The sequence below is a fragment of the Panulirus ornatus genome, chromosome 46, assembly GCF_036320965.1.
Source record: "Panulirus ornatus isolate Po-2019 chromosome 46, ASM3632096v1, whole genome shotgun sequence".
Classification (NCBI taxonomy): domain Eukaryota; kingdom Metazoa; phylum Arthropoda; class Malacostraca; order Decapoda; family Palinuridae; genus Panulirus; species Panulirus ornatus.
The window spans coordinates 30919373-30991461 of NC_092269.1; the positions used below are offsets into that span (position 1 = coordinate 30919373).

The following is a 72089-nucleotide window of genomic DNA, read 5'->3' on the forward strand; positions in this document are numbered from 1 at the left end:
GAGAGGGACGAGGTGAGGGGTTGTACCCCCTGCTGGAGTGAGAGGGACGAGGTGAGGGGTTGTACCCCCTGCTGGAGTGAGAGGGACGAGGTGAGTGGTTGTACCCCCTGCTGGAGTGAGAGGGACGAGGTGAGGGGTTGTACCCCCTGCTGGAGTGAGAGGGACGAGGTGAGGGGCTATACCCCCCTGCTGGAGTGAGAGGGACGAGGTGAGGGGTTGTACCCCCTGCTGGAGTGAGAGGGACGAGGTGAGGGGTTGTACCCCCTGCTGGAGTGAGGGGGCCCCCTGCTGGAAGTGAGAGGGACGAGGTGAGGGGTTGTACCCCCTCTGGAGTGAGAGGGACGAGGTGAGGGGATGTACCCCTGCTGGAGTGAGAGGGACGAGGTGAGGGGTTTGTACCCCTGCTGGAGTGAGAGGGACGAGGTGAGGGGTTTGTACCCCCTGCTGGAGTGAGAGGGACGAGGTGAGGGGTTGTACCCCTGCTGGAGTGAGAGGGGACGAGGTGAGGGGTTTGTACCCCCTGCTGGAGTGAGAGGGACGAGGTGAGGGGTTGTACCCCTGCGGAGTGAGAGGGACGAGGTGAGTGTTGTACCCCCTGCTGGAGTGAGAGGGACGAGGTGAGGGGTTGTACCCCCTGCTGGAGTGAGAGGGACGAGGTGAGGGGTTGTACCCCCTGCTGGAGTGAGAGGGACGAGGTGAGGGGTTGTACCCCCTGCTGGAGTGAGAGGGACGAGGTGAGGGGTTGTACCCCCTGCTGGAGTGAGAGGGACGAGGTGAGGGGTTGTACCCCCTGCTGGAGTGAGAGGGACGAGGGTTTAGCCTCCTCCTGCACACAGCTCGGGTAAGGCCGTCATTGTCATGTCGTAACTGACAGTTGAAAAATGTGGTAATCATTATTGAATGTTTTTTCTACAGTATTGTGTCAATCGTTACATCTCAAGATAAGCAGTGATTCGGTGTGATGGTCAGACCCTGGAAGGTTATAGCTAAGACTGAGAAAAGGTTGAGGAATGGCTTTACAGATTTATGCATAGTCTTAAAGTATGGTTAGATGGCACCTTAATAATATTTGGAAAATGTTTGTTGAGCACCAAAGAACGAAACCTAACCCCCAGACAACGTATCAGATCTTTCACATACAACACTTTGGCCCAGTTACAACCCCACTCGTTTATAGACGTCATTTGTCACTTTTGAATACACGATACGATCCCAAACACCTGGAAACTTGCCAGTATAATACTGATCTTAAATCCTTCCAACACCCCCCCCCCCCCATCACTGTTGTCTTTAGTGTTCATTCTTTATGAAAAACTTGTTCACAGAAAGACGCAATCGAGATATTGCACTCAGCCACACAGCACGGATATATATATGTATATATATATATATATATATATATATATATATATATATATATATATATATATATATATATATATATATATATATGTTCAGGCCCCGATCACTCAAAATCTTTTTCACTCCATCTTTCTACCTCCAATTTGGTCTCCCACTTCTCCTCGTTCCCTCCACCTCTGACGCATATATCCTTTTGGTCAATCTTTCCTCACTCATTCTTTCCATGTGACCAAACCATTTCAAAACACCCTCTTCTGTTCTCTCAACCACACTCTTTTTACTACCACACATCTCTCTTCCCTATTATTACTTACTCGATCAAACCACCTCACACCACATATTGTCGTCAAACATCTCATTTCCAGCACATCCACCCTCCTGCGCACAACTCTATCCATAGCCCACGCCTCGCAACCATATAACATTGTTGGAACCACTATTCCTTCAAACATAGCCGTTTTGCTCTCCGAGATAATGTTCTCGACTTACACACATTTTTCAACGCTCCCAGAACTTTCCATCCGCTGTCAAATCCACTCCCAGATATCTAAAACACTTCACTTCCTCCAGATTTCTCCATTCAAACTTACCTCCCAATTGACTTGTCCCTCAACCCTACTATACCTAATAACCTTGCCCTTATTCACATTTACTCTCAGCTTTCTTCATTCACACACTTTACCAAACTCAGTCACCAGCTTCTGCAGTTTCTCACACGAATCAGCCACCAGCGCTGTATCATCAGCGAACAACAACTGACTCGCTTCCCAAGCTCTCTCATCCACAACAGACTGCATACTTGCCCCTCTTTCCAAAACTCTTCACCTCCTTAACAACCCCATCCATAAACAAATTAAACAACCATGGAGACATCACACACCCCTGCCGCAAACCAACATTCATTGAGAACCAATCACTCTCCTCTCTTCCTACACGTACCCATGCCTTACATCTTCGATAAAAACTTTTCACTGTTTCTAACAACTTGCCTCCCACACCATATATTCTTAATACCTTCCACAGAGCATCTATCAACTCTATCATATGCCCTCTCCGTATCCATAAATGCTACATACAAATCCATTTGCTTTTCTAAGTATTTCTCACATACATTCTTCAAAACAAACACCTGATCCACACATCCTCTACCACTTCTGAAACCACGCTGCTCTTCCCCAATCTGATGCTCTGTACATGCCTTCACCCTCTCAATCAACATCCTCCCATATAATTTCCCAGGAATACTCAACAAACTTATACCTCTGAAATTTGAGCACTCACTCTTATCTCCTTTGCCTTTGTAAAATGGCACTATGCAAGCATTCCGCCAATCCTCAGGCACCTCACCATGAATCATACATACATTAAATAACCTTACCAACCAGTCAACAATACAGTCACCCCCTTTTTTTTTAATAAATTCCACTGCAATACCATCCAAACCTGCTGCCATTCCGGCTTTCATCTTCCGTAAAGCTTTTACTACCTCTTCTTTGTTTACCAAATCATTCTCCCCAACCCTTTCACTTTGCACACCACCTCGACCAAAACACCCTATATCTGCCACTCTATCATCAAACACATTCAACAAACCTTCAAAATACTCACTCCATCTCCTCACATCACCACTACTTGTTATCACCTCCCCATTAGCCCCCTTCACTGAAGTTCCCATTTGCTCCCTTGTCTTGCGCACTTTATTTACCTCCATCCAAAACATCTTTTTATTCTCCCTGAAATTTAATGATACTCTCTCACCCGAGCTCTCATTTGCCCTCTATTTTCTCTAGCACCTTTCTCTTGACCTTCTGCTTCTTTCTTTTATACATCTCCCAGTCATTTGCAGTACTTCTCCGCAAAAATCGTACAAATGCCTCTCTCTTCTCTTTCACTAATAATCTTACTTCTTCATCCCACCACTCATTACCTTTCTAATCTGCCCACCTCACACGCTTCTCATGCCACAAGCATCTTTTGCGCAATCCATCACTGCTTCCCTAAGTAAATCCCATTCCTCCCCTTAACTCCTTTATTCTTACCTTTTTCCATTCTGTACTCAGGCTCTCCTGGTACTTCCTCACTCAATTCTCCTTCCCAAGCTCACTTACTCTCACCACTCTCTTCACCCCAACATTCTCTCTTCTTTTCTGAAAACCTCTACAAATCTTCACCTTTGCCTCCACTAGATAATGATCAGACATCCCTCCAGTTGCACCTCTCAGCACATTAACATCCAAAAGTCTCTTAAGATCTGCGGATGGTATGGGGGAATAGCGATGTGTAAGCCAATAGAACTGATGGTGCTCATTCAAGGCTACTTCTGACACACACACGCACACACACACACACACACACACGCACACACACATACACACACACACACACACGCAAATATGTATATTTGCATATATATATATATATATATATATATATATATATATATATATATATATATATATATATATATATATATATATATATATTTTTTTTTTTTTTTTGCCTTGTCGCTGTCTCCCGCGTTTGCGAGGTAGCGCAAGGAAACAGACGAAAGAAATGGCCCAACCCACCCCCATACACATGTATATACATACGTCCACACACGGAAATATACATACCTACACAGCTTTCCATGGTTTACCCCAGACGCTTCACATGCCCTGATTCAATCCACTGACAGCACGTCAACCCAGGTATACCACATCGATCCAATTCACTCTATTCCTTGCCCTCCTTTCACCCTCCTACATGTTCAGGCCCCGATCACACAAAATCTTTTTCACTCCTTCTTTCCACCTTCAATTTGGTCTCCCACTTCTCCTCGTTCCCTCCACCTCCGACACATATATCTTCTTGGTCAATCTTTCCTCACTCATTCTCTCCATGTGCCCAAACCATTTCAAAACACCCTCTTCTGCTCTCTCAACCACGCTCTTTTTATTTCCACACATCTCTCTTACCCTTACGTTACTTACTCGATCAAACCACCTCACACCACACATTGTCCTCAAACATCTCATTTCCAGCACATCCATCCTCCTGCGCACAACTCTATCCATAGCCCACGCCTCGCAACCATACAACATTGTTGGAACCACTATTCCTTCAAACATACCCATTTTTGCTTTCCGAGATAATGTTCTCGACTTCCACACATTCTTCAAGGCTCCAAGAATTTTCGCCCCCTCACCCACCCTATGATCCACTTCCGCTTCCATGGTTCCATCCGCTGCCAGATCCACTCCCAGATATCTAAAACACTTTACTTCCTCCAGTTTTTCTCCATTCAAACTTACCTCCCAATTGACTTGACCCTCAACCCTACTGTACCTAATAACCTTGCTCTTATTCACATTTACTCTTAACTTTCTTCTTTCACACACTTTACCAAACTCAGTCACCAGCTTCTGCAGTTTCTCACATGAATCAGCCACCAGCGCTGTATCATCAGCGAACAACAACTGACTCACTTCCCAAGCTCTCTCATCCCCAACAGACTTCATACTTGCCCCTCTTTCCGAAACTCTTGCATTCACCTCCCTAACAACCCCATCCATAAACAAATTAAACAACCATGGAGACATCACACACCCCTGCCGCAAACCTACATTCACTGAGAACCAATCACTTTCCTCTCTTCCTACACGTACACATGCCTTACATCCTCGATAAAAACTTTTCACTGCTTCTAACAACTTGCCTCCCACACCATATATTCTTACTTCCACAGAGCATCTCTATCAACTCTATCATATGCCTTCTCGAGATCCATAAATGCTACATACAAATCCATTTGCTTTTGTAAGTATTTCTCACATACATTCTTCAAAGCAAACACCTGATCCACACATCCTCTACCACTTCTGAAACCACACTGCTCTACCCCAATCTGATGCTCTGTACATGCCTTCACCCTCTCAATCAATATATATATATATATATATATATATATATATATATATATATATATATATATATATATATATATATATATATATATATATATATATATGATTTCCCTGTGTTAGCGAGGTAGCACCAGGAATAGAAGAAGGAAAGCCAAATTTGCTCACATCATAGACACCAGAGCCCCATCTCCACAGCCAGGCCTCACAGACCGTTCCATGGTTTACCTTGACCGCTTCATATGCCCTGGATTAACCCACTGACAGCACGTCGTCCCCTATATACTACTTTGCTCCAATTCACTCTATCCTACGCACGCTTCTCACTCTCCTGAATGTCCAGGTCTCGATAACACAAACCTTCTTTCAACCCATCCTTCCATTTCCTTCTCATTCTACCCTTTTCCTATGCCCCTCAACTTCTGACGCGTATGCACTCTTAGTCAATCTCTCTTCACTCATCCTCTCCAGATGTCCAAACCATTTTAGCACACCCTAAGCAATTCAGTGCCACGAACTAATTAGGAGAAACAACTAGAAATCTCACTACGTTGATGTGATGATGGACGCAAATCACATATGTTCTGAGGTACAGTGAGCCGCCAGGACTTTCGCAAGAAGCTCCTGTGTTCGAGGGAGTTCGATCAAGTTTCTAGTGATGGAATGGCAGTACCCTCAAAGCGGATCAAGTGGTGCGAGGTGTGGGAGAAACCCAATCTATATTATTCTTTTTTGTCTCTCTGACGTAGTTGAACCTCTCCCTGCGAGGAAACCAGTACAATCTGGTTTACAAGATGATAGCAGGCTGCTCCTTGTGTACACACAACATGATCTTCACCTTGAGTGACGGTGATATGCCATTCGTTCCTTAAATGTGTGTGTGTGTGTGTGTGTGTGTGTGTGTGTGTGTGTGTGTGTGTGTGTGTAATCATGTGTCTGTGTGTGTGTGTGTGTGTAATCATGCGTGTGTGTGTGTGTGTGTGTGTGTGGGTGTGGTATTTCATACGCTCTCAGTAACCTATAAAGATAAGGGACATGCATTCATAATGCCCAAAAAAAAAAAAACAAAGTAAAAGGTCATCAAAATATCGAAAGAAAACTTAGGAACAGATAAGAAGGAGACATGGGAAAACCAGCCGACCAGGTTGTTATCAGCTGGTTGAGAGCAACATTTCACTGATTTCTATAATCTGTAAAGTTGATAGAGGAATAGTGAAGCAGAAGGCTCCTCCTCCCCCACCACCACCCAGTACTATAGATGGAGACAGGACAGTACAGCAGAAGGCTCCTCCTCCCCCACCACCACCCACCACTATAGATGGAGACAGGACAGTACAGCAGAAGGCTCCTCCTCCCCCACCACCACCCACCACTATAGATGGAGACAGGACAGTACAGCAGAAGGTTCCTCCTCCCCCACCACCCACCACTATAGATGGAGACAGGACAGTACAGTAGAAGGCTCCTCCCCCACCACCACCCACCACTATAGATGGAGACAGGACAGTACAGCAGAAGGCTCCTCCCCACCACCCACCACTATAGATGGAGACAGGACAGTACAGCAGAAGGCTCCTCCCCACCACCCACCACTATAGATGGAGACAGGACAGTACAGCAGAAGGCTCCCCCACCACCACCCACCACTATAGATGGAGACAAGACAGTACAGCAGAAGGCTCCTCCTCCCCCACCACCACCCACCACTATAGATGGAGACAAGACAGTACAGCAGAAGGCTCCTCCTCCCCCACCAACACCCACCACTATAGATGGAGACAAGACAGTACAGCAGAAGTTTATGTTGAAATCTGTGACATGTAGTTCCAGGCCTCTTGGAAAGTATAGGTTCTGATCTCTTGCTTGGCAGCGGGAGGGAGGGAGGGAGGGAAGGGGGCGGCTACGCTCCCTCCTTCTCCCCCAACACTCCTTTGGTATGTCCCCACGAACTCTCCCTCCATCCTCCCCGAACTCCAACCTGGTCACACATACCTTAAGGCCCCAGCGTTTGGGGAAGTCCTCCAACAATTTTTTTTTCTGCTGCCATCAAACTAGCTGGTCCAGCCTCCTCCTCCTGCCTCCTGGCTGGTCCTACATCCTCCTCCTGCCTCCTGGCTGGTCCTACATCCTCCTCCTGCCTCCTGGCTGGTCCTACATCCTCCTCCTGCCTCCTGGCTGGTCCAGCCTCCTCCTCCTGCCTCCTGGCTGGTCCTACATCCTCCTCCTGTGTCCTCCAGCGATCTTTTAACTCTTTATACCAAAATTCTTCTTTCATTCATTCATTACTCTCTCTCTCTCTCTCTCTCTCTCTCTCTCTCTCTCTCTCTCTCTCTCTCTCTCTCTCTCTCTCTCTCTCTCTCTCTCTCTCTGCAGTCCTTGTAGTGTGGCAAAAAAGAATTTATGGTGATTAATTTTATCAATATTCTTTGTGTTTTAGACCTGAAAAATCCAAAACTATTTCCATTTTTCGTTTTCACCATTATTGTCTCCCTTGCTAATATGAAGATGAAACAAGATATGATATCTTATCTTTTCTTTCACTTTCGTTGATATGTTTCTCCTTCAAGTGCAAACAGTTTTAGAACGTGTAATTTAAATCAGGGGGACTGTAAGTTAGGAATCTCTTTGCTGTAATTGTATAGCTGCCTTCTATACCTTAGAGAAAAGTGGAGTTTAGACAGTTTTCAATGTGTCGCCAATGTCTTTGAATATTATAGGCGTCTAAGGTTAGGTTAATTCCTGTGAGTACAAGACAGTATATTATGAAGGCGATGGAGGCTTGAGAGTGTGTCAGACATATAAAATAAACGGACATTACTTCATGGAATCTGGTCTTAGATGTATTCCAGGTGAGGAAGGGAGTAACGTGCGAAAGAAAATGAGTAGCATAACAATGTAGAAGAGTTTCAAGGGTGACTGAAGATTTTAGGTCTGTGGATGGTATGTAAGAATATGATCCTGGCACACTGTGGATGGCGTTCATCTTAAACACTTGAACACCTCGCCAGGCGAAGCTGAACTATGGAATTGTTCCATAGTCTGCTGGAGAACATGTTCTTGTTCACGTCCTTGTTCTCTCAGGGGTCCTAGAACGTGTAGAAATGAGAACTGGGGACCTGTGTGTGCATCGGCATAGAGTAAAAATAAGAAAAAAAAAGAGAATGATTAATTGAAGAGGATTTTACGTGGCGGGTCTTGGAGGGGCGCTGGGGGGGGGGGGGAGATTAGGGGGTTGTTTGTGTGTGTTGGTGGGGAGTTGGGGGGGTGTGGGGAGTGGGTTTGGGGGGGCAGTAATTGAGCCTTCTCATTGTTAGGGTGTGGGGCGTTGGGGGGGGGGGAGTGGGGGGCAGCAACGATTAGTTGGGGGGGTGTCTAGTTGACGAGGTGAGAGAGAGAGAGAGAGAGAGAGAGAGAGAGAGAGAGAGAGAGAGAGAGAGAGAGAGAGAGAGAGAGAGAGAGAGAATTTTTTTTCTCTCAAAAATTAGGTTCGTCCGTGATGAGGGGGGGGCGTCCTCTCTCTCTCTCTCTCTCTCTCTCTCTCTCTCTCTCTCTCTCTCTCTCTCTCTCTCTCTCTCTCTCTCTCTCCCACTTCCCCAGTGTGACCCACCATGACACCACAGCCCTCCCGCACCTCCTCCTCCTCCTCCTCCACGGCCACAATACGAGACAGGTTTTCCACACGCGCGAGCGCTGGTGAGGAGGGAGGTGTGGTGAGGTGAGGTGTGGTGTGGTGTGGTATGTTGGTTTATCCCGGGTTCTTCCCGATGCTCCAGGTGGAGGAGGAGGTGGGTGCCGGAGGCTCTGGCTGTTCTGCCCGGGCGCTGCTATATTAATCCCCACGCCCATGTGAGGGCATCGCATTCCCGCCCCAACTCCTGAAGAAGGCACGCTCGCCTCCTTCTTCCTCAGGTCTCCTCCTCCACCCACGTCGAGGTCAAGCCCAGCAAGTGTGAGTCGCGCCTCCACAACCACATGGTAAACACAGCTAGCTAATAGACCTAGGACTAACAGAGCTATCTAAGATGACTAGATTCTAACAGAGCTAATCTAAGGGACCTTGGACTTAACAGAGTTATCTAAGATGACTAGATTCTAACAGGGCTAATCTAATAGACCTAGGACTAACAGAGCTATCCAAGATGACTACATTCTAACAGAGCTGATCTAAGAGGCCTTGGCCTAACATAGCTATCTAAGAAGCCTTGGCCTAACATAGCTATCTAAGATGATCAGATTCTAACAGAGCTAATCTAAGGGACCTTGGCCTAACATGGATTATCTGTGAAACCAGATTCTAAGATAGCTTTATTCTAATAGAGCTGTCTAACGGACCTATTCTAACATAGCTATGTAAGAGACCAAATTATAACAGAGTTGTATAGTTGTCTAAGAGACCAAATTCTAACAGAGCTAAGAGACCAAATTCTAACAGAGCTAAGAGACTAAATTCTAACAGAGCTAAGATACCAAATTCTAACAGAGCTAAGAGACCAAATTCTAACAGATCTAAGAGACCAAATTCTAACAGAGCTCTCTAAGAGGCCAAGCCACTGTGCTTCAACACAGCAACATGATGACCTGTAAGCTGGTTCTTCACAACAAAGTTATGAGACGTTTGGACCAAGTTTCCGTTATAAACTCATCTTCCCTACGAAGATGTACTTGTGTAAAAGTGATGGAAGTGGAAATCTAAATTTCCTGATTTTTAAAAGTAAAAAATCATGAAGTAATTTACTTGATTCTAATGGTCAGGAATATTACTAAGTGACCAGGTCCACCTTTGTTGTCATGAGCCACATACGATAATGAAGGTGTATGTCGTACCGTCATGAGCCACATATTCATAGTGAAGGTATATGTGGTCTTGTCATGAGCCACATGCGATAGTGAAGGTGTATGTAGTACCGTCATGAGCCACATATTCATAGTGAAGGTGTATGTAGTGCCGTCATGAGCCACATATTCATAGTGAAGGTGTATGTAGTACCGTCATGAGCCACATATTCATAGTGAAGGTGTATGTGGTCTTGTCATGAGCCACATGCGATAGTGAAGGTGTTTATGTGCAAGCTTTTGAGATCAGGACTCAAGTCTTTGATCATATGCATGAAGTACTTCTGTCTTTTATTTCAACCTTGAGTTGACACGGGATGGGACGTCATAACTCATTTTGCCTCAACCAGACATGATAAAAGCATCTCAACCTCTGACACATTTAAGATAAGATGTGGTTGATGCTGATTCCTGACCAGGTTTTTTGTTATTATCATCGGTAAGACGCACGACCATTGCAAAATACGAACCCACAATCTTACGAAAGAGATTGCTTGCGCATATGATTATGTTGGGATCAGAGTCTCTTAACAATATTCATTTTTGGCTCTAGGAACTGATGACACCTTAGAGTCCAGGAGCTCCGTATCACATGATCCAACTGACTTCCAGGTGAAGTGCAGCTCCGGTTTGCTCACAAAGGGAGGGAAAAAAAAAAAGCCTTTCGCTTCATCTAGCTATTTGGAAAGGTGGATTACCTAACTTACTTCTGGTCATTCAAGGATTCACGTCAGCTACTTTTGCCATGGGCCTAATCTTGACAGACATTTCTGGACTGTTTTCAGTTCTCTGTTCTTTATTCGATAACAAGACGTGACGAATTGCATGACAGTAAGCGAAGAATGTCTCAAGTTCATACAACAGTCTCAGTTTTCTTTGCTCCTTCTGCTCACACCACTGGCAGAGTATGTTTGCTGTGTCGTATGCACACACACACACACACACACACACACACACACACACACATATACCACTGGAAGAGTATCTATGCTATGTCTTATGGTCACAGTTGATGTTCTGTTGGCACAGAGGATGAAGCTCCGAGGTCTGTTTCTGGCCGCCGTGGTGCTGGTGGTGGTTCTCCACGTCTCCGCCACAGTGGCTAACCCCGGGAGGCCTTATGGGTATGATGACGACGACGACGGTCATGGCGGTCGTGATGACCGCTACGAGAAGGACGATGATGTCCACGGCGGGTATGGCGACGATGATGACCATCGTCACTACCCCCACCACTACCCCCTTCCTCATCAAACGAAGGGTTACTTTGGTCACCATTGGTAGTTCCGCCTTCACTCTCTTAAGGACTTCGAAGCTGGTCGGTCTCTTGAGGACTTCGAAGCTGGTCGATCTCTTGAGGACTTCGAAGCTGATCGATCTCTTGAGGACTTCGAAGCTGGTCGGTCTCTTGAGGACTTCGAAGCTGATCGATCTCTTGAGGACTTCGAAGCTGATCGATCTCTTGAGGACTTCGAAGCTGGTCGATCTCTTGAGGACTTCGAAGCTGGTCGATCTCTTGAGGACTTCGAAGCTGGTCGATCTCTTGAGGACTTCGAAGCTGATCGATCTCTTGAGAATCTCGAAGTTGATCGATCTCCCGAAGACGGAGGAGGACTGATATCCTGAAGCCCTCTAAGATGATCGATCTCTTGAAGACTTCGAAGGTGAACGACCCACTTGACGACTTCGACCCTGACCGACCCAGCCAACCAACCCACGATGCGCTGGTGTTGCGGGCTCTGTTGTATTTCCCCTGGCCGAGTGAGAGGAAGGACTTGGGGAAAATTAAGCTTTTGTAAGTTCAACATAAAATGAAAAAAAAGGTTACATTAGTGTCTTTTACTTTCCTTGGCTGATAGCTACGTGTCTCAGAGGCAAACATCGGTTTAGTCAGGCTATCTTCACGATACGTTATGGGGCCATGAATTTCTTATTGCCCTAAAGGTGACATGATTAACTTAGTGCTTAGACGATGTGGTAATCATCATATGAAAGCGAGTATCACCTTCCGCGCGCTTTACAATCATGACCCCCTCACAGTTCCCTCAGGGTTCCTTCTTGTCTCCTCAGCTCTTCTTGGCCTTCATCAAGGACTTCATCCTTTCTCCGCCACGTAACGAAGGCTTCCATAGGCTTTCGACTCCCACTCCGCATCCCTGCACGTTTTTCATGTACATCACAGCTATTTCCGTAGCCTCAGACTAGGGGAAGGTTTTTCCCAGCGAGTCAAACTCTATCCTGTTTCTCTTTCTGAATTCATTGTAGCGTCATCATTTTCCTTTGATAGTTATAATTCCACGATTAACATGAAACATCGAATTAGTCTTGGAAATTGGACGGTGCCTAGAAAACCGTGTGTGCTTCCCAGACACTGGGAGACCTGTTCTGTTGCTGAGAATGTGTGACATGATAGGTAGGAGGCTGAATAGCAAGGTCGAAAGTGTTCTTTCTCCACAGTGAGAGACACTATACCTCCAGTACTAAGGGGCTGGGGTGGGGGAAGGTCCTAGAAACCATAAGGTTAGGTGGACAAGACGTCCGTAGACCAGTAAAGAGTCCAAACCTATATACGACACAGGGCCATGATAGCGTCATTTCCATCTGTCCTGGAGGAGTGTGTAGTAACACTTGACAGTCTAGTCGCAATAGTGTTCAATACGTTGATGGAGGAAGGTCTAGTTCCGAGGGAATGGAAGAGGACAAATATCTCACCTGTGTAGAAGGACATAGGAGGAAATTGGGTATAAACTGTAGATTAATCTATGTAGCACATGTGGTCTGTAGAAACTGGAATTGATAATTAGAAAAGCAAATGAGAGAATCTAAATGAGTTATTACACGAAGGGGATGAGAGGTCATGCTTGAAATGATAGTTTCGAAGATGAGTAACAATGTCAGATGTGTTCATGCAAGACAAGTCTCTGGAGACTTCTACGAGAGAGCGAGAAGTGTATTTGAAGTGCATGAGTGAGGAGATGCTCAGCAAAGTATTCACATCACATTTTAGACCCAAAGCAGAATGTTTCATCTCATGCTTCACCCCTTCACTTAAAACAGCATAAAGAACTAATGAAGGAGGTCCAGAGGAGGGCAAGAAGGATGGTGGCTGAAATGATAGAGCTGAGGTTAGACGCCACCAGCTTGCATGGTGTGTAGAGATGAGAAGAGTGAGGAGGGAAGATTTAATCACGAATAGAAGCTCTGTTGACCAGTTTGTTGATGTTGACAGATGAGCAGTTCTTCCTGAACTATAAAGAGGAAGCCATTACGATCTATAACAAGGAACTGAACGAGAAACATTTTTTAATTGTTTTGCAACAGTTGTAAAGAAGCGATTATGTAGTAACAGAGAAGTGAATGAATAGACTGAAGTAGTGGTTGAAGTTGTTAGGGCACGAGTGTGTACAGCTGCCTGACCATGTTATACAAAGTGGTAATATGTACTTATACACACACACACACACACACACACACACACACACACACGAAATTATGTGTACATTGGTACAATAATTTCTCCCACATACTTCATCATTTGTTTTTTAGCTCTTTTAGCTTCATTTTAGCTTCCTGCGGGATCTGGCTCAGTGGAGGCATTGACCTCGATGCACACAAAAGGAGTGTCGTAGCCTGAGGGTCACAGGGGGTCAAAGGTCAAATTCATAGGGGGGTCAATATTTGATAGAGCAATGAAGATGAGTGTAACTTTCTTTAGCCAATGGTAATTAAATTATTCTAAGTTCCTCTTATTTTCGAAGGGTCAAAGTTCAAGTTCACGTTTTCTTCCATCCTATGCCTTAAGGCATCCTTCACACATATAACCTCGATTTCTTTCTCCTTTCAGAACACGATCCAGGACAAAGGGTGACGTCAGGAGTAGGTAAGTGACATTTGGATCTCGTCGAAAACAACAATATTGATCAAGTTGTGGAGATACGTTGGTCACCTTTGGATATCTTGCTCTTCCGGATAGTACCTCGTGTATGCTTGGACATCCTCAGGGTCTTGGGGGAAAGGCGGGAGGGGGAATGGTAGTGCAAAGTACTTTGGAAGGATTGCAAAAAATGATTTCACCGATCGGGGGGTTGAACATGCAGGAGGGTGAAAGGCGTGCACGGAATAAAGTAAATTAGAACGATGTGGTATACTGGGGTCGACGTGCCGTTAGTAGACTGAGCCAAGGCATGTGAAACGTTTGGGGTAAACAATGGAAACAGGTGTGGGGTCCAGATTTGCATAGGGAGGTGTGGTGTCGGTGGATTACACATGGATGTGAGCGGATGTGTGCCTTTCTTCGTCTGTTTCCTGGCGCTACCTCGCTGACGCAGGGGTTGGCGATACTGTTTCCCGTGGGGCGGGGGTGGCGCCGGGAATGGGTGAAGCCTGATAGGTTTATATGATCGTCTATTTCTTTTTCTTGTACAGCTTAGCTTGATCAGGTTTTAGCTTCTGTATTTCTGAACTGTTGATAATGGCAGCTTTTAGCTTCCAGTATCCTGGCTGGAATACGAGGGAAGGCAACTGGGAGAGTTCGCCTGCGAGAAACAGACACGAACCTTGGAAATATGAATGATGGAACGAGGATTCGAGTGAGAGAAATTAGATGATGGAAACTAAAGAGAAAGAAAGAAAGAAAGAAAGAAAGAATGGGAAGCTTCGTTAAAGATCACCTGAAGAAGGCGGACGGCAGCTTCAGCTTCAGCAGATTTGAAGACTGAAACTGGAGAGTTTGTGGCGGTAAAAACAGATGGCTGACTCTACTCCATGACTTCAGATTTCTCAGACTCAATCCATGGCGTAGGGAAGACCATGAAACCATCTCTTGTAGGCGAAAATGAAGATAACTTAGTTTCCCATCCGCTTCGCCTCCAGCTGCCTGCCTAGATGAGGGAGAACTAAGTTATAATTCTTAGGACTCGCCTGAAGAAGGGCTACCCATGGGTGTGTGTATGGCCTTTGAATTATCTCGTATACCTTCAGGTGTTCAGGATTTTTTCAGTTCCTGGTGATAACTGGTTGTTCGCGGCGATAATGACCCCGGTAGTTAATAGAACTTCAAATGCAAAGAACCAACTACCTCAGCTCCTGAAGGAAGCGTCTCCTGAAGGTGGATTTCATCCTCTCCGAAGAAGAAGAAGAAGAAGCGAGGGACGGCGAGCAGGTAAGGAAAGAATTCATGGAAAAGTTTCAACTTCACGGAAGAGACGGAGTCCAGACGTGTGATGTGGTTTGGTGCACCAGAGGGAGCGTGGTGAACGAGTCTGTCTCCAGGATGTCACGATGGATTTACTAACACACATGCTTCTTCACTCCTGCCTCAGTAGTACCTTCTGTCCTTATGGGAGCTCCTACGGCACCCAGGAAGCTGGCTATGCCCATCGGTGTGTGTGTGTGTGTGTGTGTGTGTGTGTGTGTGTGTGTGTGTGTGTGTGTATGTGTACGTACCAGGCGGCTGAGTAGTAAGCGCTCGGTGTCTTCTTTATGGTAGTTACGTCGTAACCATGATGGGTCTTGGTATATGTTGAAGCGGTGGTGGTAGCGTTGTTGCAATGGGTGACATCCAGAGCGTCAGCGGAAGAGTGTGACCCCGTGTTTGTCTGGGGAGTGTGACCCATGTCTGGGGAGTGTGACCCATGTCTGGGGAGTGTGACCCGTGTTTGTCTGGGGAGTGTGACCCATGTCTGGGGAGTGTGACCCATGTCTGGGGAGTGTGACCCATGTCTGGGGAGTGTGGTTTCAGATTGGTGTATACCCGATGGGTTAGAGTTCAAGACTGAGTTCGGTTAGGTTGTAGTTGTTTTAGGGTTTGTCAGTTGTCTCACTGTGTATATGTCTTGTCAGTGTTGTATTTGTTGAGGATGGAGTGATCTGTGAGTAGAGGTGACTGAAGTGTGAGGGAGGGGTAAGCACGGTGAGGTGGGCCCACACTGGCAGGGGCTTTCCTTCATCATGAAGGCGTTACGTGTCTGTGGTTGTGGTTGGTGTTGGCAGCCGGTGATTCTTCTCAGTGCGCTATTCTGTGTGGGTCGTAACCTTGTGGTATTTGCTGATTGCAGAACCTGATTACGGATCTTTAAAGGTGGCGTCTCGATATGAGCCATGCATGATCTGGAGACGAGATGTGATATAAGATTGGGTGATGTGCAAAATACCCTGACCAGACATGTTTTCAACTTCCGTTGTGGTGAAAGGTATCTGACGCGCCACAAATGTTAGTTGGGTGGTACCACTTAAGGCTGAAGAAGCAAGTTCTTGTTTGATAGGCAAACTCAGGATGGTACCAGGACGACTGGTAGTTTGGTAGTTTAGCTCTGGACTGCGAGGTGGACTGGGTCATTTATTGGCTGAAGTCCTCTTGCTGATGTGCAGCTTTGCCGAGCAGACCCCGCCACCAGAACACGAAGGAGATGAGTGGATGGAAACCGCATAGAAACGCCAGCGACGCCATCTCTTATTGGACGACCTGAGACAGACGTGATCCATCGCATGGATTCTGATCCCTTAACGTGGGATCTCTCATGCACCGCCAGAGGTGTGGAAACTGCTCTTGATAAGGAAGGGTGTGGCCAGGATGACTCACGGTGTATGAGGGATGTGATTACAGAGTCGAGCTGACGGCCCTATCTGGTGTGTGTGTGTGGGTGTGTGCGTGGGTGGGAGATCGAGGGAGTGGATGGCGTGTGCGCCAGCGTCAGCTGCCGCTGCTCCACAATGAACACTGCCAGCAGCCACAATGATAACTTTGTGTACGTTGCTCTGTGGCGCTACTCGTTATTGGATTATTCATCCTTTTTATGAGTAAATGTATTTCATAATTTTTTCTCCTTCCATTTTCGATTGTATTACTTCCCGGGACTTTGTTGTATTAGATGAATAAGAAGTAAGGATCCATGGCGGGGGTCCTCGTGGAGAGGAGGAGGAGGGATAACAGGTGTCATGTTCTAGTGTAACTTGCTGGCGTCCATGATGAGCCCAAGTTCTTTTGGGAAGTATTTCTTACACGTAAGCAAGTCGTCTCCCAAGGAGGTGGGATGCGAAGGTGAGCAGGCGAGAGGGGTTCGTCCGTGAGATGCAAAAAAAAAAAAAGGGAAAAAAGGACAACAGACTTTGGGAGGGGGAGGAGGGGGGGGGGGGGGAATTAGAAACGAGGAACGAGACACACTAGAGAAAAATCGAGACTGAAACTCAAGGAACAAGTAGTGCCAGGCGGAGGATCGACGTACGACTGGAGAGTTTCGGATGTCACGATGGATGATCAAGGAGTTTGGAGAACAATAGGTGTGGCCTATGATAAAGTCTCTTCTGCCGTTCGACCTATGATAAAGTCTCTTCTGCTGCTCGACCTAGGATAAAGTCTCTTCCGCCGTTCGACCTATGGTAAAGTCTCTTCCGCCGTTCGTCGAAAACGAAGAGGACTGAGATGTTTACTTGTGTCACCTCCATCTGTTGACCCAGACTGCTAAATGGCAGAGGCTTGGCCATCATTCTCTGGTCCCATTTTGAAGGAAGCGACCCTGAAAGAGCATTGTCGTCCCTGAAGAGGAAAGTATAGACTGCACACGTGAAAAAAAAATGACAGTAGTAGTAGTGACGTTTGAGTGTACTGAGGACCTGCTTATAGGCTTAAGTCTCCATCAGCCAGACCAAAGCGTAGTGAGATTCGATCCCTACAAACAGTAGTACCTCACCACAGGAGGGTAAGGAATAACCTCACCCTGAGGATTATTGGAGTGCAGGCACATGATGGAAGTGGTTCGATTTGCCCACCATCATGCCCGTGTCCCGCGGCGCCTTGTGTAGCGAGGGGGGGAGGAGTAATGGAGTGTTTAGAGGTACTGGATGTGTAGAATAAGAAAGGAAACTGTCGTTAGATCAAAGACTATGCAACTGGTTTACACCTTGACGTATGTTACAAGTTGGAACCCCTCCCTTTCCAGACGACCCCAGACTGGATGTAATGGCAGCTGTCATTCACTTGATCATGGGACGCATCCTATCCTGGATGAAGGGAGTCGCCAGAGGAGGTGCAGGATGGTGTATAGTGATCTGATCTGATACCACGACCGAGTCTTCCCCCAGCAAAACCCTGACGGCGTCTTTGACGTCACAGAGGAGGTGAGTGTCAACACCAAGGACGTGGGTGATGCCACAAAACACATGACGAAGGTCTTGTGTGTAAGGTAGTGGTGGCGGCTCGCTCAGGAAGGCGAACCAGTCTACAAGGTGTCTGATGAAAACTGGTGCTCTGGATTCGAGCATATCATTGACGAGCAGATCCATGGTGATCCACGGATGGAACCGGCATTTCAGGGTCGTAGTAAAGAAGGTGACCAATGAAGATGCTTCCTAGGAACATATGGGATGTCGGAACGACCCACACATAAGGTGAAACAGTGGATCTTCCGAGGAGCTTATGGGATGTCGGAATGAACCACACGTAAGATGAAACAGTGGATCTTCCGAGGAACGTATGGGGTGACGTAACGACTCACATTTAAGGTGAAACAGTAGATTTCGTATGGCCAGAGTTGATGTCTGAAGGGCCACTACCAGTCATGTCATCTTTGCGAGAGAGCCGTAGCTGAAGTGTCTCCCTGTGAGAGAGAGATGCCTTACCCACTCACACTTCAGGAGGGTTGCGGAAGATCTAAATGAACCTATCGAATCGAGGAGTGAAAGTCCATTGATCATTTCACTCCTTAACCGACAGCCAAAGCTTTACCCTCCGCTGAAAGAGAATAGGTAACAAAGGCTTCGTTGAAGATGTGCTCAGGCGTAGCGTGCGAGCGAGAGACCTTTGTAGGCTGAGGATCCAAGTTTAACATGATGGAGGAGGTGTGAAGACGCCCCTCCCATGCTATAGAAAATAGTCCCATGGTAGGATGGACAGTGGCATCATAGGGTCGATGTTGATCAGGAAGTTGTGGGGAACATCTGAGGGAAGATGACTGCCTCGTTTGGTAGTTCGGTGGTTGAAACCACGGGGAGCAGTAAAATGAACCATCAAGTCACGTCAGAACTCAGGTCATAAGGGCTAAAGTTCTGCGTGTGCTAACGTGCGATTCTACTTCTCCTGCGTTGACATTAGGTGAGGGAGGAGATGAGCAAGGAAGAACACCTGGAAACACCAGCGACGCCAGGTGCCTTCTCTCCATATTGGGTCACCTGTCGCTCACTCGTGTGTGTGTTGGGGGAGCCAGGTGGAAGAGCAGCAGCTCCGGTGCTGGAGGTGAGTCCTAACACTGGAACCCGCTTGTGCCTCAAATGTTATTTTCAGACCTGCTGAGATGCCAGTAATGGACGAAGTGCTTTATGGAGGAGCTTTAGGGAGCTTTACTGCTCGACCATAAGCTAACCCGGGTGTCTGGTGTCTCAAGAATGAACGATGGGACCTGGGCGTCTCCCGTGCCCATCATGGAACCTGCCTTACCCTGCATCACTGTTAGCAGTGTCACTGATGGCATTTTTTTTTCACTCGTATTTCACTGACTGATTTGGGTCGCCGTTGGATACTGACCTGCCATTCGCAACCTCCCACGCACTCGTCATACATAACATTTCCAATCACCTCTGGGCTCTGTCCTCGATTCATTTGACTTCCATTTATAAAGCATCATTTAGAATTTTGAAGGCAAAAACACCGTACAAACTTACAGGTGTTTATACTAACACGAACATCATCATAACGAGCTCCCACAGATCGCTGACCCTTACTTGAGATTGCAAGGCTATTGGTAGATGTGTGGCTAGCCTGGCTGCTGGACCTGGGCTCGAAACCCTTGACAAGGAAGAACCATATAGACTCTGCCAGCCCCTCGCACACACCAGGAAATGATAACAGAGAACATTTTAAACCTAGATAGAGCCAGAGTATTTTTTCTTCTTCTTTTCGTGGCTTAGAATTATATACATTGACATGATCTTAATGGCAAGGTCTAGCTTCGCTGTAGGATCTCAGAGGTTCAACCATTAGAAGAAGAAGAAAAATTCGTCGAGAGCGGAACACACACACTGGTATATGGTCTCTTTCTCTTGGCTTCCTGTGCGTGAAACCCACTTCATTATGGACCTGTCTCAAACTAGCCTCCTTCATAGAGACCCCAGAGGCAATATATATATGGCCAGAAGGCCCCCCCCCCCTCCCCCCCACACACACACACGCCCGCCCCATTACGAAACCATTTACCTAACCAGTAGGTCATTTTCCTCGTTGGTAGATATGAGGTAGAGAGAAATAGCTTTTTGTAGGCTTGACGGAGGAAGAGTTCTGTAGCTTGGCTCTGATGGAACACATGACCTACCTACGTTTGGCAAAGGAGTGTGGCTCTTGGGCAGGAGAAATGACTGCTCCAAATACTACTCATTAGATTAATTAACCCTACTTTGTGATTGTTATTATTGTTGTTGTTGATGTAGTTAACTAATGGTGCATGATACATTAATTTACTTGTAATACTAAGTCTCTGACGACCTAGATGTACAATTCGAATAGATCTATGTGAAGAGAAGGAACTTATGTGTCCAGTCGAGTCAGATGATAAAAGTGTTTAATAACTTTTCATTCCTTTTGATAACAGGGAATTTGTACTAATGATTCATTCAGTAATACAAGGAAAATAATACGGTGCAATAGTGCAACATTTTAGAAATGTGGTAATATACAGTAATATAAAATTATTGAAGTACATGCACACGTAATTAATTTTTCCCCTGAATAGGCGATAGCATAGGTTAGGCTAGCCTAGGCTAGGCTAGGCTTGGTTAGGCTAGGCTAGGCTAGGTTAGGCTAGGCTAGGCTAAGCTAGGCTTAGGTTAGGTTAGGTTAGGTTAGGTTAGGTTAGGCTTGCCTTGGCTTGGCTAAGGTAGGTTTGGATAGATTAGGCTAAGCTAGGCTAGGTTAGGTTAGGTTATACTAGGCTAGGCTAAGCTAGTTTAAGTTAGGCTAGGCTAGATTAGGTTAGGTTAGGCTTTGGTTAGTTAGGATAGGCTAGGTTAGGTTAGGATAGGGTAGGTAAGACTAACTTAGGGTAGGTTAGGTTAGACTAGGTTTGGTCAGGGTAGGTTAGGTTAGCTTAGGTTAGGTTAGGTTTGGTTAGGCTAGGTTAGGTTAGGTTTGACTAGGTTTAGTTAGGCTAGGCTAGGCCACATTAGGTTAGGTTACGTTAGGTTTGACTAGGTTTGGTTAGGCTAGGTTAGGTTAGGTTTGACTAGGTTTGGTTAGGCTAGGTTAGGCCACATTAGGTTAGGTTAGACTAGGTTTGGTCAGGGTAGGTTAGGTTAGCTTAGGTTAGGTTAGGTTAGACTAGGTTTGGTTAGGCTAGGTTAGGTTAGGTTTGACTAGGTTTGGTTAGGCTAGGCTAGGCCACATTAGGTTAGGGTAGGTTAGGTTAGGTTTGACTAGGTTTGGTTAGGCTAGGTTAGGTTAGGTTTGACTAGGTTTGGTTAGGCTAGGTTAGGTTAGGTTTGACTAGGTTTGGTTAGGCTAGGTTAGGCCACATTAGGTTAGGTTAGACTAGGTTTGGTCAGGGTAGGTTAGGTTAGCTTAGGTTAGGTTAGGTTAGACTAGGTTTGGTTAGGCTAGGTTAGGTTAGGTTAGGCTAGGTTAGGCCACATTAGGTTAGGCTAGGTTAGGTTAGGTTTGACTAGGTTTGGTTGGGCTAGGTTAGACCACATTAGGTTAGTGCCACTTGCCAAATCTCGGTTGTTAATTTCCTGTGTATGGTCGTTGATGGCTGTAACATGTGCTGTAACTTCGTATAGTTCAGATATTTTCGACCTTGAGTTTGTGTTGTCACCATTCATGACCAGAAGTTATGGCAACTACTGATTGATGTTTCACATTTGAGGGAACTGATAGTTTGACGATGAAATCATTCACTTATGCTTACCTACCTACCTACCTACCTACCTACCTACCTACCTACCTACCTACCTACCCACCCATCTTCCTAACTACCTACCTACATATATACATACCTACCTACCTACCTACCTACCTACCTACCTACCTACCAACCCACACAGCAACCTACCTACCTACCTACCTACCTACCTACCTACCTACATACATACATACATACATACACACCAACCTACCTACCTACCAACCTACCTACCTACCTACCAACCCACATAGCAACCTACCTACCTACCCACCTACCCACCTACCTACCTACATACCAACCTACCTACCTACCTACATACCAACCTACCTACCTACCAACCCACATAGCAACCTACCTACCTACCTACCCACCTACCTACCTACCTAGCTACCTACCTACCTACCTACATATATACATACCAACCTACCTACCTACCCACCTACCTACCTATCTACCTACCAACCTACCTACCTACCCACCTACTTACCTACCAACCTTCCTACCTTCCTTCCTACCTACCTACCTACCCACCTACCTACCTATCTACCTACCAACCTACCTACCTACCAACATTCCTACCAACCTACCTACCTACCTGCCTACCAACCTTCCTACCTTCCTACCTACCCACCAACCAACCAACCAACCAACCTACCTATTTACCTACCTACCTACCTACGCTTGTAAGTAAGCCTGGGTGAGGCGTCCATGCCCTCTTATCACACCGAGGCATCCCGGTCCCCACGATCGATCTCTGGTCCCCATTAGGCTGTGTGTGTGTGGCGGGGGGGGAGTGGACGCTTGACCGACCAGCCTATGTCTTCGTGTGTGTGTGTGTGTGTGTGTGGCTAGTCACCAGGGCCGGGGCAAGTCAACGTTGCTAGCAGCAGACCACCACGCGCTCTACTGCGGGTGTTCACGTGAGCAAGTCCGCCTCCCTCCATTATTTTTTTTTTCTGATTAGAGTCTCCATCGTCTGCTGGGGCGGAGGCACATTCCTGCCCCCCCCCCCCCCGCCCCCCCAGTACCACTCACACTACCAACACGTTGCCCTGGAAAGGTCAAGAGTTCATTGACAACAGTTTCTTTCCCCTTCAATTACCTTCATGACATAAGACGTCATGAAATACCCCTTTTTGTGAGTAGGTTTTATGAGGAACGCATTGGTCCCACAATGCACTGGGATACGTAGATACCTTACGTGCCCCGTTTTCTTTGTCACGTTGCTCTATGAGTATACATGTGTATGAATGTGAATACCTACGTGGTTGAAGGTAATTGTATGGTACTGTGTGTGAGGGAGAGAGAGAGAGAGAGAGAGAGAGAGAGAGAGAGAGAGAGAGAGAGAGAGAGAGTGCGTGTATATGTGTGTGTGTGTGTGTGTGTGTGTGTGTGTGTGTGTGTGAGAGAGAGAGAGAGAGAGAGAGAGAGAGAGAGAGAGAGAGAGAGAGAGAGAGAGAGAGAGAGAGAGAGAGAGAGAGTGTGTGTGTGTGTGTGTGTGTCTGTGGCTATGATGTATCTGGCATCAGCGGGCAGCTGGTCTTCAGCATCAAGAGACCCTCTCTTCCATCCAGTCTCAGGTCACCCCTATCCCCGAGGCAGTAGCGGACGAAGCGAGGCGGCCGGACTGTCGAAGTTCTTGCCTTGTTTCCCCTGATGACTTCCCCGATCTCCTGCCGGACGGAGCGAGGCGGCCGACCTGTCACAGGGTTTTGCCTTGTTCCCCCTGGTTGCTTCCCCGATCTCCTGCCGGACGAAGCGAGGCAGCCGGATTGTCACAGGTTCTTGCCTTGTTCCCCCTTGTTGCTTCCCCGATCTCCTGCCGGACGAAGCGAGGCGGCCGGACTGTCACAGGGTCCTTGGTCAACCCCCGTCGCTCCCGCCCGGACACGAGAAACCTCATCTTGAAGGGGACACGACCCTTTAAGTTCCCCTGAGTTCCCAGCCCAACACTCCACGCTGGAGTTGTTATCCCGACGTTCGCTGTGGTTGTGATTGTGAGGAGACGTTATTATAAGCCCTTAACGACACCCATCTCGAATGACATTTGCATAGAAGAACAAAAACAGAAGATCAGCGGATCCAGGCGAAACAGATCAGAAAAACCAAAAAACCTCAATATAAATTGCATTTAACTTTATCATGTGACTAAGACGACGCAAATCATGTTCAGTCGTGGGCTTGAAGAGATGTGTTTCTCAGACATGTGTGTGTGTGGATTTGTTTTCAGCTCCTTCGTACTTGCAAATCATTCCATATTCTGAAGATCCTTCTGAGGGATTTAAATGTTCTTGGCTTCATTCGATGTAATACATTTTGATCAAGCTTCTGTCCTTTTACTATAGGTGACATCAGACTGATCTAAGCTTAGAGAGATGATGAAAGCTGTCAAAGCTTTTGATGGTTTAAAGTATCATCTCACCTCTCAACCTTCTCTGTCTCTCTCTTCGACGTTAGATCACTCCCGGTCATGTAGATGGCTCGAACTGGATTGGCGTCTCATTTTAGGTTCCCATCTTGGTAGCTCGCTGCTCTACTCTCTCTTGATTGTTTTCTCTTCCAAGTACCGTTGTGTGGCAGTGCCCACCATGACCCATATAAGAGGTGGCTGCTGCTCTGGGAGAGTCTAGAACTACAGTTACTGTCATCATCTCTATCAGGTGAAAACCACCAGCTCAAACAGCTGTTGTAAGATGAAGTGGCAATGTTATGTTCACCTTCCATATGCTGTGTGGGTTCATATTTGTGCCTTGTAGATTCCAGTAGCGATCTTGTGATCGAAGTTCTTGGTTTAACTAACATTCTTTCATTTTGGTTTGGACAATTCACCTTACTATCTCATCTCTTATCTTAGATAAGATTAGGAATTCGGGATATTGGTACTGTCCTCTAGCAGATAACCTTGTCATGGACCATCAGGTCTCCTGTTATCTGTCCTTACCATGTACTGTCCTATAGTAGTTCACCTCGTTAAGGACCATCAGTTCTTCTGTTATCTGTCATTCTTATGGGCTGTCGTCCAGTAGGTAACCTTGTCATTGACTCTCAGATCTCCCGATATGTCTCCTTCCCATGTTATCCCAGATGTTTCCCAGCGTTCCTGATCGAAAGAGAGGAATCATTAGTTAAATTATTCACATCCTAAGATCTTTTACTTTTCTTGGGGACGGAATCCCACACGAAAGTACCACATTTTCCTCGGTGCGTCCATGTCATCCGGCACTGCTGATCTGAAAACACCCTTTTTATAAACGAGAGGCAATCAGAATACTACTACGACACACATACGCCCTGTGGCATCATATGGTAGTTTATTTTCTCTAACATATATCATGAAGATGGATGTTTAAACTATAACTGAAGCTCGTCCTTTTAATGTAGTATTAGTCGCTGCATCCAAAAAAAAAAAAGAACTTCAATACTGTAGAAAGATTACGAAGATTGGTAGACGTGTATGTAAAGTCACCATACATACACACAAAGTCGTCCATCATCGAATGCTCTTTGTGAAGGCGACCCTTCCCCATGCCACAGTAACAAGATGGATCATTGACTTCAGTCTCGGTTTTAAAAAGGTCCTTTAGGACGGAAGTATTCTTCACGAGCCGAACGAAGATTTCTTCATGATCCAGGTACATTAGAGGTGGATGATACGAGTTCTCGAAACTGTGGGGGTGTCGGATCTGATATGGAAATGGCTTGAGTATCGTCCACACTCACCTTCGACAAGATGAGGTTCATCCAGGAACCTGAGGGCGAAAAGATCGACGCCAGGTGGTCGCCTCCAGTCGCCACCTGCATGGAGCTGTATGAGGCCCATCCAGTCCAACTCCCTTTTTCCCGGTTACCTGAAGGAGACGAGACCTGGATCCACCACTGGAACCACACCAGCTTCGAACTCCCTTTTCCCCGGTTACCTGAAGGAGACGAGACCTGGAGCCACCACTGGAACCACACCAGCTTCGACCTGGCATCCATGGTAACACCGGGCGGACCTGGACCTAACCAAGACCGGGACTGTCATGGCATTCATCTTCTGGGATGACAAAGCGATGATATTGACTGGCGATGTGACGCGTGAAGGAATGGTCACAGGAGACTGTCATGCTGGGTCTGACGGTCACAAGGGACTGTCATGCTGGGTCTGACGGTCACAGGAGACTGTCATGCTGGGTCTGACGGTCACAGGTGACTGTCATGCTGGTCCAATGGGCCTGGGTGCTCAATGTTGGTGTCTCTGGCTTCGTCTTATATGGGTCAGGGTTCGAAGCCCAGGGGCTCCGTCGTAGCCCCAAATGGTTGTATACTGTCGTGCTCAAGGGTCGAACCATTCAGAGGGTCGTACCGTCGTGCTCAAGGGCTGTACCGTTATCTTCAGAGGGTCGTACCCTCTTGCTCAAGGGCTGTACCGTCGACCGAGGCTAATTGACCTCCAACCCTCAGGTCTTGGGGGCCGACGGCAACATACGGTTCACGTCAGAGTAAAGGGCACAGGTCTATACAAGGAGAAGAAGAAGAAGAAGGGAAAAAAAAAGAATGCCCGTTTTCCTTTAAGTTGTTCTCCCTGAAGATAGCAAAATCGAATCTCTGGACTTTTGTGACGGATGAGAGAGAGAGAGAGAGAGAGAGAGAGAGAGAGAGAGAGAGAGAGAGAGAGAGAGAGAGAGCCATGTCCTCTCCTTTAGGTGCCCAAACTTCAAAGGCCCCAGATGTAGGTCCTTAATGACCCCTTCCCCCTAAGTCAACAAAGGTAACCAGTAAGATGGAGACTTGTGAAGCAGCTTCCTCATCAAGGAGCAGCCTCTCCCAGCTCCCCAAAGGCGGTCATTACACTTATTTTGAAACTGTTTATCATTTTGAAGGGAATTTGCAGGTGACGAGTTGTCGACCAAGTCTTATTTGCAGGAGACGAGCTGTCGACCAAGTCTCATTTGCAGGAAACGAGTTGTCGACCAAGTCTCATTTGCAGGAGACGAGCTGTCGACCAAGTCTCATTTGCAGGTGACGAGCTGTCGACCAAGTCTCATTTGCAGGTGACGAACTGTCGACCAAGTCTCATTTGCAGGAGACGAGCTGTCGACCAAGTCTCATTTGCAAGAGGCGAGCTGTCGACCAAGTCTTATTTGCAGGAGACGAGCTGTCGACCAAGTCTCATTTGCAGGAGACGAACTGTCGACCAAGTCTCATTTGCAGGAGACGAGCTGTCGACCAAGTCTTATTTGCAAGAGACGAGCTGTCGACCAAGTCTTATTTGCAAGAGACGAGCTGTCGACCAAGTCTTATTTGCAAGAGACGAGCTGTCGACCAGGTCTCATTTTCCTCACACAGTGGCAGGTCGACGTATGTGTGGCAAGCACTCGAACTCCTCCAATCTTTTACTGTTATGAAGCCATGAGGAGCCTCGCCTGGTGTACACAAATACATTGTTCTTGCTGCACAGTTGCACCGGCCCGTTCACAAACACACGACCCATGTATACCCCTTCTCATACACGGATGTCTTGTGTCTACATTACAAGGCTACATACAGATTACATACAGCCACCATGATATTTAGGCTCATTACAAGATATTTGTGCAATCCTCACATCTAGCGGTGCCCATGTTGGGGTTTTTTTTCCCCCCCTTTCTCTGTACAGGGTTATGACGTCATGAAACAAAACACACGCGAGCACACACACGCGCGCCTTCGAGGCGTTGCTTCAAGATGGTCACGTAACAGAGTTAGATCTGGCCTCAAGAATGTTCTGGATTTCATCTTGAGGAAGACAGAAGGGGTAGGGTGGTTGGTGGCGCTCACTTAACAAACAGGAAACGTGAAGTGGCAGAGACTATGATGGGGAAAGGGCCAAGTTGGAGGGGATTTATCACACGTCTTTGACACGAATCTTTTTTTGATGTTGTCTTTGTTATCAATTGAGGTTCTGATATGACGTAGTGGTCTTAATATCCCTTTGAGGTTATCGACCCCCAAGTTTTTTCGACCACACCTCCATTCGCCATTGTGCACTCTCGGGCGCGCAGGTGCGCACACACACACACACACACACACTCGTTATCATCATCCACCCACACCCCTCCACCCCTCCACCAGCACCGTTGAATCATTTCCTTCTCCAACGATGTCTTGTGGAACGCCTCTGAGGTTTCGGCTCACAGCCCCAAAAACCAGTCTTGTTCAGGGAGGCCGGGCTTCCAACTCTCGGCTTGTGTGTGTGTATATATATATGCCTTCGTCGAGGATTAGCCATTCAGATTGCAGTCACCGGCCCGATCCTCCAGGGGTGCTACCGCCAGGTTTAGAGAGACAGAGAAGACACACACAGAAACCCTCCCCTGAATCATGGTGAGTGTTGGCGTTTACCCCCTTTGCCCAAGACTGTGAGTGTGTGAGAGAGAGAGAGAGAGAGAGAGAGAGAGAGAGAGAGAGAGAGAGAGAGAGAGAGAGAGAGAGAGAGAGAGAGTTATACTGTGGTTCCGTGTCCTCCTCATTCTGTCCCTCTGTGTAGGACATTTCTGACTGTTGAAGCTTCTCACTGCCTTCATCAAGGCTCTCTCTCTCTCTCTCTCTCTCTCTCTCTCTCTCTCTCTCTCTCTCTCTCTCTCTCTCTCTCTCTCTCTCTCCCTCTCTCTCTCTCTCTATCTATCTATCTATCTATCTATCTATCTATCTTTCCTCCCTCCCCGGAGTAACCACCTCATTCATTTATTTTGAGACTTTCCTCTTTATCTCAATCCTTAATTCATCTTTTATCTTGAATGTTTGATAAGTCTGTACAGCACAGCCATCCCGATCGCTTATCAGTTGGTATCAGTTATCTAAGTATAGATCACACGACTTGTTAGAAACCTAGGCAGAAGGTTTCTCATGTAGAATTATATCTAGTTAGGTTTCTAACAAGTCTTATCCATCATTCTGTGATATCTGGTTTCCAGTGGTGAAGGGAGCTGGAAAGATTTCTTAAACTTTGGTAATAGAGAATTGATTAAGAGAATACATTCGCCATTTCCCGCTTTAGCAAGGTAGCGTTAAGAGCAGAGGATTGAGTTTTTAGAGGAAAGAGCCTCACTTGTCCCTCTTTCTCTATTCCTTCTCTTGGAAAATTAAAAAACGAAGAGATTATGGGTATATTTGAAGATACAGTAGTCCCAGCGATGTTGTATGGAAGTGAGGCATAGGCTATGGGTGAAGTTGTACGGAGGAGGGTGGATGTGTTGGAAATGAGATGTTTGAGGACAATATGTGGTGTGAGGTGGCTTGATCGAGTGGGTAATGAAAGGGTAAGAGAGATGTGTGGGTATTAAAAGAGTGTGGTTGAGAGAGAGCAGAAGAGGGTGTGCTGAAATGGTTTGGACACTTGGAGAGGATGAGTGAGGAAAGGTTGACAAAGAGGATATATGTGTCAGAAGTGGAGGGAGCGAGGAGAAGCGGGAGACCAAATTGGATGTGGAAGGATGCAAGTGGAAAAGATATTGAATGATCAAGGGCCTTAGCACGCAAGAGGATGAAAGTGCAAGGGACAAAGTGAATCAGAACGATATGGTATACAGGGGTCGACGTGTGTCAATGGGCTGAAGTAGAACATGTGAAGTGGCCAGGGTAAACCATGGAAAGGCGTGGTTGTGGATAGGGAGCTGTGGTTTCGGTGCATGACACACGACAGCTAGAGACTGAGTGCGAGGAAGGTGTCTTTTCTTCGTCTGTTACCTGGCGGGACCTCGCTCACGCGAGAAACGGCGATCAAGGTCGAGAGAGTCTTATGTACTGACCCAGTGATCGTGAACCGCTGTACACTGACATCATATATGTATGTATATATCCCTTCGTTTCCAGCTGGTCTTAGCCCGTTGCCTGCTCGTGGTGGGAGTGTTGGTAGCTGCCTCCGTGGCCGTCCCCGTGCCCCGCGCCAGCACTTTCCTCTCCCCCGACATCACGGAGCAGGTCCAACCAGTTGGACCTCAGCAGATCAGCGTAGAGGTTCCCGGAGGACCAGTGAGTGTGGAGGCTGTCGGAGCGGCAGGACCCCAGCCTATCAGCTTGGAGACTGGCGGCCCCGGAGGTCAGCAACAGAGCATAGAAGTTGTGTTGCCTGGTGGTGGCGTTGGCGGTGAGGCCGCCCCTCCATCCTCATACCCAGGAGCTCCCGTGCAGCAGCCCCAGCCCCATGCTGGCTAAGGGCACCTGGTCGCCTCCTCCTCCTCCTCCTCTCCAGTGGTAGGAAAGGGCGATGGGTGGTAGTGCTTCCTCCTCCTCCTCCTCATCCTCCTCCTGACGGGGGTCAGAGACATGCCAGAGAAGAGGTTCGCCAAGGTGAAGGAGAGGAGGAGGAGGAGGAGGAGGAAGAAGAAGAAGACAGGAGATGGAGGGTTGAGGAAGGTCCCTACAGGAGCCCAGCCAGCACCACACCTGCTAAAGTCATCCACACACTCTACCCCGCACTCTGCCCTTCACCTGTTATGACCACACACTCTACCCCACACTCAGCCCTTCTCCTGTTATGACCACACACTCTACCCCGCACTCTGCCCTTCTCCTGTTATGATCACACACTCTACCCCGCACTCAGCCCTTCTTATGTTATGACCACACACTCTACCCCGCACTCTGGCCTTCTGTTATGACCACACACTCTACCCCACATTCAGCCCTTCTCCTGTTATGACCACACACTCTACCCCGCACTCTGCCTTCATGTCTTATGTTCACACACTCTGCTCTCACTCAGCCTTCACTTCTTGAGTTCAAGCTTATGATTCGAAATCTTCAATGCCCAGATAATACCGATTAAGACCTAAAAAAACATCAAACTTTTTCAAATAAAAAAGTTACATATGATGAGGCCTTCTGTATCTGGCTAACCCATGTTGGAAATGTAACTCTTGTATGTTGTATTGGTTATAATAAATGATTAAAGATAATGAGGATTTTCCTTTATTGTTGTTGATACCTTAACATACCCAGACCTCGAATGACGACATGGTCTGTGTACGGTTGTATTCTTCTGTATTACCTTTGTATTCCTGTATTATGTAATTCAGCAGAGAAGGGAATTCATTCAGTCTGTACCAGCGATCAAGACGCGATGTTAGATGAACGGCTTGGTACACAGGCAGTCTAAGGTCGCACACTCAGCGCCCTTCATCACTTGTGATTGTGAGGTCTTCCACAACCTGGACACATGGAGCAGACCTGGATACATGAAGCAGACCTGGGTACATGAAGCAGACCTGGACACATGGAGCAGACCTCGACACATGGAGCAGACCTGGACACATGGAGCAGACCTGGATGCATGGAGCAGACCTGGATACATGAAACAGACCTGGGTACATTGAGCAGACCTGGACACATGGAGCAGACCTCGACACATGGAACAGACCTGGACACATGAAGCAGACCTGGACACATGGAGCAGACCTGGACACATGAAACAGACCTGGACACATGGAGCAGACCTGGACACATGGAGCAGACCTGGACACATGAAACAGACCTGGACACATGGAGCAGACCTGGACACATGGAACAGACCTGGACACATGAAGCAGACCTGGATACATGGAACATACCTGGACACATGGAGCAGACCTGGGCACATGAAGCACACCTGGACACATGGAGCAGACCTGGACACATGGAGCAGACCTGGACACATGAAGCAGACCTGGACACATGAAGCACACCTGGACACATGGAACAGCCTTGGGCAGATGAAGCAGCCTTGGACACATGAAACACCCTTGGACACATGAAACAGACCTGGACACATGAAGCAGACCTACACACATGAAGTAGACCTGGACACATGGAGCAGACCTGGACACATGGAGCAGACATGGACACATGGAGCAGACCTGGACACATGGAGCAGACCTGGACACACGAAGCAGACCTGGACACACGAAGCAGACCTGGACACATGAAGCAGCCTTAGACACATGAAACAGCCTTGAACGCATGAAGCAGCCTTGGACACATGAAACACCCTTGGACACATGAAGTAGCCTTGTACACATGAAGCAGCCTTGGGCACATGAAACAGCCTTGGACACATGAAGCAGCCTTGAACACATGAAGCAGACCTGGACACAGGATGTATTCTTGGACACATGAAGCAGCCTTGACCATGGACACATGAAACAGCTTTGGACACATGAAGCAGCCTTGGACACATAAAACAGCCTTGGATGCATGAAGCAGCCTTGGACACATGAAGCACCCTTGGACACATGAAACAATCCTGGACACATAAAGTAGCCTTGTACACATGAAGCAGCCTTGGACACATGAAATACCCTTAGGACACATGAAACAGACCTGGAAACATGAAGTAGCCTTGTACACATGAAGCAGCCTTGGACGTGTGAAGCAGCCTTGGACACATGAAACAGCCTGGGACACATGAAACAGCCTTGGACACATGAATCAGCCTTGGACAATGAAACAGCCTTGGACACATGAAACAGCCTTGGACGCACGAAACAACATTGGACACATGAAACAGCCTTGGACACATGAAACAGCCTTGGATACATGAAACAGCCTTGGACACATAAAGCAACCTTGGACACATGAAACAGCCTTGGATACATGAAACAGCCTTGGACGCATGAAACAGCTTTGGACGCATGAAATGGCCTTGGACACATGAAGCAGCATTGGACACATGAAACAGCCTTGGACGCATGAAACTGCCTTGGACGCGTGAAACAGCCTTGGACATATAAAACAGCTTTGGACACATGAAGCAGCCTTGGACATATGAAACAGCCTTGGACGCATGAAACAGCCTTGGACACATGAAACAGCCTTGAACACATGAAACACCCTTGGACACATAAAACAGCCTTGGACACATGAAACAGCCTTGAACACATGAAACAGCCTTGGACATGTGAAACAGCCTTTGACACATGAAACAGACCTGGACTCATGAAACAGCCTTGGACACATGAAACAGCCTTGGACATATGAAACAGCCTTGGATATATGAAAGACCTGGACACGTGAAACAGCCTTGACACACGAAATAGACCAGTCCCAATCTTTATTATCATCAACCAAAAGCAGCTCGGATAACCTCTGTCTTAATTTGACCCCTACTACCTTTTTTTTATCCCCCAACCTGACCAAGTTCTAGCTACCTCTTCAGCCGATGGCACCAATCTCTTCATCAGTATAGCTTCCCTCTACGACCCATACGTTGGGTAATTCCACATCTCATCCTCTTCCTCCCTCGCTGAGCCCATGTCCTCACCTTTACCTACCCTTACGTAAGAGTTCCTGGTCACCTTCTCAGATACGTGTGGATAGGGTGTGTGGCCACCAAATGTCCAATGTACCTCCTTAGACGGCGCCGTGCCTTGCTCGTCTATCCTGTCGCAGATGGAAACCCTCACACTTGGAGGCTTTCCTTGCTCTAGACCATTTGCAAAGTGAGGTGACCTTTTTTTTTTTAAACCATCGCCCATCACTCTCACCACTTAATGCTGTTTCCAAAGTCTGCAAAATGCCCTTAATTCGTACTTACACATTTACTGTTTATTTCCTCTTCTTTCGCATCACCACCACTACAGCCTATACAGCTTTGCATACCTCTGAACCTTAGCTAAAGGTCATGTTGGTCTTGCATGATGTCCTGTGTGTGTGTCTGTGTGTCTGTGTGTGTGTAACAGTTGCAAGATGTCCCCGGCCTGCTCAGTAATAGTGACAGTTGCCAGATATCCTCGGCTGGCTCATCACGGGTGATACAGTTGCCAGGTGTCCCCGGCTGGCTCGGTACCATTGACTTGGCAGAAATTGTGTTCGCAACTTTATACAAAAAATGAAAATTTTCGAAGGATATGAAGATGTTAGAACCAAAGTCAGTACATTTTTGTTCTCATTTATTAAAGTCGATCTATGATGCGATTACACCATCAACAATACGAACCCAGGGTCGGAGGTCGGCCTTATGAGTTTCTCTTCATAAAGATATATGTTCTTAAGGTTGTACTCGGTAGATCTGGACATGGAAGATCTCGAATCATAAGCTTGTACTCGAGACGTGAAGGCAGAGTGCGCGGGAGAGTGTGTGTGAACATAACAGGTGAAGGGCAGAGTGCGGGATCTTTCCCCAACTCTGGATCACTTGTCACTCTTCCACCAGCTTGGCGAACCTCTTCTCTGGCTTGTCTCTGACCCCGTCACCCGTCACCCCTCACCCAAAGTGTGGGTTAGGCTGTGTCTTACGTCCCGCATGCCTGGGAGCTGACACAGGCGGTGCGAAAGGACCGTGGCTGCCGTGGGGAAGTCCTGGACGGCCAACCTCAAGACTCACTTGTTGAGCACCGAATATACCAGGTTGTCCAACCTCCAGGCTAATGGCCTGACCGCCAGTGCCGCCAATTTCCAAACTAAACGGTTGGATGTTGCCCTGGGTATTGACCTGCCTCACTAAGGTATCAATCTTGGCCTGGAGAACAGAAGAGGCGTGAGGAGTGTGACTGCGCTGGCTTCCCGGACCACTTGACTGCCTCAGTAAGGCTTCAATGTCGGACCGGAGACGCGCCGCGGCATGGTGTCCCTGGCCACCTCCATGCAACTGGCCACCTGGTCCTGCTCCTTGGCCGTGGGGGACAACGGCAGCCGTAGTGGTCATGGCCATCATCGCCACCACCACCACCAGCAGCGTCGCCGTCAGCTCTTCACGTGATAGGAACGACTGTAAACAAGGAGACGTATTAGTGAAGAAATTCCCACCACAACAATACATGTCAACAGTAAACACTCGGTGACAACAACATGTACACCAACAACGACCAGCGTCGTCGCTATACGATCCCATGGACCCAGTAAGTCACAGATAAATGCTCCTGGTGGAGGAGGAGGAGGTCGAGGAGAAGGAGGAGGAGGAGGTCGAGAATGAGGAGGTCGAGGAGAAGGAGGAGGAGGAGGTCGAGAAGGAGGAGGTCGAGGAGGAGGAGGAAGTCTGCCTGCCTCTCAGCAGCATCCACAGTGTTGACCACACAACACTTACCATCATGCTCCTGCAGGAGGCGTGTGTGTGTGTGTTCCTGGAGGAGCGGGTGATGACTGGGGTCTGGCTGGTTAGTGCCAGCCAGGGTATATATACATACACAGACGTGAACAAGAAGAGGCACTGAACACGACACCAAAAAAAAGAAATATATATATATATATATATCCTTGAATGACTTTGATTACAAAACACACCGCCGCTGACGCAAGTCATCTCAAGGAACTTCTCTTTATGACGATGGATTGTGACATTTCCTATCATCCACAGGTGGCGAAGCGGATCATCAGCATTGCTTCTTAGGTGAGCATGGCATAAGTTGAGGTTAGGTAGTCCAACATGATTATGTATCCCCACCCACTCCCCACACTTCCCCCACACTACCCCAAGGCTGGCTACCGTCCCTCCCTCCCTCCCTGCCAGCGTACCTGTGGATATCCTGCTTAGCAAGATGAGCAAGTCCTGCGTGGATGATGATGGCACCTTGGTCGAACAGTGTGCGCGGGGGTCCATGTCTGCTCTCTCTCTCTCTCTCTCTCTCTCTCTCTCTCTCTCTCTCTCTCTCTCTCTCTCTCTCTCTCTCTCTCTCTCTCTAGGTACTGTGAAGACTAGACACCACCTCACTTGGACCTTAGGGGTCTGCGTGGTCTGTGTACCTATGGAAGTCTCTGTGTCTCTGTCTCTCTCTGTCTCTGTCTCTGGTGAGGAAGAATTGGGTATCGAGGTCTCTTCGTTGTATATCAACTGACTGTTATATTTCTCTCTTGTATCTCCCCTGATGATGTGATTATTACACGAAAGTGCACTTGGGAACTTATCGTGTTTCATTTTCCCCCGTTGTTTAGCGTACAGGACGAACGTTGCGTATAATATGAAGTTCCACTATATGACGACATTGTGGGGGGGTCGACCCACTCCCACATAGACCCTGCCCACAGCGGCTAGGTGTTGGTGGGAGCCTCCCCCACATGATGATAATAACTGTTTCAAATAGGCATCACAGCTGAACCCACGAAGGCCTGATTGGTCGTCCATGGTGCTCGTTTGGTTGATGACCTTCGGAAATCATGGTGTAAGACTCTACGAAATGACGTCATTCCATCGCGCTTTCGGAAATCATGGTGTAAGACTCTACGAAATGACGTCATTCCATCGCGCTTTGTCCTGCGTACCGTCCACGGTGAAATGACAGCTCAGTGCTTCATCCCTGTCGAGACACTGGTGTTTGGAGATGGGAAGAAGGACTGTAGCAGTGATTAAGAGACCTGTGGGTTAACACGAGTGCCGGGGAAAGAGTTTGAGACAAGGGAAAGAAGAAGGAAAAAAGAAGAAAAAGAAGAGAATTCCCAGGATTTGAAGCAAGGCCGTCTATACACGAGCAGTAGTAATCTGGCTAACAATGGTTGACATGATCACTTCACCCGTGTTGGGTAATACGTGTCACGTCCCACCTTTGAGGCTATGGAAGCTGATGTGCCCGTGTGAACACGGAGGGAGAGGGAGTGTGTGTGTGTGTGTGTGTGTGTGTGTGTGTGTGTGTGTGTGTCCAGATGGGTTACTGATCCATTCTTTCAGTCTCATATTCATCGTGTGGATTGTGGTGGCAGGTTGTGATGGGTCCTCCACAGGTCAGTGGGAACACCTCGGGAGGCAAGATGGCTAGGTTAAGGCTAGCGACATGAGAGAGATGTGTCATGAGGATCTCCGTGGTTCGAATCCTCTTTCCAGGCAGGAAGCAACCGCTGAGGGCCATAGCGAAGGTAAACGTGAGTCCTTTGTCACAGTCCTTGCGCCCATCTTTGCTCAATGGGAGTGAAAGTCGATGGAAATAGTGAAAGTTTAGCTGATAAGTGGAGTCGTAGGGGACCACCGCCTCTCATCCTGTCTTCCGTTCTTTGGCACTTCTAAAGGACACCCAATCGACCCCCCCCCTTGGAACGTTAAAGACTACACACACCTGGAAGACTACATTCCTCTGTCTATCGCTGATATATATCCTCCTTCTCCCCGCAACCCCATCCTCCTTTCCAGTGCTTTAAGCGAAGGAAGCTGTCCACAGGCGCTGGGATGCACGCGAGGGATCTCGTTTCAAAAGAAAGAGAACCAGTGATTCACACCCCTCAAGGTTCTTTATCACGAGAAGGGAAGTGTGTAGATGTAGGGCCTTACGGTGCTCAGCCAGGTGTCCAGGCATCCAAGAACCAGATGGTCATCTCGTGGTGAGGGACAATGGTTGGGTATGGATACCTTGGAAGTGGGGCCAGAGACGTGGGGTCTTCCACCTGCGGGTCCCTCCAGCTCCGTCCATCTCAGGCTGACCAAAAAGCATTGTTGGTGATTTGGGACGAGAGAAATACGATGGGACTGGCTGTTGGTCGTGTCCCACAGATGGGACTGGTGGTTGGTCATGTCCCACAGATGGGACTGGTTGTTGGTCGTGTCCCACAGACGGATAAGACCCAGCCCTAGGACCCTTTTTGACGGGGCTCCTCCAGCTTCGAGGCAGCGCTACAATAAGTAGCAGGAAAAATAATGGTTTCTAAGCAAGTACTCCTTCGTCATCAGCTGACGCGGATTCATCCTTGCTGAAAGTGACTTCCCTGAGGAAACGTAAGCAGGTGGGAGAGTCCGGTAACACCATTGTGTGTATATATGTATATATATATATATATATATATATATATATATATATATATATATATATATATATATATATATATATATATATATACGTGCAGTGACTCAATTCTCACCAGAGTGGAGTCAGTCACTAGAATCAGTCAAGGTCATCTCGCTTCCGTCACTTCTTCCTGCTCACGTCGGTGTATATATAAAGCCTAAGTTGATCACACATTAGCCAGACCCCAGTCATCACCCGCTCCTCCAGGAACACACACACACACGCGCCTCCTGCAGGAGCATGATGGTGAGTGTTGTGTGGTCAACACTGTGGATGCTGCTGAGAAGGTGGCAGACTTCCTCCTCCTCCTCCTCCTCGATCTCCTCCTTCTCGACCTCCTCCTCCTCCTCCTCCTCCTCGACCTCCTCCTCCTCCTCGACCTCCTCCTCCTCGACCTCCTCCTCCTCCTCCTCCTCGACCTCCTCCTCCTCCTCCACCAGGAGCATTTATCTGTGACTTACTGGGTCCATGGGATCGTATAGCGACGACGCTGGTCGTTGTTGGTGTACATGTTGTTGTCACCGAGTGTTTACTGTTGACATGTATTGTTGTCGTGGGAATTTCTTCACTCATATACGTCTCCTTGTTTACAGTCGTTCCTATCACGTGAAGAGCTGACGGCGACGCTGCTGGTGGTGGTGGCGATGATGGCCATGACCACTACGGCTGCCGTTGTCCCCCACGGCCAAGGAAGTGTGCCTGGCCAACCTGCTCCTCCAGTGCCCCAGCCAAGCACCCAGTCTGTGACGCAGGCAGATCCTCCAGGAGTCTCTGATGGTCTCCTTCAGGTTGGCCTCTCGGGACCAGATGTCTTCCCAGTTCAACAGACCAACGTTCCACCAGCGAGTCTACCATCTCCCGAAGGAGGTTTTCGCGCCGTCCCTCAGACCAGTAGCTTCCACGAGCAACAGGTGTCTCCCGAAGGAGGTTTCCGCGCCATCCCTCAGGCCAGTAGCTTCCACGAGCAACAGGTGTCTCCCGAAGGAGGTTTTCGCGCCGTCCCTCAAGCCAGTAGCTTCCACGAGCAACAGGTGTCTCCCGAAGGAGGTTTTCGCGCCGTCCCTCAGACCAGTAGCTTCCACGCGCAACAGGTGTCTCCGAAGGAGGTTTTCGCGCCGTCCCTCAGGCCAGTAGCTTCCACGAGCAACAGGCAGCGGCTGCACGTCTCCAGGCCGAAATTCAGTCCTTGCTGAGGGAGGCAAGTGGCCAAGGATCCTTGCTGGGTCAGACCCAAGGAGGTTTCCAAGGGCCTCGCGCCTCTCCTGTTCTCCAGGAGAGGATCGACTCCTTAGTCAATCAGGCAGCGTCCCAGGGGCTTGTAGGGCTGATCAGCCTCGAGGTTGGTGTGCCTGGCGTCCAAGGGGGACTTAACCCAGTCAGCCTCGAGGTTGGCGCGCCAGGTGTCCAAGGGGGACTTAACCCAGTCAGCCTCGAGGTTGGCGCGCCTGGTGTCCAAGGTGGACTTAACCCAGTCAGCCTCGAGGTTGGCTCGCCAGGTGTCCAAGGTGGACTTAACCCAGTCAGCCTCGAGGTTGGCGCGCCTGGTGTCCAAGGTGGACTTAACCCAGTCAGCCTCGAGGTTGGCTCGCCTGGCGCTCAAGTTCCTCAGCAGCAGAGCCTGGAGGTTACCGCTGGCGGGGTGGTGCACGGTCGTCATGCACTGAGCATCGAGGTTTTCCAACCCGGGTTTCAACAGTTCCAACCTCAGCCCTTGAACCGGGGCGCTCCTGCCACCAGTCCTGTGCAACTTGGTCGAGGGGGAAGTTCTCAGCCCATGAACTTTGCGCCTTCCGCTACGGGACCTGTCCAGCCCCAGGTCAGTGAAGTGGGAGGTGTTCAGCCCCTGTACCCAGGAGCGCGCGCTACGGGGTCTGTTCAGCCCCAGGTCAGTGAAGTGGGAGGTGGTCAGCAAGGGTAGTCATGTAGCTGCTTCTGCTGGGCCTGACGTCAGCACTGTCTGCTGAGTGATGGACCTGGAGTCTATGGGTAAATGAGAGGGGAGAGCCCGGGTGACGGGGTCAGAGACAAGCCAGAGAAGAGGGGAGCCAAGCTTGGTGGGGGGGGGGGGTAGGGGGGTGATCCAGAGTTGGGGAAGGTCCCACACTCTACCCTTCACCTGTTATGACCACACACTCAACCCACACTCTGTCCTTCACCTGTGATGACCACACACTCTACCCACACTCTGTCCTTCACCTGTGATGACCACACACTTTACCCTTCACCTGTTATGACCACACACTCAACCCACACTCTGTCCTTCACCTGTGATGACCACACACTCTACCCACACTCTGTCCTTCACCTGTGATGACCACACACTCTACCCACACTCTGTCCTTCACCTGTGATGACCACACACTCAACCCACACTCTGTCCTTCACCTGTGATGACCACACACTCTACCCACACTCTGTCCTTCACCTGTGATGACCACACACTCAACCCACACTCTGTCCTTCACCTGTGATGACCACACACTCTACCCACACTCTGTCCTTCACCTGTGATGACCACACACTCAACCCACACTCTGTCCTTCACCTGTGATGACCACACACTCTACCCACACTCTGTCCTTCACCTGTGATGACCACACACTCTACCCACACTCTGTCCTTCACCTGTAACACCGGCCATTTACGTGTCTCAGTTGAATTCCACGTTATACACAAAGATATCCACAACGAGACACACTGGCCTCCGAACCTGGCTTGTTATCGTACAAAAATGAACCTCTGTATTATATATTTCTTTAATAAATGATAAGAAAAAGATGACTTTGGTGATGATATCCAAATATATCCACAATGTATTTCATACATGTTATTTCAACACACACACACACACACACACACACAGACACACACTGCACCATTCCCTCCACCGCCACCTCCTGCTGTGAGATCCCTCTTCCCCAGGTTGAAGTGTGGTACCTCAGCCACATCAGGAACCCGTCCAAACTTGAAACACACCACAGCAGCCACAGGTTCCCTTCCGCCCACGGTGAATATCTTAAAGCAACTTACGTCTATAAAGACGAAGTAACCCATTCATAGCGTTGTTCTGTACCTGACAATATTACCTTTATTATGGGGTGGCGCGTCTTGATCATCACAATTTTACTGACCTTTTTCCAGGTTTAGATGTAAGATTCCAATGTCTGTTTCAGAGATGTGGAGCATCATACTCAGCTCTGGTAACGCTGAGTACACTGAGGGAGGTAGGGGGGGGGGGGAGATATAAATGGCCTTCGTTATTCCTTAACAACGTTTAGTGGGAAGTGTGTGACCTGAGTTGACTTGTTCGTTATCTGGCCTTTGTTCTTATCACAACGTCCAGTTATAACTACCAGTGTAGAAGGAGAGAGAGAGAGAGAGAGAGAGAGAGAGAGAGAGAGAGAAACAGCACGCCATTGTGAGGTGTTTTGATCATTCTAAGACCATATGTACACGTTGCCATTGCAGACGACGTCTACATATGGGCCTGGGGAATCGAATGGTACGGTGGGAAGACCAATGATTAAACCAAGTTCTATTATGTAGTTAGGGAACACTTTCAACGCTATTATGTCAATGTCAAAGTTATAATTAAACTTAACTCCTCCAGATTTAAGTTTAACCCTCCATTACTAAGTCCATATGTATATATATATATATATATATATATATATATATATATATATATATATATATATATATATATATATGCAGGAACCGTACTTTGTACAGAGATCTCAGCACTCACGAACATAATAGTACTATGCCAATTTATTATAGTTTCCCCATAAATCAGATTTAACTGATGACGTAATGTAGGTTTTCTTTAATGGCCAAAGGAAACGTAAACAGACACCTCGTGACATCCACTTGACGACCAAGATCGGGGGACGTGACGAGTAATATCGCTTGCCATCGGAGGCCCTTCGTTGTGTGGAACATATAGACAGTGTCCAGTTCGTATAGTGAATTCATGGCAGTGATATAGCGGTATATATCGACGTGTATAGTGATGACATTACTGAACTACGAGTGTGTTATATGACTGTCAAAAGTTCTCCCTCCCACGTCTGGATCTGCTTCAAGTTCTGGGCCAGTTAATCAAGTGCGGGGCGCGACCAGGAAGCCCACACGGAGACTGAGAGTTGGGACGAAGTTGTCGGAGTGGAACTAAACAGCGACGTGAGGGGGCGACCAGGCCTGGCGGACGGGTGCGTGTGTGTGTGTGGCTGAACATCACAACCAGCGAAGTCGAGCCTGCGCTGCGCAGGTGACGAGTGTGTGGAGGTAAGACACAAGGAGGAGGAGGAGGAGGTGGGTGTTCCTGGGTGGCTGAATATACACACTTTGTAGGTGTAACAGGTGTCGGGAGATCATGATCAGGTGAGGGTGTAACAGGTGTCAAGAGGTCATGGGTAGGTGTAATACACAGGGAGTGAGGAGGGTGTATGTGGGAGGTGTGATTAGGGTTTCTCTCCACACGACACCCGACGGGGCATTTGCATGGTGAGGTGGCTCGATAGGGAGGCATTGCGCCCTGCATGAACCACCTGGATTCGGAACTGTCTATTGCACGCTGCATGAACCACCTGGATTCGAAACTGTCTATTGAGGCCTCGAGCGAAGCTTCGGAGAGAGAGCGAGCGAGGCCCCACGTGGAGACATCAGTTCATCCCTCCGTCATGGTCTCGGGGCCTCGGTCAGGCTCGAACCAGCTTCGAGTGAATTTATGTATATGTATGAAAGAACTCTGGTGTGACTCAGGACCTTTCTAAAGACTCCTGCGCTACTTCCAGTAGCAGGGATATGTAAGCTCCTTTGGACTGATCATTTGAGCAGCTGGGGGAGTGTGTGGGTTGAAGCTATTGTTCGTTCGTTCTGAAACATCCGTCTCGCTCAGGCTTTGGGAAAGGCAAGTGAATATTTTTTTTTTTTTTTTAGTTATTAGGACATTTAAAAGACAGTTTTTTTTTCCTCTCGTTTATTTAACTGAATATATCGAGTAAGGGCGCTATAAAGCCTCGTTTAAATTCATTTACTCTCCGAGTGTAACGTGACTCGTTTAAATTCATTTACTCTGCGAGTGTAACGTGACTCGTTTAAATTCATTTACTCTGCGAGTGTAGCGTTTGGTTATACCACTGTGCAAACTCGTAGAACTTTCTTGTCCGAAAAGACCCCTTGGCCTTACCCTGCTGATGATTGTAGCGCAGCCTTCGTTCTGCAGGAGCCCCTGTGGTTAGGTTCCTAGGTTTATGTGATAATAATGATAATAATAATAATAATGATAATAATAATAAGATGAAGAAGAAGTTGTGGAGGTGAAGCTGGTGGAGTAAGCAGTATCCAACATACACGAGGTTATTTGTTATTCATAACAGGTGAAGAACAGAGTGTGTGGTCATAACAGGTGAAGTACAGAGTGTGTGGTCATAACAGGTGAAGTACAGAGTGTGTGCTCATAACAGGTGAAGTACAGAGTGTGTGGTCATAACAGGTGAAGGGTAGAGTGTGTGGTCATAACAGGTGAAGGGTAGAGTGTGGGTAGAGTGTGTGGTCATAACAGGTGAAGGGCAGAGAGTGGGACCTTCCCCAACTCTGGGTCACCCCCCTCCCAACCCCCCACCAAGCTTGGCTTGTCTCTGACCCCGTCACCCGGGCTCTCCCCTCTCATTTACCCATAGACTCCAGGTCCATCACTCAGCAGACAGTGCTGACGTCAGGCCCAGCAGAAGGAGCTACATGACTACCCTTGCTGACCACCTCCCACTTCACTGACCTGGGGCTGAATAGGCCCCGTAGCACGCGCTCCTGGGTACAGGGGGCTGAACACCTTCTTCATGACCAAACTGGGGCTGAACAGGCCCCGTAGCACGCGCTCCTGGGTACAGGGGCTGAACACCTTCCTCATGACCAAACTGGGGCTGAACAGGCCCCGTAGCGCGCGCTCCTGGGTACAGGGGCTGAGGCGCGAAGACACCGGGGCTGAAATGATGAACAGCTGGGGTGACTATTCCCGCGTCGTCGATCGGCCCATGATGACCCTGGACCCCATAGGGAGCAACCCCGATGCTGATTGGCTGAGGACCAAAAGCGCCATAGGGACCAACCTCGATGCTGATTGGCTGAGGACCGAAGGCGCCCTGGACGCCAAGTTCGATGCTGACGGGCTGGACGCGCACGCCGGCCCCTCCCTGCCTCACCAGAGACCCGACTGTGGTCTGGAGGAATGGAGAGGCGTGAGGCCCACGGAAGACCTCCTGTAGGGGACCCAGGGCAACCTCCTCCCTCACGAAGGAGTCTTGGTCGGCCGGGAGACGCGGAGACCCGTGGTGCCCCTGGGAGAAGGCCCCATGAGTGGGGACCCGGAGACCTCCATGAGCCCTTGCCTCATCCAATGGTTCATTGTCGGCCCCAGGAGGAGGAGAGGAGACATGGTCTCCACGATGACCCTGGATATCTCCATGGCCACCTCCTCCTCTCTCCTTCCCCGACTCCGTGTTGGTCTGGGGGAGAGAGGAGGAGGAGGAGGAGGAGGCAAGGAAGGCCTCATGGAAGCCATCGGGAGAGAGACCATGGAATCCCCCTTCAGGATCAGTCCGCCTCAGCGACGGGGTGCTCGGCTGGGACAGAGGGGAGGAATGTCCCTCCTGCAGACCACCGCTGAACTGGTCCAGCCCACTTTGAGCTGATCCTCGGTCGTGGGGAAGCTTGGCCGCTCTCGTGGTGGTGGCCAGCCATCACCAGCAGCGTCGCCGTCAGTTTAGATCGTGATCTGAACGACTGTAGGTAGACAAGAGAGGGAGGGAGGAGAGTGGATGAGTGACACTTGAAATCTTCTCTGTTGATAAACACAGAAGCAGCAAGTCTCAGTACCCAGATCCTTGCAGACATCACACCATACCTTTCCAGTTGCAACGCGGGACCTTTCTACACCACACACACACACACACACACACACACACACACACACACACACACACACACACACACACAATATTACTAAACAAAGCCGGACATCATCTCTCTCTGTCTCCTTTTACTCAGCATCCACAGTCGTGACCAACATGATCAAAGTACTCACCATGCTTAGAGGAAGGATGTGTGTCTGTGTACGTGTGTCTGTGTGACTGGTGTCTGGCTGGGGAGTGACTAACTCCAGGCTTTATATATATATATATACTCCAACACCCAACCCAGGATGAAATGACGGAATAAAAAAGAAGAAAAAAACAAACAAGAGACGTCCCTGACTGGCTCCATGTGTGTGACAATGAGTGTCACCTGCTTCACATCGTCCACACGTGAGTGAACGCCTGCTTCATCAACCCTACCTCGGCTTCGAGCGAACATGAGACAGTGTCAGGCCTGAGGAAGCACCGCTGGTTTGACCCCAACGTCAAATTGTGGCGAAGTTTGTTCGAGTCGAAGATATGGTTCGTGGATGATGGCACACTAGGCCCCACTGTAGCTTCCTCTGTCTCCTCGCCCCACTGTAGCTTCCTCTGTCTCCTCGCCCCACTGTAGCTTCCTCTGTCTCCTCGCCCCACTGTAGCTTCCTCTGTCTCCTCGCCCCACTGTAGCTTCCTCTGTCTCCTCGCCCCACTGTAGCTTCCTCTGTCTCCTCGCCCCACTGTAGCTTCCTCTGTCTCCTCTCTCTCTCTCTTCCCTCTGGTGAGACAGCTCAGGGAATCAGAGCGTCTTTCTCTTAACTGTTGTTTTAAGTGCGAGATCACCAGCTCTTAGAGATTGATGGACTTATTTTTCCTCGTTGTTGTTATGTATCAAATATCAGCTCTTTTTATGAGGCAACAGAGTGCTCTATGCGTCCTAGGGTTTCAGGACTCTCTCTCTCTCTCTCTCTCTCTCTCTCTCTCTCTCTCTCTCTCTCTCTCTCTCTCTCTCTCTCTCTCACACCGTCATCTGAAACGTTGGAAGATTTGAGATGGATAGCAGATAGATGGCCGGGGGGTAGGTTCCTATCCACAGCAGCAGTTGGGGGAGGGGTGTGTAGGGAGGAGTGTGTGTGTGTGGAGCTGACCTTAACAGGTGTTTCGTGTGGCCTTTACCACTCACGTCACTGACTGACTCAACCATCATGACGAGGCGTTGAAGTCTGCCTTTAAAAGTTGACCCTGAGGACATCCTGTCACACAAAATTAACCCCGGGTGGGATCTGCGTTTTGCCCCCCCTCTACAGTTCGCTATTCCATACCCCCTTAGTCTTCCTCTCAGCCAGTGGTAAACTGCTCTATATATACTATGCTGCTAAAAGTCCCTACGAAGCTCTTTGCAAGACCTGACCCCCTCACCTCAGTACCCAAGGCTTGAGGGTAAGGTGTGGAGACACCTCGGTCTGCACGCCCTCCTCCGTGTGACCCAGAGGCACGGTAGGTGGACCAGACGCGTCGTGGGAAGACGACCTCAATTAAAACCTACAGGAGATCCTTCTCGCTGTATCCTCCTCCTCCTCCTTCGTCGCCGTCCTAAACTCTTCCCTCGGCACTCGCCCTAACCCACAAAGTCTTTGTGATGTCATCTTCGTAACCTTTCCCTTTCCCCTCGCCTTATCTGAGTGCCAGTCTATCTGGCTGATCAGTGTGTGTGTGTGTGTGTGTGTGTGTGTGCGTGTGTGTGTGTGTGTGTGTGTGTGAGTGTGTGTGTGTGTGTGTGTGTGTGTGTGTGTGTGTCCTCCTTGATCTGGGTTGTCAGCTCTGCTGGAGGGGCACGTCAGGCGAAGGAATGTCAGCGTCATTGTTTTCGATAGTCTTGCCTCTGTCAGTCGTGATGGTTCTGTCTCGCAGCCAATCAGCATCGACGTTGATCCCGAATGTATGAGAGTTATCAGCCAATCAGGAAGGGTTTTCATCCGTCATCCAACTCCAGTGTTTTTTTTGGACCTCGGGTTGGTCCTGTGTGTGTGTGTGTGTGTGTTGGCTCTCGACCCATATACCCAGGGGGAGCTCCTCTCTCTCTCTCTCTCTCTCTCTCTCTCTCTCTCTCTCTCTCTCTCTCTCTCTCTCTCTCTCTCTCTCTCTCTCTCTCTCTCTCACACTCACTCTGGGCTGCTGTGAGACCTGCCACCAGCGTGTCGGTCAGCCTCACGCAAGCACGGGGGGTTCGGATCCCGGGGTGATGGGGTTACAGACACCAAGGCCACTGAGGGAGAGGTTCACCAAGGTTGGTAAAGGGGAGTGAGGAGAGGTGGTGGTGTGGGGTTGGGGGTTTGACAGGCGATCGAGAGAACTGGGAAGATCCCGAGGCTCCACACCTTGCGACAGGAGCCCAGTACCGCCACACCGAGGCTCCACACCTTGCGACAGGAGCCCAGTACCGCCACACCGAGGCTCCACACCTTGTGACAGGAGCCCAGTACCGCCACACCGAGGCTCCACACCTTGCGACAGGAGCCCAGTACCGCCACACCGAGACTCCACACCTTGCGACAGGAGCCCAGTACCGCCACACCGAGGCTCCACACCTTGCGACAGGAGCCCAGTACCGCCACACCGAGGCTCCACACCTTGTGACAGGAGCCTAGTACCGCCACACCGAGGCTCCACACCTTGTGACAGGAGCCTAGTACCGCCACACCGAGGCTCCACACCTTGTGACAGGAGCCTAGTACCGCCACACCGAGGCTCCACACCTTGTGACAGGAGCCTAGTACCGCCACACCGAGGCTCCACACCTTGCGACACACCGCACCGAGGCTCCACACCTTAGAGCCTAGTACCAGCCACACCGGAGCCCAGACCTCGAACCGACTACCGAGAGCTCACACCTTGCTGACAGGAGCCCAGTACCGCCACACCCGAGGCCACCACACCTTGCGACAGAGCCCATGCCACCACACCGAGTCTCCCCCCGCCCAATACCGCCACACCGAGGCTCCACACCTTGCGACAGGAGCCCAGTACCGCCACACCGAGGCTCCACACTTGCTGACAGGAGCCCAGTACCGCCACACCGAGGCTCCACACCTTGCGACAGGAGCCCAATACCGCCACACCGAGGCTCCACACCTTGCGACAGGAGCCCAGTACCGCCACACCGAGGCTCCACACCTTGCGACACACCGAGAGGCTCCACACATTGCGACAGGAGCCCAGTACCGCCACACCGAGGCTCCACACCTTGTGACAGGAGCCCAGTACCGCCACACCGAGGCTCCACACCTTGCGACAGGAGCCCAGTACCGCCACACCGAGGCTCCACACCTTGTGACAGGAGCCCAGTACCGCCACACCGAGGCTCCACACCTTGCGACAGGAGCCCAGTACCGCCACACCGAGGCTCCACACCTTGCGACAGGAGCCCAGTACCGCCACACCGAGGCTCCACACCTTGTGACAGGAGCCCAGTACCGCCACACCGAGGCTCCACACCTTGTGACAGGAGCCCAGTGCCACCACACCGAGGCTCCACACATTGCGACAGGAGCCCAGTACCGCCACACCGAGGCTCCACACATTGCGACACACCGAGAGGCTCCACACATTGCGACAGGAGCCCAGTGCCACCACATCGAGGCTCCACACCTTGCGACAGGAGGCCCAGTACCGCCACACCGAGGCTCCACACCTTGTGACAGGAGGCCAGTACCGCCACATCGAGGCTCCACACCTTGGGCTCACATGTAAGACTTTGAGACATAGGAAGGCAATACATATTCTTATGTTGAGGGGTTTAGGGTGCCATCCTACGTGGGTTAGGTGTTGGTTAGAGAGCTGGCTGGATGGATAGGTAGGTCAGGGACTCTCGTAGGCTAGTGGATGACCTGACCTCTTCCTCCTGTGACCCTTGTGGGTGATTATGTGACCCCCCCAATCTTCGCTCAGCCATGGGCAGATCACCATGTAAGGCCGCGAGGTGTGTATGGCTGCGTAGCATCGTACAGACGCTGGTGCTGGCCACACCAGGCCATTAATGTTGGCCACACCGGACGCTTGCATTGGCCACACCAGACCATTAATGTTGGCCACACCAGGACACTTGTTTTGGCCACACCAGGCCATTTATGTTGGCCACACCAGGACGCTTATGTTGGCCACACCAGGACACTTGTTTTGGCCACACCAGGTCATTGATGTTGGCCACACCAGGTCATTGATGTTGGCCACACCAGGTCATTGATGTTGGCCACATCCAGGACGCTTATGTTGGCCACACCAGGCCATTGATGTTGGCCACACCGGGCGCTTGTATTGGCCACACCAGGCCATTGATGTTGGCCACATCAGGGCGCTTGTGTTGGCCACACCAGGCCATTGATGTTGGCCACACCAGGCCATTGATGTTGGCCACACCAGGGCGCTTGTGTTGGCCACACCAGGCTATTGATGTTGGCCACACCAGGACACTTGTTTTGGCCACACCAGGGCATTTATGTTGGCCACACCAGGACGCTTGTGTTGGCCACACCATGCTATTGATGTTGGCCACACCAGGCCATTGATGTTGGTCTCACCAGGACACTTGTGTTGGCCACACCAGACCATTAACGTTGGCCACACCAGGCCAGTGATGTTGGCCACACCAGGACGCTCGTGTTGGCCATACTAGGCCATCAATGTTGGCCACACCAGACCATTAATGTTGGCCACACCAAGACGTTCGTGTGGCCAGCGTCATCAAGGTACACTTGACCCAGACATTAAATGTCACCAGTTTTCTTTCGAGTCATGTACCTCACTACCGGACTTGATCAGGGTCGTGGCTGGCTGAGGCCCTGAGAGGTCGCTTCTGCCCTGAGAGGTCGCTGGTGCCCTGAGCTGAGACCCTTAGAGGTCGCTAGTGCCCTGAGATGAGGTCCTGAAAGGTCGCTGGTGCCCTGAGGTGAGGTCCTGAGAGGTCGCTGGTGCCCTGAGCTGAGGTCCTGAGAGGTCGCTGGTGCCCTGAGCTGAGACCCTGAGAGGTCGCTTCTGCCCTGAGCTGAGGCCCTGAGAGGTCGCTTCTACCCTGAACTGAGACCCTGAGAGGTCGCTGGTGCCCTGAGCTGACACCCTGAGAGGTCGCTTCTACCCTGAGCCGGGGCCCTGAGAGGTCGCTAGTGCCCTGAGCTGAGGCCCTGAGAGGTCGCTAGTGCTCTGAACTGAGGCCCTGAGAGGCCGCTGGTGACGTGAGCTGAGACCCTGAGAGGTCGCTAGTGCCCTGAACTGAGGCGCTGGGAGGACAGTGGATCTCCACCACCCGTGTCTACTACCACAGTGGATCTCCACCACCCGTGTCTACTACCACAGTGGATCTCCACCACCCGTGTCTACTACCACAGTGGATCTCCACCACCCGTGTCTACTACCACAGTGGATCTCCACCACCCGTGTCTACTGCCACAGTGGGTCTCCACCACCCGTGTCTACTACCACAGTGGATCTCCACCACCCGTGTCTACTACCACAGTGGGTCTCCACCACCCGTGTCTACTGCCACAGTGTGTCTCCACCACCCACTGTGGAGATGAGCACGTGTCAGCAGTGGTCATGGGCCCTGAGCGTCCCCCTGCGTCTAGTGATATGGTGTTTACCACAACAATCATGACGTCAGAACCCGGACGAATTCTTTATTTTGCCGACATTGTCCACAAGATGTGTTGTGGCTCTCTATGTTGTGGCGATGTTGCCACTGGGGTTATAGTGTTCGTAAATGTTGTTCTCTCTCTGTCCAATAAGGTTGTGTGTGTGTGTGTGTGTGTGTGTGTGTGTGTGTGTGTGTGTGTGTGTGTAGCATTTGATATGTGTACACGTGTATGTGTTATGGTTCATGTGTACATATGGAGGAAAGGGAGGGGGGGGGGGGGGGGGGCACACACACTCGTGGGGTCCTGGCCAGCAAGACCTGATCCATTCTTGTCACGTAATTTAATTTTTCTTAAACTCTTCATTTTCTTAAACTCTTCATTTGTGGTCGTAATTCCTTCCTCATCTTTCCCTTTATTGATCGTGGGGTTTTCCCCCTAGGGTTGTCTCCTTACCTTCTTTCCCTCCATTCCCGGTAGCGCGCATCTTCTTGCATCCTTTCTCTCGTCCTTCTCTTGCTCCTGGCATCTCCTCCCTCACATGTAAACATTCTTGACCCCTTTGTGTGTACCTCTGTAACGCCACTTTGGTTCCTGTGTTTCCTGCATCTTCACGTGTGTTTCGTCCCTCACCCACACCTCCCGGGGCTCAACCATTCCATCTCCCTCAGTCCCCCAGATCTTCCAGCTGGTCCATCCTTCACTACACTCAGGTTACAGCTCTCACAAACTGTAATCCAGTATAGCATTGTTCTGTACCCAGGTTATGTATGGAACCTGGTCTTCCGGTCTCTTGTATTTCAAGTAAACACATTCAGGTCTCCAACTCTGGGTCGACCATCTGGTCTCGTAAGCTCTTCCTGTTCTTGCTACATAGACCATCTCACATACCTGTTGGCCAACCCGTCTCTCTCTCTCTCTCTCTCTCTCTCTCTCTCTCTCTCTCTCTCTCTCTCTCTCTCTCTCTCTCTCTCTCTCTCTCTCTCTCATCATCTCCTGCCATCCCCCCATCCTACTGGGAAAACCACATGTCATTTAACAACATCCCAGTACAAAGTGTAGTCTCCATTGTGTGTGTATGATGGCCAGTTGTACTCGCTCGTCCACTCGACCCTCAAGTTCCTCCTCCCCCAGCGAACCATCAACATTTCTGGACATGATCTTCAGCAGTGAACTTCCTTCTTTTGTGAAGTCTGCCTTTGTTACGTGCGCTGGATGGGAGACTGACCCTTGTGTGAGGGCCGAGATAAGTGTGTGTGTGTGTGTGTGTGTGTGTTGGTGCACATGATGGCAGCCTATTCGTTTCTTCGTGTGGAATGTGAGTACGTGTGTTTGTATATGTATATTACTTAAGGATATATCTATACCTACTTCTGGTTGAGAGAGAACATAAGTACTGAGCCAAAGAACATTGATAATAACAGTTCTTTAGTCTCTGAAGAACATCAAAATGTTCACTGTACATTTCGTGCCTTAACCTCTTCACTATAAGCCATTGTACAAACTCACCATCTTGATCTTGGGAAGTAAATAACACAGAATAATATGAAGTCAAGATTTATTATGATATCTCCATGATGGAAGGGAAGGTGGCTGGCTAACATGTTTAGCGGTTCTCTAGTCCATGATGGAAGGGAAGGTAGGTGGCTGACATGTTTAGCGGTTCGCTGGTCCTTCTGTGTTGATGTAGAGTCGACTCCCGGTGTCGTGTGTTGCCCACCAGCAGCAGCTGGTCATCAGCCATAGTAAGTTCTCTCTAGACTGTACACTCCGTAGCCCCTGGGATCCACTACCTCCAGGCTATACCCGCCATAGTGGCCTGGGTACCTGCGTCCGTGGGCCAGGCCCTGCAGGACAGGGTTGGCCCTCGGGGGTCCGTGGTGGTAATAGCCGCCCCTCTGAGCCATCACGGACGACAGCGCCACCACCAAGAGCTGCACCAGCAACAACACCAGCGGCCCGGAGCGGAAGCAGGAGCCCTGAGGTCAGGTCAAAGGTCATCAGTTCCACCCACCCATCCTCCTAACTTGATTTGGTCAGACATCAATATCTAATGTTCCCCTTTGATCCAACTTTGATTTTGATGATCAATTTGAAATGGTATTTTGATCTAGATGGTAACGAAGGAGGAGGAGGAGGAGGAGGAAGAGGAGGAGGAGGAGGAGGAGGAGGAGAAGGAGAAGGAGAAGGAGGAGGAGGAGGAGGAGGAGGAGAAGGAGGAGGAGGAGGGGTGAGTGAGTGATACGAATTGTGGAAATGTTGAGGAAAGGAAGTTTGGGTGAAGCTTACCTTCCAGGATCAGCTGGAAGGTAAGGTGAGGTGGCTGTGGTCGGGGCTGTTGTGGGTCCCAGGTGCCACATTGAGGCTGTCTTGCTGGAGGCCGCCAGGGCAGTGTGTGGTGCGTCATCATGTGAAGGGAGAGGTACAGGGTGGTGCAATGAAGATATTAAAAGGAAGTTGGTGGAGGAAAAGAAGGAAATCGTGAAGCTGTTAGTAATGACTAGAAGACAAAGAATGTTGGATACAAATCCCTGAATGAAAGACCAAAAATGATGATATTGATCAAGCCAGAGAACATTTTGGAAGAAAATAAACTAAGATTTTAAAATGGAACAGCAAACTGTCTTGGAAGGGGATGAGAATATGCAGAAGAGAGAGATGTATGTGTCAGGAGTGAAGGTGTAGTAGACAAGTCTGGGAATACGTTGGTAACAGATGATGATGTTTGTAAGAGATGGAAAGAATGAGTGAAAGATCTGGTTGAAGAGAACGGCGGAAGTGACTTGACCATTGGTACAACTGTAATAGAAGTGTGTACAAGAGAGGAACAGCAGACAGGACTCACCATATTTCAGGGGGAGGTTGTTTCGGCTGGATCGTCAAGAACCAACTGTTGTGTGCTGGCTGGTGGCTGGACATTATATATATAGAGAGAGAGAGAGGCGCCACACACTGAGGCCAACACGAGTTTTTGGACAGGTAGGAGGGGACTGAGAACGGGGATTTCCTCTGACGCAAATCTGTCATCTTTTCTTTCCAAACAGAAATGCATTTACTGTCTCTTTTGAGACTTTCTGACGGTCATGGGATGGGGGATCTCCCTCTTCCTGGGTACAAAGCAACTTTGAAAAATTTAGAATCCCTTCAAATTTCTCATCAAAGACAACGTTTCCTGTGTTTTTGACATTTCGTCCCCAGGAGCTATGTCACCTCTGGCCTTGGCATGTTCCCCCGCTCTCCTCTCTCGCCGGTATTCAACCTCAGGGAACCAAAAAGGAAAAAAAATAAAACACGGTGTTAAAAAAAAACGTTGAGTTAGCATTGTCATAATAGTCACCATCCGTTATATTTTGCAACGACCAACCTTGGTTCAGGATCCGATACTCCTAGGTTTCCAGACTTTGGCTGCTGGGCGACTCGACCAGCTCACCCCAAAGCCTCACTAGGTCCGAAGGTGGAAGGCGTTTCCCAGCACTGGTCGATAGGGACCAGTTCATCATCATCGTACCTGGACACTGGGTCCAGACCTGGTTGAAGAGGACGACCAGTTCATCATTCTCCTACCTGGACACTGGGTCCAGACCTGGTCGAAGAGGACGACCAGTTCATCATTATCCTACCTTGGCACTGGGTCCAGACCTGGTCGAAGAGGACGACCACTTCATCATTACCCTACCTGGACACTGGGCCCAGACCTGGTTGAAGAGGACGACCAGTTCATCATTATCCTACCTGGACACTGGGTCCAGACCTGGTTGAAGAGGACGACCAGTTCACAGGTGCAGGGGTAGAGAGGGTGGGGTCTGGCCAGCACCAAGTGTGAAGCAGACGACCTGTCAATATATGTAAGATGAAGATAATGTTTACTGAGGGAGAGACATACGTGTGTGTGTGTGTGTGTGTGTGTGTGTGTGTGTGTGTGTTACCCATCCTATCCCAACAGCTGATTGGTCTGTGGTGATGGACAATGAAATGTCCTTGTTGTTGGGAAGGTATTATATGATTAAGGGACATTTAAAAAGGCCTCCTCAAGCAAGAAGTTCTCAGACTTAACATATTTAACTTTATGGTGTTAACACTGACTCTCTCGCGCGTGTGTGTGTGTGTGGGGGGGGGGGGGGGGGGAAGATAAAGGGAAATAAAACGATAGATGATGAAAACAATGAAATGAGTGATCCTATTGGGTCTGGTCAACGTTGTTTACATCAACACACTGTGTGGGGGGAGGGAAACAGCCAGTGACGTCATGTAATCAGGATAACAATTGTCAATGATTGGATGAGCGAGTAGATTGTACTCTATCGTCAGACTGCACTCAAAAACCATGTATGGGGGGGGGGGGAGTGCCTAACCCATAACATTATCTTGGCCCCATATCCTGATAACTGTGTCCATGATTTTCATCCTTATGAGCAGGTTTCATTATTTCCCACCCTAATTATCTAAAGAGCTGGGTGTCGTAAGACCCATGTGTGTGTGTATGTATCCCTGGCTATGTCACTGGGGGTATCTGTGGTGCATTGCAGGGGGCCACAGTGTTGCATGCAGCTGTGCTACACTCAGGGGACACACGTGTTTCGTGCAGCTGTGCTACACTGCAGGAAACAAAGGTGTTCCATGCAGCTCTGCTACTCTGCAGGGGGCACAGGTGTTGCATGCAGCTGTGCTACATTGCAGTGGACACAGATATCCCATTGCAGCTGTGCTACACTGCAGGTGCCACAGGTGTTCCATGGATCTCTGCTACACTGTAGGGGACACAGGTGTTCCGTACAGCTGTGCTACACTGCAGGGGACACAGGTGTTCCATGGATCTCTGCTACACTGCAGGGGACACAGGTGTTGCATGCAGCTGTGCTACACTGCAGGGGACACAGGTGTTCCGTACACCTGTGCTACACTGCAGGGGACATAGGTGTTCCATGGAACTGTGCTACACTGCAGGGGACACAGGTGTTCCATGCAGCTGTGCTACACTGCAGTGGTCACAGTTCCATGCAGCTGTGTTACACTGCAGGGGACATAAGTGTTGCATGCAGCTGTGCTACACTGCAGGGGACATAAGTGTTGCATGCAGCTGTGCTACACTGCAGGGGACATAGGTGTTCCATGCAGCTGTGCATGGCCATCATGCTGTCCCCCCACCACCACATGGCCATTATGCTGTCCCTCCACCACCACGTGGCCACCATGCTGCCCCCCACCACCACGTGGCCACCATGCTGTCCCTCCACCACCACGTGGCCACCATGCTGTCCCCCACCACCACGTGGCCACCATGCTGTCCCCCACCACCACGTGGCCACCATGCTGTCCCCCACCACCACGTGGCCATCATGCTGTCCGCCCCTACCACCACGTGGCCATCATGCTGTCCCCCACCACCACGTGGCCATCATGCTGTCCGCCCCTACCACCACGTGGCCATCATGCTGTCCCCCACCACCACGTGGCCATCATGCTGTCCCCCACCACCACGTGGCCATCATGGTGTCCCCCCACCACCACGTGGCCATCATGGTGTCCCCCACCACCACGTGGCCATCATGCTGTCCCCCACCACCACGTGGCCATCATGGTGTCCCCCCACCACCACGTGGCCATCATGGTGTCCCCCCACCACCACGTGGCCATCATGGTGTCCCCCACCACCACGTGGCCATCATGCTGTCCCCCACCACCACGTGGCCATCATGGTGTCCGCCCCTACCACCACGTGGCCATCATGGTGTCCCCCACCACCACGTGGCCATCATGCTGTCCCCCACCACCACGTGGCCATCATGGTGTCCCCCACCACCACGTGGCCATCATGAAGTCCCCCCACCACCACGTGGCCATCATGCTGTCCCCCACCACCACGTGGCCATCATGCTGTCCCCCACCACCACGTGGCCATCATGCTGTCCCCCACCACCACGTGGCCATCATGGTGTCCGCCCCTACCACCACGTGGCCATCATGCTGTCCCCCCACCACCACGTGGCCATCATGGTGTCCCCCCACCACCACGTGGCCATCATGCTGTCCCCCACCACCACGTGGCCATCATGCTGTCCCCCACCACCACGTGGCCATCATGCTGTCCCCCACCACCACGTGGCCATCATGGTGTCCGCCCCTACCACCACGTGGCCATCATGCTGTCCCCCCACCACCACGTGGCCATCATGCTGTCCCCCACCACCACGTGGCCATCATGCTGTCCCCCCCCACCACCACGTGGCCATCATGCTGTCCGCCCCTACCACCACGTGGCCATCATGCTGTCCCCCACCACCATGTGGCCATCATGCTGTCCCCCCCCACCACGTGGCCACCATGCTGTCCCCCACCACCACGTGGCCATCATGCTGTCCCCCCCCACCACGTGGCCATCACATGGTGGACTTGATGACCCAGATCACCACGTGCACCGTACACATCCTGAGGACACTGTACACAAGCACAAGGCCTGGTCACGTGAACGACCACGTGGTGTACACGTGTGTACACATCCTTCTGGAGGTCTTGATCACGTGTACACCTGGTGGCCGTGACGTATGTGTACACCAAGCTCTGTAACACATGTACTCCATAGTGTACAACCCCCTCCACCCCCTCCCCCCTCCCCCACCCCCAGAGATTTGATACGTGCTCATAAACACGTGTTCAGCCCGTCTGTTGAACCTTACCTGTAGCACGTAGGCAGATGACCACGTGTATCCAGGGCCAGGCAGTGTGGGGAGCAGGTGTGTTAAGCAAGACGAAAGAAAGAAAACGTTCCCACCCCCACACCCACCACACCACACCCCCACACACCAACCCACACCCCCACACCCACCACACCCCCACACACCCACACCCCCCACACACCCCACACACCCACACCACCCACACACCAACCCACACCCCCACACACCCACACCCCCACACACCCACACCCCCACACACCAACCCACACCCCCACACACCCCACACACCCACACCACCCACACACCAACCCACACCCCCACACCACCCCCCACACCCACCCACACCCCACACACCCCAACCCACACCCCCACACACCCACACCCCCACACACCCCACACCCCCCACACCCCACACCAACCCACACCCCCACACACCCCACACACCCACACCCCCACACACCAACCCACACCCCCACACACCCCCACACACCCACACCCCCACACACCAACCCCACACCCCCACACACCCCACACACCCACACCCCCCACACACCAACCCACACCCCCACACACCCCACACACCCACACCCCCCACACACCAACCCACACCCCCACACCCCACACACCCACACCCCCACACACCAACCCACACCCCCACACACCCCACACACCCACACCCCCACACACCAACCCACACCCCCACACACCCCACACACCCACACCCCCACACACCAACCCACACCCCCACACACCCCACACACCCACACCCCCACACACCAACCCACACCCCCACACACCCCACACACCCACACCCCCCACACACCAACCCACACCCCCACACACCCCACACACCCACACCCCCACACACCAACCCACACCCCCACACACCCCACACACCCACACCCCCACACACCAACCCACACCCCCACACACCCCACACACCCACACCCCCACACACCAACCCACACCCCCACACACCCCACACACCCACACCCCCACACACCAACCCACACCCCCACACACCCCACACACCCACACCCCCCACACACCAACCCACACCCCCACACACCCCACACACCCACACCCCCCACACACCAACCCACACCCCCACACACCCCACACACCCACACCCCCACACACAACCCACACCCCCACACACCCCACACACCCACACCCCCCACACACCAACCCACACCCCCACACACCCACACACCCACACCCCCCACACACCAACCCACACCCCCACACACCCCACACACCCACCACCCCCCACACACCAACCCACACCCCCACACACCCCACACACCCACACCCCCCACACACCAACCCACACCCCCACACACCCCACACACCCACACCCCCCACACACCAACCCACACCCCCACACACCCCACACACCCACACCCCCCACACACCAACCCACACCCCCACACACCCCACACACCCACACCCCCACACACCAACCCACACCCCCACACACCCCACACACCCACACCCCCACACACCAACCCACACCCCCACACACCCCACACACCCACACCCCCACACACCAACCCACACCCCCACACACCCCACACACCCCACACCCCCACACACCAACCCACACCCCCACACACCCCACACACCCACACCCCCCACACACCAACCCACACCCCCACACACCCCACACACCCACACCCCCACACACCAACCCACACCCCCACACACCCCACACACCCACACCCCCACACACCAACCCACACCCCCACACACCCCACACACCCACACCCCTCACACACCAACCCACACCCCCACACACCCCACACACCCACACCCCCACACACCAACCCACACCCCCACACCCACACGCCACACCCTCAACACCAACCACACCCCCACACACCCCACACACCCACACCCCTCACACACCAACCCACACCCCCACACACCCACACACCCACACCCCCACACACCAACCCACACCCCCCACACACCCCACACACCCACACCCCCACACACCAACCCACACCCCCACACACCCCACACACCCACACCCCTCACACACCAACCCACACCCCCACACACCCCACACACCCACACCCCCCACACACCAACCCACACCCCCACACACCCCACACACCCACACCCCCCACACACCAACCCACACCCCCACACACCCCACACACCCACACCCCCCCCACACCTGTGGACCCCCCCCCAGCCACGGTAAATACCCCCCCTCCATGCCCCTCCCCCCTCTCCTTCCCCCCTCCCCTCCCCTCCCCTCCCCTCCCTCATGTGCTCTGCAGTTTATACCATTCCCGAGTTTCGTCTGGGGGGGGAGGGGAAAGGGGGAAAGGGTAGGGGGAATGGGAAGGAAGGGGAGTGAGGGGGGTGGTAGTGGTGATGGCGCTCCCTGTAAGTGATGGGAAACGTTTACCTCGGTGGGTAACCTTAAAGATTCAAGCTATTGGTTTACAGTCAAGCGTGCGTGCGGGCGTGCGTGCGTGCGTGCGTGCGTGCGTGCGTGCGTGCGTGCGGGCGTGCGTGCGTGCGTGCGTGCGGGCGTGCGGGCGGGGTCTGGCCAAGCCACAGCAAGTTGTTAAAACGAAGTGGGTGGATGTTTATTATTATTATTATTATTATTATTATTATTATTATTATTATTATTATTATTATTATTATTTATTATTATTATTATTATTATTAACAAAGGAACACTGGATCGTTTTCTTTGGCCCAGCCCCGCCCCCCTCTACCAGGTCCAGAGATGTGTTGAACGTAGCAAAGTTACAATCACTGATTATTACGATTGTGTCCAACTTATTCGTTGTGTGAATCACTTGAGAAAATTGGTATTGACGTCACTGGCTGTTTCCCTCCCCCCCACACAGTGTATTGATGTAAACAACGTTGACCAGACCCAATAGGATCACTCATTTCATTGTTTTCATCATCTATCGTTTTATTTCCCTTTATCTTCCCCCCACACACACACACACACGCGCGTGAGAGAGTCAGTGTTAACACCATAAAGTTAAATATGTTAAGTCTGAGAACTTCTTGCTTGAGGAGGCCTTTTTAAATGTCCCTTAATCATATAATACCTTCCCAACAACAAGGACATTTCATTGTCCAATCACCACAGACCAATCAGCTGTTGGGATAGGATGGGTAACACACACACACACACACACACACACACACACACACACACATGTCTCTCCCTCAGTAAACATTATCTTCATCTTACATATATTGGCAGGTCGTCTACCTCACACTTGGTGCTGGCCAGACCCCACCCTCTCTACCCCTGGACCTGTGAACTGGTCGTCCTCTTCAACCAGGTCTGGACCCAGTGTCCAGGTAGGATAATGATGAACTGGTCGTCCTCTTCAACCAGGTCTGGACCCAGTGTCCAGGTAGGATAATGATGAACTGGTCGTCCTCTTCAACCAGGTCTGGACCCAGTGTCCAGGTAGGGTGATGATGAACTGGTCGTCCTCTTCAACCAGGTCTGCTGTGTTGTGGGTCGACAGCCAAGGCTAGTCGTTGCAAAGCGTAACGGATAGTGGCTACGACAGAGTTGATTTATTTTCTTAATACATATATATATAACCTTTCCACGTGAAGGTGGACGCTTGCATGTGTGGCGGTGCCGGGGTGTGTGTAACAAGGACAGAATGATATAATAGCAATAGGAAGGTGTGTGCCAAAGAACATAATAGTGTTGCCTTAAAGGAAGATCATATTTTTTTTCTCCAAATTTCATTCTCCAGATCATATCTATCTCTTACGTCATCCCAACCCACAGTCTGAAAAGAGACAGTAAATGCATTTCTGTTTAGGAAGAAAAGATGAGAGATGTGCGTCAGAGGAAATCCCCGTTCTCAGTCCCCTCCTACCTGTCCAAAAACTCGTGTTGGCCTCAGTGTGTGGCGCCTCTCTCTCTCTCTGTATATATATATAATGTCCAGCCACCAGCCAGCACACAACAGTTGGTTCTTGACGATCCAGCAGAAACAACCTCCCCCTGAAATATGGTGAGTCCTGTCTGCTGTTCCTCTCTTGTACACACTTCTATTACAGTTGTACCAATGGTCAAGTCACTTCCGCCGTTCTCTTCAACCAGATCTTTCAATCATTCTTTCCATCTCTTACAAACATCATCATCTGTTACCAACATATTCCCAGACTTGTCTACTACACCTTCACTCCTGCCACATGCATCTCTCTCTTCTGCATATTCTCATCCCCTTCCAAGACAGTTTGCTGTTCCATTTTAAAGTCTTAGTTCATTTTCTTCAGAAATGTTCTCTGGCTTGATGAATATCATCATTTTTGGTCTTTCATTCAGGGATTTGTATCCAACATTCTTTGTCTTCTAGTCATTACTAACAGCTTCACGATTTCCTTCTTTTCCTCCACCAACTTCCTTTTAATATCTTCATTCCACCACCCTGTACCTCTCCCTCCACATGATGACGCACCACACACTGCCCTGGCGGCCTCCAGCAAGACAGCCTCAATGTGGCACCTGGGACCTACAACAGCCCCGACCACAGCCACCTCACCTTACCTTCCAGCTGATCCTGGAAGGTAAGCTTCACCCACACTTCCTTTCCTCAACATTTCCACAATTCGTATCACTCACTCACTCACTCTTCCTCCTCCTCCTCCTCCCCTCCTCCTCCTCCTCCGCCTCCTCTCCTCTCCTCCTCCTTCGTTACCATCTAGATCAAAATACCATTTCAAATTGATGATCAAAATCAAAGTTGGATCAAAGGGGAACATTAGATATTGATGTCTGACCAAGTCAAGTTAGGAGGATGGGTCATATGATATGGTGGATGGGTGGAACTGATGACCTTTGACCTGACCTCAGGGCTCCTGCTTCCGCTCCGGGCCGCTGGTGTTGTTGCTGGTGCAGCTCTTGGTGGTGGCGCTGCCGTCCGTGATGGCTCAGAGGGGCGGCTATTACCACCACGGACCCCCGAGGGCCAACCCTGTCCTGCAGGGCCTGGCCCACGGACGCAGGTACCCAGGCCACTATGGCGGGTATAGCCTGGAGGTAGTGGATCCCAGGGGCTACGGAGTGTACAGTCTAGAGAGAACTTACTATGGCTGATGACCAGCTGCTGCTGCTGGTGGGCAACACACGACACCGGGAGTCGACTCTACATCAACACAGAAGGACCAGCGAACCGCTAAACATGTCAGCCACCTACCTTCCCTTCCATCATGGACCAGAGAACCGCTAAACATGTCAGCCAGCCACCTTCCCTTCCATCATGGAGATATCATAATAAATCTTGACTTCATATTATTCTGTGTTATTTACTTCCCAAGATCAAGATGGTGAGTTTGTACAATGGCTTATAGTGAAGAGGTTAAGGCACGAAATGTACAGTGAACATTTTGATGTTCTTCAGAGACTAAAGAACGAGGCTACAAATGTCAGGGGAGGGAGGGAGGAGGAAAGGTTTAATAGGAATAGATCAAAGGTGACTTGAACCTTCCATCTTGTAAAGGGTAATTAGACACTTTGATATAGATTTCATTTCTCTTCTGGAGAAGCTGGTGAATCCAAGTGGGATCATGTGGGTCCATTCTCTTTGTTGTCCCCCTTTTGATGTTGCGTTCCTCAATCCCTTCCTCAGGCCACGGAGTCCTGAGCTGTAAGGCCAGTTCCTCTCCGTACCTGTAGGCGTGGCAGAGGCCACACGTCATCAGTAGGACCTGAAGGCGTGGCAGGGGGCACACGTCACCAGTAGGACCTTCTGAAGGCGTGGCAGGGGACCACACGTCATCAGTAGGACCTCCTGAAGGCGTGGCAAGGGACACACGTCACCGGTAGGACCTCCTGAAGGCGTGGCAGGGGACCACACGTCACCAGTAGGACCTCCTGAAGGCGTGGCAGAGGCCAAGACCTCACCAGTAGAAGCTCCTCTCAAGACTTGCGTCCCCGAAGCCCTCGTCACCATCGACCTCGAGGCTGTAGGAGAGAGGGCGTCCCGCGTAGCTCCCGTAGGGGAGGCCCCCCAGCCTCCCTGTGCTGCCGAAGGTGCCTTGCAGGAAGGCCTCGGGACGCCGGTAGCTGTCGCGGTTCATGCTGTATCCCAGAAGACGTCCGTAACCACGGACGGGTGCGGCCATGGCCAAGGACGTGAACACCATCATGGTTGTAAGGAGCGCCACCCAGCGTCCGTGGACACGTACTGGTTTCATCCCCTGTGTCGCAAAGGAACAAATGTTACGACTAGTTTACCAAGGATGTATTAGTGCCCGTCACACACACACACACACACGTCACACACACACACACGCACACACTATTGATGAAGAGAAGACAGAAACATATTATCATATTTTGACTAAGTTCACTTGTTCGTTTTAGAGATAACTTTCTTTTTTTTGAAGTAGAAATCAAACGTCAAGCAAAGATATTCAGAGGTGAAATGATGCATACACCACCTCGAGAATACAGTATGTGCGTGTGTGTGTGTGTGTGTGTGTGTGTGTGTGTGTGTGTGTGTATACCTACCTATACATGTGGCACGACATGTATCGTGGAGACGATCCACCTCATCATCAGGGATTAAACAAAGTTATTTAAATCCCTCCACACCTTATGGGTCAGGAGGCCTTAGCACACCTACATCTTCACTACACCCTCCACACACCACGGGTCAGGAGGCCTGAATACACTTCATCTTCACTACAACCTCCACACCACGGGTCAGGCGGCCTCAGTACACCTCATCTTCACTACACCCTCCACACACCACGGGTCAGGAGGCCTGAATACACTTCATCTTCACTACACCCTCCACACCACGGACCCCCCCTTTTTTTTTTAACCTAACCTGTCACAATGTGTAGTGAAGATGTTGGTGACCCGACCGTGAGAAACGTGTCCCAAGACATGAGCTGTTTATAGATAATAAAGAGAAGATAGAAAACTAGCGAAGTTGAGCCATACACCAGCGGGCCATCACTTGTACTTGTCCCTGAAGAAGGTAACGACCTCATACGAAGATTTCCCAGGGAGAGAGGGTCGTCATACCACTCACCAGGAGAATGGCTTCGTGGTGGATGATGGGGTCTGTGTACGACTTGCATGTAGTGCCTTTTTGCAAGTAGTGGCCGAAGAACTTCATGATCTTCGCCCGGATGCTCAGGTCCTTCGTTCTCTCGGCCCGGGCACTTCGAAGTCGCAGCGCCACTCCTGACGTGTCATCTTCCGGTACCTCCTCCCACACACAGAGACTGCAAGACCCCAGCTCACGAAAAGGGCGTGCAAGTCGGTCCGATAGATAAAGTCGGTCCGATAGATAAAGTCGGTCCGATAGATACTCACACGCTTGAGCATGTGGGGCCTGGAAGTACCCCCATAACCCCCATCTCCGACGTGCTGGCGTGGCGCTGCTGTACTGGTCGTACGCGTTGAAGTTGAAGTTGATGATGGCGTTGAAATAGTTGATGGGGAAGGGGGGGGTAATGGTCGTCGGGGGTGTAGAGAACTATTACATTTTAATGTACACCTTTGATTACCCCTTTGTGTCTCTCTCTCCCGACATATGTTGAACAAGGGACCCCTTGTTCATCTTGAACATTTCGGTAAGAACTCATCTCAATTTGAGTCATATGGACAGCTGACTGACCTGTGGTCAAACGTAGTTATTTTTCTGTTGTTGTCCTGTTTGTATTTTCCTCTCGTTCGTGTATTATGGAGTCGGATGCCAGACGTGGGTGCATTGAAAACAGGCCAGTCGGATGCGAAGTCGGATTCATTGAAAACAGGCCAGTCAACCAGCCACAGAACACACAACGAAGGCACCAGCCGATCACGGAACGAATTCGTTCAAGCTTCGTTGTACAGTGCAACTACGGAAGCTTGGAGAACAGTGAAGAACAGGCATATATGTTCATTATGGTTGTGATATCATTGTTAAAGCTCCCTCACTTGCATGATGATAAGTGTTATTGTTAAGGGAAAACGCAATTACAGTTGGCACTTAGAAGCAGAGGTTTTTAAACCCAAGGGGGAATGTGTTGGCCATGTTCACTGACCCTCCTTCCTGTTCGTGGGGGTAACTAGCATGGAAAACCCGAGTGCAGGTGTGGTAAATTTCTCACTCATTCAAGCTTCGAGATTTAGTCTCTCTCTCTCTCTCTCTCTCTCTCTCTCTCTCTCTCTCTCTCCTCTCTTCTCTCTCTCTCTCTCTCTCTCTCACACAACACACAACGGAGTGAGGACAGAAGAGGAACAGACAGAAGACAACATAACAACACAACAACACACACAACAACACACAACAAAGGAATGTGTAATCCTTAAACTGTGACGAGAAGAGTGGAACATCTGCTGGCGGTAAAGACAACTTAGTAACATACAATATAAACACCAACAACAACATACCAAACGGACCAGAAGCCACCAAACACACATTATTCAGAGCGTTGTAACGAGAAGACGTCGTGGGTGGTGAGTGTCGTTGTTTGTATCGTGTCTGCGGTGTAGTGTGTCATGTGCGTTCTAATTGGTTCGTGTTGGTAATCGCGTTCTGGTGGTGCATTGAGGTGTCAGAGTGTAGTGGTGTGTGTGTGTGTGTGTGTGTGTGTGGTGTGTGTGTGTTGTGTAGTGTGTGTGTGGTGTGTGTGTGGTGTGTGTGTGTGTGTGTGTGTGTGTGTGTGTGGTGTGTGTGTGTGGTGTGTGTGTGTGGTGTGTTGGTGGCTCCCTATCGAGGTTGTCGGTTTGTGGTTGTTGTGTGGGTTCCTTGCGTTCAGTCGGATAGAGAGAGAGTTTCTGTGACCTCCTGCAGGAGGAGGAGAAGACGAAGGGTATTCTGTGCCTGTAGGAGGCTCAGGACGCGTGTATATATACATGTACGTATATATCTCCGCCAGCATCAAGTAGATGTGCCTCACAGATATATATGGCAGACAACATTCATGATTCAACTCTGCCTCATTCTTCCTCATATCTCTCTCTTGCTGGGGTAAGATCATAAGGGTCATATCACCCTTGCCAGTGCACCGCATGATGGACCCTTCTGTACGTACGAGCGTGCGTGTGGGAACAAGATTACGATTGGGGCGCGCGCGCCCCCTCTCCCTCCTCCCTCGTTGGCGGGAGGGCCACGCCCCTTTGTCGAGGGCGTGTCAGCACCTTGCTGGTCTCCGGGTTGAGGGGGGGGAGGGTGTTGTGTTGTGTTGTGACCTTGCGATAACAAGACACGAAGACAAAACATGTATCAGTCGGGTCTACACAATGCTGGACCACCTCGTTTGGGCTGGGGGTTGAGGTAGTTTGAGAGTCGTTAGTGAACAATTGGTCGTGTTGGCGTCATAGGTCAGTACCAGTGTTCCGTTCTAATGTCCTCTTTGTGTCTTTATATTGACCTATTGACTAACGGTTCTATTCATCTTTTTAACATTTCGGTAAAACGTATGTGTGTGTGTTTCTCTGTCCCTCCCCAAAAGTCATCTTGATCGCCAGAGAGAGAGAGAGAGATAGAGAGAGAGAGAGAGAGAGATTCAGGAAATGGTTTTCTCTCTTTAACACTTGCTCGTACTTTTATAACGTCATTTTAATTTTCATTTTTCATTTTTTTTTTTTGCCGTTCGTCGCTGATGGAGTCGGATACCACGAGTCGTGGATTGAAGGTGTTTGGCAAGAACGGTGTGACGTGGATGGATGGGTGTGAGATAAAATGGCGCGTCTCATTGGATAACCTTGAAAGACCTTCTTTTTATCATTATTATTTCTCCCTGCCCGGCTCTGCCATGACAGGAGGGGGACACACACACACACACACACATATATCCAAACATAATAACGAATTCGTTATGTATGGACTTTACTGAAGTGTATAACGAATTTATAGACGTTTGCTGAAGTGTATAACGAATTTATAGACGTTTGCTGAAGTGTATAACGAATTTATAGACGTTTGCTGAAGTGTATAACGAATTTATAGACGTTTGCTGAAGTGTATAACGAATTTATAGACGTTTGCTGAAGTGTATAACGAATTTAAGACACATAGAACACAAGGGGCATAAGAAAGGCACATAAGCATATACGAATTTTGGAGGAAGTGAAATTATCTTTTTTTTAATATATCACAATATGATTATCAAGATAGATATGAGAGAGTTAGAGAGTTTCTAAGCTTCTAAATAGCTTTAATTATTTTCAAGAATATCAGGGTCTTTTTTTATTCACTACGATTCGAATTATAATATTTTCGAATCTCAATTTATATGTTGATTACTTTTACACCTTTTTATATTCTCTTACTTACCAGCTATTTCATAGATTACTGTGGCTGTTTTGTTCCCTCCCTGTGGCATAGCTCATAATTTAGGAAGAACATTTTGTTGTTCATCTTTGGATCTTTTCTAGTTAATCAATCCTTGAGGTTTCTATTCACTGGGTCTGGGGGTTTTTTCCGAACATCTTGTCAATGGACATTTGACATTACAAAAATACATGTCATTTACTGCCTTTGAGGCTTTCGTAATATACTTTTTCTGGTCCTATTTAAAAGCGCAAGCTTTTATGTTTTCACTTGTTCCTCTTTGATTTTTAATCTTGAAGATTGCTGACAGTAAACCCAAGGACGATGTTTTTTTTTTTAAGTAAGGTCTACATTTATTTTAGTTAAGGCTAAATGTGGTATTGTTTTCTATGATGTGGCTCATAGAAGAAAACGTATTTTTTTCTTTAGTAAACTATTCCAATTTTTCATTTTGATTTGATAGATTTGCCGTGTATGTTCCTGTGTTTATGAATGTATGTACGAGTCATATATATCTAATTTTGTCGTCTATAGTAACAAGGGAGGGATATTTATTCTATAGGACTGCCAGCAGAGTTGCTTAATGTTTCCATACTAACGTTACCAAAACTGCGAAGGCACGAAAAGCTACCTACAGTCGCCACCTCCATCACGGGACATTAAAGTGGGACGACAGAGACCCTGCTAAACACGGACCACATCCATAGTAACGACAGAGACCCTGCTAAACACGGACCACATCCATAGTAACGACAGAGACCCTGCTAAACACGGACCACATCCATAGTAACGACAGAGACCCTGCTAAACACGGACCACATCCATAGTAACGACAGAGACCCTGCTAAACACGGACCACATCCATAGTAACGACAGAGACCCTGTTAAACACGGACCACATCCATAGTAACGACAGAGACCCTGCTAAACACGGACCACATCCGTAGTAACGACAGAGACCCTGGTAAACACGGACCACATCCATAGTAACACTGGCTGCAGTCTGGGGGGGAGGAAGGGTAGATATTCCACATCTGAGGGACGTGTTGAAGGTCTGTTTTTTTTATGGTGGTTCGGCAATGACGAGCTGAATCACTCCTAGCAAAATTGCCAACCAGATGAAGTCATTACAGATGAATGAAGTGATCCTTCTATCTCATCCTTCAAGGTTAATATCATTGTGGACAAGACCAGGGACGTGTTTGGCTTTCTTTTTGTACCAAATTTCTATCTTGTTATCTGTACAATTTTAGCCCCTTAATAAGTGTATTGCATGATGTTGTTAATGACAATATCCTTCAGCTGGTTAGCTCATTTGCATACTGTAGGTGATGGTTTACTCCCACCCCCTGAAATCCTAATGACACTAAGATGGTTTTCTAGTTCATCCTAATTGAAGCTGTTTCTTGATGTCTATTGTTGACCTTGATAGACCCTTTGTGATCCCGGCATTTTTCCCAAGACTATGCCTCACCATCAAGGCACATTGAATGGTTCTATAATGGTTTATCTAACACTTATTCAAAAGGTCAAACCTCATATTCATTTTATGTATGAATTTAGCTCTTGCTGGCAGAGCGCTTGGGGCTGAATGTGTTTCACTGGCGCTTGCCACATTTCGCCTCAGTACCTGGGTTTGCAAAATTGACTCTTATATCCTCTTAAGCTGTTGTGGTATATAAATATATGGCTGTCACTTAATTTTGGAGCTAAAAGGGTCCTCATTGCTTCATCCTTTACGTAAAACTCTTCAATATACCACCACTTTATAATGTCATTATTAATCATAATGTCTCGTACGATTATTTCTGATAATTTTGATCAAATGAGGAAGGTCATGCATGAAATAGATAGGCGCGTCATTATACATCAAGGCTGGTGTGAAGGTGGAGTGTTTGAATGTGGAAAAGGCAGGCACTCCCTCCCTTAGCATGCCTCTTGATCACACACTTTCTTTCACCTTTGGGTATTAAATCAAGTCTGATTTTTCGTCATTTGTTTTCAAGCCGTTCTGTGATCCTTTTCTATAGGATCGTAGGCGTCATAGAGACGTGCTGAATATAGAATTACCAAAAGGGGGTCTGCTTCCCTATTGTGGCCAGCCATCGTACCGTATATGAACCATGGCATACCTTGCTAACTTCCCTGATCTACCACACACTCCTAAGCCCTCACGTGCACCATCAACCATATAGACATATAGACATTGCTTCAAACATTTACCTGCATACAGTGTCTCTGGTGTTCTTAGTTTTGGGTTTATTTAACGGTGATAAATGAAAGACATGAATATTCCATCTTGTTGTACAGTTTAACATTATGAACGCATCATCTCAGCTTCATTGTACGTGGCAGAACAAATATTTTACACAGGCTTCGGACAGCGGCTGAGTGGGGTGAAGCGAAGCTCCGAATCACGGCTGAGCTGAGTAAGCGAAGCTTCGAACAAAGACTTGATGGGAGAAACGAAGCTCAAATCCTCGACTGAGCTGATGAGGCGAAGCTTCGAACAAAGACTTGATGGTAGAAACGAAGCTCAAATCCTCGACTGAGCTGATGAGGCGAAGCTTCGAACAAAGACTTGATGGGAGAAACGAAGCTCAAATCCTCGACTGAGCTGATGAGGCGAAGCTTCGAACAAAGACTTGATGGGAGAAACGAAGCTCAAATCCTCGACTGAGCTGATGAGGCGAAGCTTCGAACAAAGACTTGATGGGAGAAACGAAGCTCAAATCCTCGACTGAGCTGATGAGGCGAAGCTTCGAACAAAGACTTGCTGGGAGAAACGAAGCTCAAATCCTCGACTGAGCTGATGAGGCGAAGCTTCGAACAAAGACTTGATGGGAGAAACGAAGCTCAAATCCTCGACTGAGCTGATGAGGCGAAGCTTCGAACAAAGACTTGATGGGAGAAACGAAGCCCAAATCCTCGACTGAGCTGATGAGGCGAAGCTTCGAACAAAGACTTGCTGGGAGAAACGAAGCTCAAATCCTCGACTGAGCTGATGAGGCGAAGCTTCGAACGATTGCTTCAGCGGGTTTGGTGTGGGTCTGTCCGATTCCTCCCACTTGCTGGTTGGCTTCGACGTTGACCGTACGATGATAAACATTGCTGACATTAAAAACTCAATCGATTCGAACGTCTTTTCTGTTCTCTCATATACGTGATGACGTAAACGTGTTCCACCCCGTGTTGAAAATGGGAAACCGGTTTTTATGAGACACTTGTGGTTTCTATATCGAAATTGTATTGGAAAAAGAAAAAAGAAATTGTGATTAGCATGAGTAGGTAAGGTCCATCCATTTGCATATCCCTAATTCATTAGGCATAAGCATGTATTTTAGAAAGTTCGATCGCCTTTCAGTGACTTAGATCCATCGTTAGATTTTGATCTAGCTTATGGTTATGTGAAGAAAACGGCCTGATGGTTTGTTGAATAGGCCTCTTCGTGGCTCTAATTGGGTTGTTTCAAACGACAGAGAATGTTAAACGTGAACCTAACGATCGTAGATTCATTCATTTCTTCAATCGTGAGAGAAAACATAGATTTGCAAGCCAAAGAATCTCGTCTCGTATTGCTATTTCGTTCTTGTGTCTCTCCCCTGATGATGTGATCATTATACGAAAGTGCACTTGGGAACTTATCGTGTTTCATTTTTCCCCATGGACTCTTACGAATATATATATATATATATATATATATATATATATATATATATATATATATATATATATATATTGGAAAGAGGGGCAAGTATGAAGTCTGTTGGGGATGAGAGAGCTTGGGAAGTGAGTCAGTTGTTGTTCGCTGATGATACAGCGCTGGTGGCTGATTCATGTGAGAAACTGCAGAAGCTGGTGACTGAGTTTGGTAAAGTGTGTGGAAGAAGAAAGTTAAGAGTAAATGTGAATAAGAGCAAGGTTATTAGGTACAGTAGGGTTGAGGGTCAAGTCAATTGGGAGGTGAGTTTGAATGGAGAAAAACTGGAGGAAGTGAAGTGTTTTAGATATCTGGGAGTGGATCTGGCAGCGGATGGAACCATGGAAGCGGAAGTGGATCATAGGGTGGGGGAGGGGGCGAAAATTCTGGGGGCCTTGAAGAATGTGTGGAAGTCGAGAACATTATCTCGGAAAGCAAAAATGGGTATGTTTGAAGGAGTAGTGGTTCCAACAATGTTGTATGGTTGCGAGGCGTGGGCTATGGATAGAGTTGTGCGCAGGAGGATGGATGTGCTGGAAATGAGATGTTTGAGGACAATGTGTGGTGTGAGGTGGTTTGATCGAGTGAGTAACGTAAGGGTAAGAGAGATGTGTGGAAATAAAAAGAGCGTGGTTGAGAGAGCAGAAGAGGGTGTTTTGAAGTGGTTTGGGCACATGGAGAGAATGAGTGAGGAAAGATTGACCAAGAGGATATATGTGTCGGAGGTGGAGGGAACGAGGGGAAGAGGGAGACCAAATTGGAGGTGGAAAGATGGAGTGAAAAAGATTTTGTGTGATCGGGGCCTGAACATGCAGGAGGGTGAAAGGAGGGCAAGGAATAGAGTGAATTGGAGCGATGTGGTATACCGGGGTTGACGTGCTGTCAGTGGATTGAATCAAGGCATGTGAAGCGTCTGGGGTAAACCATGGAAAGCTGTATAGGTATGTATATTTGCGTGTGTGGACGTATGTATATACATGTGTATGGGGGGGGGGGGGTGGGGCCATTTCTTTCGTCTGTTTCCTTGCGCTGCCTCGCAAACGCGGGAGACAGCGACAAAGTATAATAAAATAAAATAAAAAAAAAATATATATATATATATATATATATATATATATATATATATATATATATATATATATATGTGTGTGTGTGTATATATATATATATATATATATATATATATATATATATATATATATATATATATATATATATATATATATATATTC

The 72089-nt window shown here is 49.3% G+C and overlaps 5 protein-coding genes and 2 long non-coding RNA genes across 8 annotated transcripts in view; 4 read left to right on the forward strand and 3 right to left on the reverse strand.

Moving 5' to 3' along the window:
- LOC139763185 (NEDD8-conjugating enzyme UBE2F-like) overlaps window positions 1-11924 on the forward strand; it is a 169064-nt gene extending 157140 nt beyond the window's left edge. The window contains exons 1-2 of one of the 2 annotated variants that reach the window (XR_011716055.1): window positions 8887-9239; window positions 11127-11924. The gene's annotated coding sequence lies outside the window, so the exon portion shown is untranslated. Of the gene's footprint in view, window positions 1-8886; window positions 9240-11126 lie in introns of those variants that run through there. The other variant, XM_071688916.1, reaches the window with a different exon arrangement.
- Window positions 11925-27819: 15895 nt separating this feature from the next.
- Window positions 27820-30900, forward strand: LOC139763186 (uncharacterized). The gene is made up of 2 exons (XM_071688919.1): window positions 27820-28327; window positions 29816-30900. Exons 1-2 carry the CDS (start codon window positions 28325-28327, stop codon window positions 30155-30157), a joined length of 345 nt encoding a protein of 114 aa, XP_071545020.1. The 5' UTR covers window positions 27820-28324; the 3' UTR covers window positions 30158-30900.
- Window positions 30901-33852: 2952 nt separating this feature from the next.
- Window positions 33853-35158, reverse strand: LOC139763365 (uncharacterized). Its single transcript, XM_071689386.1, has 2 exons — window positions 35001-35158; window positions 33853-34685 (listed from the first exon to the last, which is right to left on the reverse strand). The coding sequence occupies exons 1-2, from the start codon at window positions 35004-35006 to the stop codon at window positions 34182-34184; spliced, it is 510 nt and encodes a 169-aa protein (XP_071545487.1). The 5' UTR covers window positions 35007-35158; the 3' UTR covers window positions 33853-34181.
- A 2676-nt stretch (window positions 35159-37834) lies between these two features.
- LOC139763187 (uncharacterized) lies at window positions 37835-39677 on the forward strand. The gene is made up of 3 exons (XM_071688920.1): window positions 37835-37926; window positions 38274-38727; window positions 38787-39677. Exons 1-3 carry the CDS (start codon window positions 37921-37923, stop codon window positions 39596-39598), a joined length of 1272 nt encoding a protein of 423 aa, XP_071545021.1. The 5' UTR covers window positions 37835-37920; the 3' UTR covers window positions 39599-39677.
- Window positions 39678-43247: 3570 nt separating this feature from the next.
- LOC139763346 (uncharacterized) lies at window positions 43248-45825 on the reverse strand. Its single transcript, XM_071689368.1, has 2 exons — window positions 45722-45825; window positions 43248-44400 (listed from the first exon to the last, which is right to left on the reverse strand). Exons 1-2 carry the CDS (start codon window positions 45823-45825, stop codon window positions 43452-43454), a joined length of 1053 nt encoding a protein of 350 aa, XP_071545469.1. The 3' UTR covers window positions 43248-43451.
- A 5916-nt stretch (window positions 45826-51741) lies between these two features.
- LOC139763366 (uncharacterized) lies at window positions 51742-53190 on the reverse strand. Its single transcript, XR_011716104.1, has 2 exons — window positions 53043-53190; window positions 51742-52176 (listed from the first exon to the last, which is right to left on the reverse strand). It is a non-coding gene; the product is annotated as an uncharacterized lncRNA (long non-coding RNA).
- Window positions 53191-60185: 6995 nt separating this feature from the next.
- Window positions 60186-62173, forward strand: LOC139763367 (uncharacterized). Its single transcript, XR_011716105.1, has 2 exons — window positions 60186-60893; window positions 61736-62173. It is a non-coding gene; the product is annotated as an uncharacterized lncRNA (long non-coding RNA).
- Window positions 62174-72089: the final 9916 nt, after the last annotated feature.

Excerpts from the sequence above, each read along its gene's own strand:
- LOC139763187 (XM_071688920.1), top strand. Across the intron at positions 38,728-38,786 it reads ACAGGTGTCTCCCGAAGGAG|GTTTTCGCGCCGTCCCTCAG; the intron begins GTTTTCGCGCCG and ends TCTCCGAAGGAG.
- LOC139763346 (XM_071689368.1), bottom strand. The coding sequence starts at position 45,825 with ATGTCCTCAGGGTCAACTTTTAAAGGCAGACTTCAACGCCTCGTCATG. Across the intron at positions 44,401-45,721 it reads CACACGAAACACCTGTTAAG|AGCGGCCAAGCTTCCCCACG; the intron begins GTCAGCTCCACA and ends CACCACCACGAG.